The sequence below is a fragment of the Cucumis melo genome, chromosome 1 (assembly GCF_025177605.1).
Source record: "Cucumis melo cultivar AY chromosome 1, USDA_Cmelo_AY_1.0, whole genome shotgun sequence".
In the NCBI taxonomy this organism is placed as follows: domain Eukaryota; kingdom Viridiplantae; phylum Streptophyta; class Magnoliopsida; order Cucurbitales; family Cucurbitaceae; genus Cucumis; species Cucumis melo.
This window is the reverse complement of record NC_066857.1, coordinates 21208919-21269866: the sequence shown is the minus strand read 5'-3', so window position 1 is coordinate 21269866 and position 60948 is coordinate 21208919. Positions and strand designations below refer to the sequence as shown.

The following is a 60948-nucleotide window of genomic DNA, read 5'->3' as shown; positions in this document are numbered from 1 at the left end:
CGAAATATTTGCAAACATATTCGTTTGGTGAAATGTTATGAAAAGGAGTGGTACATTCATAAACTTTATCTCATCTTTTAAATGTGTTATCTAAAAGTCAGATAAAAGAATAAAATAATATCAAAAGTAAAAAAAAAAAGAAAAAAAAAAAAGAATAAGTTAATTGTATTTAAGATTAAATTTGAGGTGAATGTTGTGCTACTTTTTCTCTAAGGTATATATATATTCAAATGAGTATGTGGTTGGAGAATGACAAAGTTGAATAAAATGGGGATGGAATTGTTTAGTTTCAAAGGAGCATGCTTTGCTGGTGGTACGGATTCCCCCTCTTTTAACTTTTTCTTTTTCCTTTCTACTATTTAATTCAACGTGAGAAGGATGGCTTTTGCATCTACTCTTTTTAACAAACACATTTGTGATCTTTGGAATCACTTTCCACTCATTGCACCATCCACTAAATGGCTATGAATGAATTTACTCTCACATCCAATACAAATGTGATCAAAAGCTTCTTTGTCTTCCCCTTTATCTCATCAATATGTTTAGTACCATGTCTTCTTTTTAATGTTTCTTTTTACATATTCTTATCACCATCTAGATCGTTAAATAACACTTATCATAAGGTATTTGGAGTAAAGGTCGTATGAGTTGATATAACTTCATATATGAGTTACCCTCAACTCTATATTTAGGGATTAATTTTGTACGTCACCAATATTTTATATTCATGTCTACCAATAACTACTATATATGGCAACATCTGTCAATAACCAACTTTGACCACATCCGACCACCACCATCAATAACTAGCTTTGACAACCTCTCATGACAACTATCTCCACCAACTTCCACGAACTGCTATTTTAAATTATTAATTTATAGTATTTTAAAGTTGTTATCTACATAATTTGACATTAAGAAGCACATATTTAGCATATAACAAACTAAACAAACTTGTATATAAAAATACTTTTTATCAAAAGTGTTTAAATGAAAATTACTTTTTTGGAAAACATGTTTTCTTTCCAAGTTAATCTGGTTGTCATTATGAATTCGAGTTTGGGAAGCAAAAAGAAAAGTTGGCAAACATACTTATCAAATAGAGGATTTGGATAAGAAATTTTCATAAATATAACAAAGCGGCAAAATATTTACGGTCTGTATAACAAAATGAAAAAGCCCACGAAGGTAACCATGTTTTTAAATATTCCAAGTTTGTCATTCTTTTTTATATGTTTTTCTTCTACTTTTTTTTTTCTTTCCATCATTTTTCTTCTCTTCCTCTTCATCTTTTTTTCCAAATTGTTATTTAGTTTAAGATCGTGTATCAAATACAAAAGATTTATTTCTTTTTTAATTTTTTTCAAAATGTTATTTGGTTGTTCAAGATCGTATATTAAATATAAAAAATCTTGAAAAAACGTTTAGTCCAATCTAAACAATCGTGTATAAAAATAAATAAATAAATCGTGTACCAAAAGAATCTTGTAAAAAATTGTTTAGTCAAATTTAAACGATCGTGTAGCAAAATCTACACGATCATATAGCAAAGAATCTTGAAAAAAATTCATTTATATTTGGCTAACCAAATCTAAATGATCATGTACCAAATCTAAACAATCGTCTAATCAAATTAAATGATTGTGTACAAAAAATATTGAAAAAAATCGTTTAGAAATCATTTGAATTGGATATTCAAATCTAAGCGATTGTGTACCAAATAATAGTCAAATCTAAACGATCTTGTACCAAATATGCATTGTTGACGGTGTAGTTGATGGGACATTTTTTTTATTTTCCATTTTTGGAATGTAAATTTTTTTCGTTTTTGAAATTGTTCTATATAAATATTTTATCGTTTTATTATATTTTTTAAAATACCCCTATATTTATACCCTGTATATATTGTATAATTGGACTTGGCCATTATAATCGAGTAAGAGACTATGGTAATTGTTGCATATTTTATTTGTTAATTTAGCGTAACAATACATGTGTACTTAAAAAAAACATAACAAAGTGCAATCTCTGTCTTATTTTTCATTTAAAAAAATCTCTTACAACTTTGAATAAGCAAAAAGAATAAAAGACTAAAAATAAAAAGGGAAGTTAAAAGAAAGGGAAAAGAAAAACAAAGCAGTGAACTACATAAAAAAATACTAAAATCTAACGAAAAACCACAACCTACTAAGAAGAAATTTACTATATAGTTTTTGTTTACAACCACACCTAATTATCTCATTGGTCTCCATTACAGTCACAACAATACTTTGTGTACTACTCACCCTCTTTTTCCTAATCTCTGATTAGAGTATACATAAAAGAGAATTTAATGCACTAAAACCTTAAGATGGGTCTTGATGTGACCATTTAAAATCAAACTCATAATCTCTTTTTATACTATTTGGACACATTACTTCTTTAAACCTTTCCTACATTTGACAACAGTTCATCTAATAGTTTGCTAAAACCAAATAATTTCTTTATGATCTAACCACATCACCTAACATGTTTTAACCGATTGCAAAAGTGAAAACTATAATCGCAAACCAATATAGGTCATTTTTACATAATCTATATTCGCTCACTTTACTATAAAACTTTCTAAAAAATCACAAATCATGGTAATTTCAAGCCAAGCACACTAAACTTTAAAATTCTTAATAATTAAGTTGATTGAATAAGAATATACATTTTTTTTAATAGATATAAATTGTCAATTATTTCAAGTATTTACTAACCAAACTTGTAAATTTTTACTAGCAACACAACTGTGTCATGTAAGTCGATCAATACCAAAATTTAACATTCGCATGTGGAAATGGTAAAGGTATAATTAAAAATGTTTAAAACACAAGTAACTTAATTTCAAAACTTTTCATGGACCATAGCACTTTTTACTTTGAAAAGCACACATGACCATTATTAAGCACTAAAACATATAATTAGCCCAAACTTTTAGTAAACAAGTACAAGAACATCTCTTTTTTTCTTTCTTTCAAGATTAAAGTGGGCATTATTGTACCAAAGATACCAAAGGTGTCAATTATATCCTAATTCTAATAAACTAAAACGTACTAAAGTATCTTAATCATTATACAAGTGACCAATTCTCTCATTCATTACTTGACACTTTGTTTTATCATTTGTATTTATTAACTTCAACTCTATTAATTCGAAGTCCTAACACGAGCAAAGCTCAACTGACATAAATCTTGTATTATTAAACTTTTGACATAAGCAAAGTTCAATTTCACATGTCATAAAATAAATCGACAAGGGACATTTGGCTCAAATAACTCAATTTCAATAATGTTTAACATTAAAAATTACACATTTATCGAGTAACTTTATCTTCTTTTCTTTCTTTCATTGACATATTTACATAAGAACTCTAACTTATAACTTTGCATTTCAAAGATAGACCTTCTAACTTTAAACTTCATAACTCATGTCCCGAACACTTCGGTTAATGTTAGATTTAGATTAAAAAAAAAAAAAGGTGTATTTTCATATTTGTTTTCAAAGTTTGGTAAAGAGCCACAAAAGCCTCACAATAAAAGTTATGGAGTGGATTTAATATCCAACCAAGTTGGCCAACTTGGGGCTTACAGCCGCAATCAGGCTCATGGCATATTCAAAATGAGCCTTCAAGAAGTTAAAAGGGACCATTCCACTTTGGCTCTGTACCATATGCAGTGCTTCAAAATGGCATCTCAGCTTGCCAGTTGACAAGCAAATATGGCCAAACAGCTCATAATCTCAAAGGGCATCTACAATTTCAAACAAATTGGCTCTCTTTTATGGAAGGCTTGGGGATAAGAAAGAGCTTTTTAATGTATTTTTTCCCCTAGTTGGGCCTTAACTTGTATCTAGTTAAACCATTTTGTTGTTGGTTTCCCATAGGCGAGGGTGAGGAGAGGAAGCTCAAAGACTAATGTAGTTAGAACATTTGGAGTATTAAGTGAGTTTCAATGGATGACTCTAAAAGTCTATAGCATCAACGGGAAGTGAGGTTGCTCTTTGAAGAGAATGTGGAAACAATGCTCCTGTATAGAAACTCTTGGCAGTAACAATCAGCTCGGTACTACTCGACTCATCAACAATGACATTGTCGTCTTGAAAGGTTTGGTTTTCCAAAATGTTATCAGCAGCATCATAGGGGGAATGTGAAGTGATATTCTTGCCAAAGGAGAGAGATGTTTGGACAATCTTATTATTTGCTGCTTCATTGAAGTTTGGCAAAAGCAAAGATACCGGAGCTCCGTTATCAGTCTCGGTGAGGCTGGAAATAGGGTGCAGGCTAAGAGATTTGGTCTTGACTCCTAACTGTTGATCTCTTAGCTCCCTTAATTGTATTTGATATTTAGCCTTGAGCCATCTTAGTTCTTGTCGAATTTCGTTCTCGTGATCATCGACAAAGGACGGCGAAGGATTTGATGAGCTAGAGTTTCTTGCTTGGAATTCCATTTGATGATCATTATCATCCATATTTACATTACTTTCTTCCTTCTCGAGTTTCGGTTGTTCCGATGCTCTAGATTCATTGCAAGCTTCTAAAGATTCTTGAGAAACTACATCTGGTCCATCTCGTTGTGCCCAAATATCGGCATAATGGATATCACTTGAATTTTCTGTTGTTCTATGCAAGTTTTCATCTCCATTGAATTGTTCCGACCCCTCAACTTGATACGTAATCTCTTCAAATCGTCCATGGATAGAAGCACAACCATGTTCTTCAGAACACCGAAGAATGTGCAGGTTCTTCGCCGCAAGATTATGCGGTGAAACGTAATCTAAAAGAGAACTGTTTAAAGCACAATTGTGACAAACATTAGAATCACTGCAATTTGGAGTTTCCTCTAAACTTTTTCCCTTTGTCCACTCTGGTACCAATGTAGCAATCTCACCATCAATCATATCAGCAATCTTCTTCACATCTTGATCAGTAATGTCAAGCTCAGAAACCATCTCATTAGCAACACTCAAAGCACTATCATTCTCTAAATCAAAGGGAAAGTAGATGTTTCGAATTCGACCTACAAGACAGTAGAAAATGTTACTATAGTTTGAATCTAATTAGATTTACGGTAATCCATAAACTTAAGAATTTGAGACTCATTTTTCTTACCTTCTTTATCTACAATCCGAAGTCGTAGAAAGATATCATCGTCACCTCTTCTTCTCCCTTTAATAGTGATATCAACATCTTCCAAATGCTCATCCTCTTGACAGGAGAAAAGATCGATTTCACTCACTTCGTTATCAAGCGGACAGTAATCCAAGCCATTCCCAGCCTCGTGACTAAAATAATTCACATACCCATTATCCAAAGGACCATGAGAAATTCCATAAAGAGGCCCTCCTCTGATAAGGGAATTGTTCACTTCATCATATTCTGAATAGTACTCTATTGGCCTCAATAAAGAATCACAACCATCAATTTGAAGAAAAGGGTCATTCAAAAGCTCCCTAGCTGACAGCCTATTTGACACAGTAGCCAAGCACTTCTCGACGAAACACCGAACCTCAAGATCCTTTACCTTATACAAAGCATCTGGTTTCTTCCCCTATAAGGAAAATGTATAAGAAACTTGCACCGCAAAGAACAAAACTTGAAGAAACGAATATGAACATTGAAGAAGTCTTACAGAGATAACTTTCTTGTAAATCTGAGCAGGGTGGGTGCATTCACTGTATGGATATTCAAAAGTAACCATCTCTAATATGCACATTCCAAAAGAATATATATCAACCAATTCATTATACTCCTCTTCATAAATCTCTGGAGCCATAAACTCTGGTGTTCCTGAAATGATGAAAGAAGAATAAAATAAAGAAACCCAGAAAGTTAGAATTTTAATGTTTCAATCTCATCTTTACCTGAGTTGATTCATTGACTTACCAACACATCGAGCTACATAAGATTTACGAAGAATAGCAGCAAGACCAAGATCACCAATTTTGACTTCCCCTTGATTCCCATTTACAAAAATATTATCACATTTAAGGTCTCTATGGATTACAGGAGGATCATGGCTGTGAAGATAGAGAAGCCCTTTTAAAATCTGTCTACACCAATGCTTCACAGCTCTGATATTCACTTTCTTATGCTTCAACCTATATCTGTAGAGACAAATTTAGTCAAAGAAAGGATTTTTAACAAAACCCATTTGAGAAAGCAAAAGGAAAAGAAAAGAAAAAGCCACGAAAAACAAAACTCACTGTCTAAGAGTCCCAGAAGTGAACATCTCTGTAACAAAGTTAATGTTTCTATTAGCAGTGTCAACCCAAGAAGAATAAAATTTCATTATGTTTTTGTGTTTTAATGTCTTCAACAAATGGATTTCTCTGTACAGCCTTTCAAGATCTTCAGGAGTTTGAAGAAAATCACAAAGCTTCACTTGATTCCATGCCACTTCAATGCCATCGTATTCATCGAAAGCTCTGTAACTGTTTGACAAAAATCCCATAAGAGAAAAAAAAAAAAAAAACAGAAATGTGAGAAAAAAAACAGTTTATGTTCTTTCTTGTTCTTACACTGTCTTCGACGCCCCTTTGCCAAGAACTTCATTGTACTGAGAAATCAATCAAACAGAAAAAGAGGGGGATTTTAGTAAAGAAAATATAAAAGTCATGATTATGTTACACAAAACACGAGATTATTGAAACATACTCTTCCATATCTTCCGGTGGGATCAACTTCAACATATTCAGAGTTGTTGTCTGGTTCAGAATTTGTTACTGTGACACCATTCATTCCTTAAAACAAAGTTAATGATGTTTTCTTAGGTTGTGCTGAGGAAGATTTGAGGAATTTCAGAAGGGAACAACTGAAAAGAAAAGAAAAGAAAAGAAAAGAAAAAAAACAAAAACAGAAAATTTGAAATGGGTTTTGTTTGGATGAGAAGAAGAGAGAGAGAAAGAAAGAAAGCCTAGGAAAGTTCACCCCAAGAAGACAAGGCTTAATTGCCAACTACTCAGAGCCAACGAAGCAGAGGATTTCACAAACAAGCCAACCCCACTAAATAATCTGACCCCAAAAAAACAAAAATGCAAAACCCACAGCTAATTACATCTTCAAACTTGCAAATATGAAAATTGTTCAACTTATCTAATAGTAAAAATTGAACCTTCAAACTAGGAATCGTTATAATTTCTAAGATTTAAAGTTTTGCATAAGTTTGAAGGGTTCAGCTACTGTTATATTTTTGGAATGGATTTTACAATTGGTTGAAAAAGAAAAAAGGTCTCTCCTTTTCACTTTGCTCTTTCTCTGTTTCATCACGAGCTGTAAAACCTCTAAAAAAAACCAACACTTTCTAGGGACCATAGAAGTTATGAAAATAAAATTAATAATTATTTTGTTTGTGAAGATTTTTTCTTCTTCTTTCCAATCACGAAAATCTTTTGAAAACTTACTTTCATTGGAAGTGCTAGAAGAAAGAAACAACAAACCAATCTCATCGCTTGTTGGTTTGTCTTAACTTTTTTCTTTTAAAGTGTAGAAAGTTTAAGAATAAAGGAGATATTTTTATTTTGTACAAAAGAAAAAAAAAATCCAAAAGTAGGATATTTTGTAATTTGTTTTGTGTCTTTGGTTTTTTAGGTTTAATTTTGTGAAACTCAAACTAACTTTAATTCATTTATGATTATAACATGTCCTGTTTTTTTTTTTTTGGATTGGGCACTCATTTAATGCTATAATTTATTTGTGTGTGTGTGTTCTTTTTTTGGGATTTACTCATCTAGTGCCAAAAAAAAATATCTAATAGGAGTTTGTTTGTTTATATCAAAATTTCCTATTTATGGATGTAAGATTTGGGATGAATTACAAGTTTAGTGGGTATGGATCTATTAAATTTCAGACCTTTCATCATATAAAATTTCAATTTTGATTTCAATAGATTCTATTTTTTTTTATAATTTCTTCCAAAAAAAAAATAAAATAAAAAAGATTGGCCAAATATTAATTTAGATATTGAAACGGAGAAGAAAGGGGTCATAGCATAGCCATGCAGTAGATTTTACGAAAAAAAGTAAGACTCTTATTGAATGTTACTATGATGTGGTTCACATCGATAATAAATACAACTTTTCATCTAAAAGTAGGAAGTTCAGTTATCTTTCTTCTAATTGTTGTACTTAAAGTTCCCTTTCTAATATTAAAAATAAGAATTTTCGTAAAAAGCAAATAACAAATCTACTAAAAATTGGGTAGCTTATTACTAAAGACGTTTGATGAATTTATGATGCTTACTAACATTTAATTTGATAAGCATGGTAAGTAAAGAGTAAAATGTGGCACAAGTCACCATAAAATAAAATTGTTTTCAAATATTACAAAACAATCACTTCATAAAATATATAATATCAAGGTAAATTGTCAAAAATGACAAATTTAACAAAATATAACAAAACTTTAGATTTTATCAATAATAAAAATTAATAGATACCGATATTTTTCTAGTAGTAATATTGATTGACAGAAGTTTCAATGTCTACCATTAATAAAATTTAAAACTTTGCTTTTATAAATATTTTAGTTTATTTTACTATTTTCAAATCTACCTTATATCAATTTGAAAGGATTCTCTTCTCCTATATTATATATTTTTTAAAAAAGAAAAAGAAAAGAGAAAAAGAAAGAAGAGTAGGTGAAAATGGAAATTGTAGATGTAAATTAAATATATTTACCAGTATACAATGACTTTTAGTGCGAGTCTATGACCATAGGTTAATAAAGAATATCAAAATTAAAGAAATAGGATCTACATAGAGTAATTGAGGTGACACATAAAAGAAAAATAATAGATAGTACTAATAAAAACGCTAATACTGTAGTAATAAAGTATATAAATTCGTTCATCTTAAAATATTTCAATTTCCCCCCATATTTATTAAACTTTTAAATGGGTTTTTTTAAAAAAAAAATAATAATAAATTGGTAAAATTATTTACACCATATAAAACAATTCTGAAAACAGAAAAAACTCACACGCTTGTAATGAAATATAAAAAATACTATAATTGGCTACACACGAGCACAAATAATCTTCTTCTAAATGATCGCGTACTACAATCTAAATGAATGTTCTACGATTTATTTAAGTCATGATACATGATCATGTAATTCGTTTTAACGATGGAAAAAAGCTTCAATTTTAAACGATCGTGTTGACCATGCTAAACGATCGTGTTGACTGTGAAAACGTTCATTTATATTATATTCACACAATCGTATAGTTCTTTCTAAATGATGAGAAAATGACTTCAAACCTAAATGATCGTGTTGACCATGGTAAACAATCGTCTAGATCATATCCATACGATCGTATAGTTCTTTTTAAATGATGGAAGAATGACTTCAAATGCTAAATGATCGTATTGACCATAGTAAGCGATTATTTAGATCATGTCAACACGATCGTTTAGATATTTTTAAATGATGAAAAAAAGGTTTCAAATTTAAACGATCGTGTTAATCATCGTAAACAATCGTTTAGATCATGTAAAAATGATATTTAAACGATTTTGATATTTTCGAATATGAGGAATATGAAGTAACTTTAATGTAACGCCCCGAAAATTTAAGGTAAAATTTTCCTCGTTTTACGTAAAGTGCAAGTTGATATAATAATAATATAATATTAATTATATTATTATTATTAATATTTATTTGTTATAGTATCAATATTATAATTATTATTATTAATTAATATTATAGAAATATTATTATTTCTAAAAATATATAGAAATATTATTATAATTATCATTATTAATTAATATTATAGAAATATAATAAATTGTTATTTATTTAATATTAATATTATTAATATATTATTATTATTACTTTATTATTATTATTATTATTTATATTTAATATATATATTATTATATAATTTAAATTATTAAGATTATATAATTATTAAGAATTAAATATATATATATATATAATAAACTTTTTTTTTTAAAACACAAACCCTAATTTTCGCGCCGCCTACCCCCCCCGTCGAAAATTTTTCTCTCTTCCGTTTCCTCCTTCCGCCGCGCCACCGCCCCAAATTTTTTCTCTTCTTCTTTCCGACGGTCTCTCTCCCTCCCTCTTCGTTTCCGTTTCAGCGCCGCCACCATCCTCCTCAATCTTCTCCTTCCTTTCCGACGGCAGCAGCACCGTTTCCACCTCCGATCTCCGCCTCCATCTCACCGCTACGGCCGCTTCCATCCCCGATCTCCCTCGGTATTAAGTAGCTACGGGTCCGCCGGCCGTCTCGGTCTCTACCACCAGCAACGCCTCTTCCTCCGTGCCGTCCGGTGCAACCCATAGAGTCCGGTGTAAGTCGAAGACCGTTGCCGCCATCGCCGGGTTATTTTTGGTCTGTCGTCGCGCGCAGCCGAGGTGATCGTGAAGCCGAGCCGCCATCCTTGTCCGAGCCGAGCCCCAAGCCGAGCGAGCCGCGAGCCGAGCCGCGAGTTGAGTGAGCCGAGCCGCGAGCCGAGCCCCAAGCCGAGCGAGCCGCGAGCCGAGCCGCGAGCCGAGCCGCGAGCCGAGTCAGCCGAGTCGAGCCGAGAACCGAGCCGAGCCGAGCTGAGCCGAGCCAAACCGAGCCAAGCCGAGCCGAGCCGAACCGAGCCGAGCCGAGAACCAAGCCGAGCCGAGCCGAGCCGAGCCGAGCCGAGCCGAGCCGAGCCAAACCGAGCCGAGCCGAGCCGAGCCGAACCGAGCCGAGCCGAGAACCAAGCCGAGCCGAGCCGAGCCGAGCCGAGCCGAGCCGAGCCGAGCCGAGCCACCTAAGCCTTCCTTCCTCCACTTCGGTTCACGGTGAGTCTTCGGTAAGGATTGTTTTGACGAATTCCCTAATGTTACCTCGTCCGATTTGAGTTTGAATGTTGGATTAAGATATGGCCCTACTTTTCTCCCTTGAAGGTAGTACAGAGTTGACGCTTAAGTTCTCGGGTTCCGCGGCAGACCTGGTTGGAGATAGTTTCCTTTCCTTGGGTAAGTCGACGGATAACCTTTTAAAACAACTGCTACTAACGTCATCAACTAAAACCGTTGTGTTTTCGTTTAGGTTGATCTGTTGAGCGTGGATTCAATCGAGGGGCATAACCGAGTATCAGGTAAGGGTTTTCCTACTACTGGACCCCGAGTCCAGGCTAAGACCGTAGTAATCCACAGGGGATTACACGTTAGTGACTGTACTGAATATCTGTATGCAAGTTGACTGTTAAGTACTGATACTACATTCTGTCTGATGAAAATATACTGTGACTGCTATTTGTGGATTGAGAATTTATGTTGATGGGCCCTAAAGTTACGGTTCAGTATGTAGTAAGACACTGGTCTGGATGTGGTTTATGGAATTTGGACGGGGATGGACCGTGAGTCCGGTTTTGGTTGGTTAGTCGATTGGACCTAGGGTTTTCCCTATTGGTGTGCGAATCGGTAATGCATATAGCAACTGAGGGTGTAGATGTTTAAACTTATACTATCTGACTGATAAAGCCTATGGCGGGACTGTGATATCAATGCCGTTGGGATGTGATTGATGTAGACAGTTTAATTTGGACTGAGGGGTAACGGTTAGCTTCATCTATGGGGTAGTGTGCCTTACGGATATGTGCATCCTTCGGGAGCACTAGACTGATATGTGCATCCTTCGGGAGCACTAGACTGATATGTGCGTCCTTCGGGAGCACTAGACTGATAGGTGCGTCCTTCGGGAGCACTAGACTGATACGTGCGTCCTTCGGGAGCACTAGACTGATATGTGCGTCCTTCGGGAGCACTAGACTGATATGTGCGTCCTTCGGGAGCACTAGACTGATAGGTGCGTCCTTCGGGAGCACTAGACTGATATGTGCGTCCTTCGGGAGCACTAGACTGATATGTGCGTCCTTCGGGAGCACTAGACTGATATGTGCGTCCTTCGGGAGCACTAGACTGATAGGTGCGTCCTTCGGGAGCACTAGACTGATATGTGCGTCCTTCGGGAGCACTAGACTGATATGTGCGTCCTTCGGGAGCACTAGACTGATATGTGCATCCTTCGGGAGCACTCGACTGATATGTAGGGTACCCCCGAATAGGAAGTTAACTGTTGTCCCCTAACGGGCCCAGTAGTGGGTCCCTTACTGGGTATGTTTATACTCACCCTTTCTCTTCTTTAACTTTTCAGGTAGGGGTACAGCGAGGGGCAGACCGACGAGAGGCAGGAAGGATGCGTGAAGGCCATATGGACGCGTCTGGTTTTCTTTTCGCTTCCGCTATGTATTTTGTCAGAATATTTTGACTGTGATTTTGGACTAGTGACTTGACATTTTATTTTGTGATTTTTTTTGAATTATTTAAAATAGGGCCCGAAACTGTCTTTTGTAAGGTTTATAATGTTTTAATGAATCGTATCTGGTCCGTTTTAAATTTTATGTTGAATGGTCGAGTTTTGATATTTGGTAGTGACCTCAGCTTAGTCCGGAAAAGTTGGGTCTTTACAGTTGGTATCAGAGCCTAAGTTTTAGGTTCTGTAGACTGACTTATAATGTGAGTCTGTGTTTTGTGTCCTTATGGCTGAAACGATCCTTGCCGCTCGTCAGGTACGCTCTCATGAAAGTATATGTATAACTCTACATGCATTACCTTACCTAAGTTAAACTGCAAATTCAATTACCATTTATGACTAAAGGAATCGTTTGGTGGTTGTTAGGAAAATGCCACCAAGGAGAGGTGCACGTAGGGGTGGCCGAGGAGGCCGAGGAAGGAGAGCAGGACGCATTCAGCCTGAGGTGCAGCTTGTAGCCCAAGCCCCTGACCCGGCTGCGCCAGTTACTCATGCGGACCTAGCCGCCATGGAGCAGAGGTTTAGAGATATGATTAAGCAGATGCGGGAGCAGCAGAAGCCTGCCTCGCCAACTCCGGCGCCAGCTCCAGCACGAGTTCCTGCTCCAGCTCCGGCTCCAGTACCAGTTGAGCCCCAGTTTGTGCCGGATCAGTTGTCGGCAGAGGCTAAGCATCTGAGGGATTTCAGGAAGTATAATCCCACGACGTTCGATGGGTCTTTGGAGGACCCCACCAGGGCTCAGATGTGGTTATCGTCCTTAGAAACCATATTCCGTTACATGAAATGCCCTGAGGATCAGAAGGTTCAGTGTGCTGTTTTTATGTTGACTGACAGAGGTACTGCATGGTGGGAGACCACAGAAAGGATGCTAGGTGGTGATGTGAGTCAGATCACGTGGCAGCAGTTCAAGGAGAGTTTCTATGCGAAATTCTTCTCTGCCAGTTTGAGAGATGCCAAGCGGCAGGAGTTCCTGAACTTAGAGCAGGGTGACATGACAGTGGAGCAGTATGATGCGGAGTTTGACATGTTATCCCGCTTCGCTCCCGAGATGATAGCGACCGAGGCGGCCAGAGCTGATAAGTTTGTTAGAGGCCTCAGACTGGACATTCAGGGTTTGGTCCGAGCTTTCAGACCCGCTACTCATGCCGATGCACTGCGCCTGGCAGTGGATCTCAGTTTACAGGAGAGGGCCAACTCGTCTAAGACCGCTGGTAGAGGTTCGACATCGGGACAGAAGAGGAAGGCTGAGCAGCAGCCTGTTCCAGTGCCACAGCGGAATTTCAGACCCGGTGGTGAGTTTCGCAGCTTCCAGCAGAAACCTTTTGAGACAGGGGAGGCTGTCAGAGGAAAGCCGTTGTGTACCACTTGTGGGAAGCACCATCTGGGCCGTTGCTTATTCGGGACCAGGACCTGCTTTAAGTGCAGGCAAGAGGGTCATACAGCTGATAGATGCCCGTTGAGAGTCACGGGGATCGCGCAGAATCAGGGAGCAGGTGCTCCACATCAGGGTAGAGTCTTTCCTACCAACAGGACTGAGGCCGAGAAGGCAGGCACAGTAGTGACAGGTACGCTCCCAGTGTTGGGGCATTACGCCTTAGTTTTGTTTGATTCGGGTTCGTCACATTCTTTTATCTCTTCCGCATTCGTGTCGCATGCCCGCTTAGAGGTAGAGCCCTTACACCATGTTCTATCAGTATTTACTCCTTCCGGGGAATGTATGTTGTCGAAAGAAAAGGTGAAGGCATGCCAGATTGAGATATCAGGCCATGTGATTGAAGTAACGCTGATAGTTCTGGATATGCTGGACTTTGATGTAATCCTGGGTATGGATTGGTTGGCCGCTAACCACGCCAGTATAGATTGTTCACGTAAGGAGGTAACGTTTAACCCTCCCTCGTTGGCCAGTCTTAAATTTAAGGGAGGAGGGTCAAAGTCGTTGCCTCAGATAATCTCAGCCATCAGGGCCAGTAAACTGCTCAGTCAGGGTACTTGGGGTATCTTAGCGAGTGTGGTGGATACTAGAGAGGCGGATGTATCCCTGTCATCAGAACCAGTAGTGAGGGACTATCCGGACGTTTTTCCTGAGGAACTTCCAGGGTTACCTCCGCACAGGGAGGTTGAGTTTGCCATAGAGTTGGAGCCGGGCACGGTCCCTATATCCAGAGCCCCTTACAGAATGGCCCCCGCAGAACTGAAAGAACTGAAGGTACAGTTACAGGAATTGCTTGATAAGGGATTCATTCGACCGAGCGTGTCGCCTTGGGGTGCGCCAGTCTTATTCGTTAAGAAGAAGGACGGATCGATGCGTCTGTGCATTGACTATAGGGAGTTGAACAAAGTAACAGTAAAGAACAGATATCCCTTACCCAGGATTGACGATCTATTTGACCAGTTACAGGGAGCCACAGTGTTCTCTAAGATTGATCTTCGGTCGGGATACCATCAGCTGAGAATTAAGGATGAGGATGTACCGAAGACAGCATTTCGTTCCAGATATGGACACTACGAGTTTATTGTGATGTCTTTTGGTTTGACGAATGCTCCGGCAGTGTTTATGGACTTGATGAACAGAGTGTTTAGAGAATTCCTAGATACTTTTGTGATCGTGTTTATCGACGATATCTTGATATACTCCAAGACGGAGGCTGAACACGAGGAGCATTTACGCATGGTTTTGCAGACACTTCGGGATAATAAGTTGTATGCAAAGTTCTCGAAATGCGAGTTTTGGCTGAAGCAGGTGTCCTTTCTGGGTCACGTGGTTTCTAAGGCTGGAGTCTCTGTGGATCCAGCTAAGATAGAGGCAGTCACCGGTTGGACCCGACCTTCCACAGTCAGTGAGGTCCGTAGCTTTCTGGGTTTAGCAGGCTATTATCGACGGTTTGTGGAGAACTTTTCTCGTATAGCCACTCCTCTTACTCAGTTGACCAGAAAGGGGGTTCCTTTTGTTTGGAGCAAGGCGTGTGAGGACAGTTTCCAGACCCTTAAACAGAAGCTAGTTACCGCGCCGGTTCTTACTGTACCTGATGGTTCTGGCAGTTTTGTGATTTATAGTGATGCTTCCAAGAAGGGTCTGGGTTGTGTTTTGATGCAGCAGGGTAAGGTGGTCGCTTATGCGTCTCGTCAGTTGAAGAGTCATGAGCAGAACTACCCTACACATGATCTAGAGTTGGCAGCAGTGGTTTTTGCTTTGAAAATATGGAGGCATTACTTATATGGCGAAAAGATACAGATCTTCACGGACCATAAGAGCGTGAAGTACTTCTTTACTCAGAAAGAATTGAATATGAGACAGCGGAGATGGCTTGAGTTAGTGAAGGATTACGATTGTGAGATACTGTATCATCCAAGCAAGGCGAATGTGGTAGCTGATGCTCTTAGTAGAAAAGTATCACATTCGGCTGCACTTATTACCCGACAGGCCCCATTGCATCGGGATCTTGAGCGGGCTGAGATTGCAGTGTCAGTGGGTGCAGTTACTATGCAGTTAGCCCAGTTGACGGTACAGCCGACCTTGAGGCAGAGGATCATTGATGCTCAGAGTAACGATCCTTATCTGGTTGAGAAACGTGGCCTAGCAGAGGCAGGGCAAACGGCCGAGTTCTCGTTATCCTCTGATGGTGGACTGTTGTTTGAGAGACGCCTCTGTGTTCCGTCAGGTAGTGCGGTTAAGACAGAATTATTATCTGAGGCGCACAGTTCCCCATTTTCCATGCACCCAGGTAGTACGAAGATGTATCAGGACTTAAAGCGGGTTTATTGGTGGCGTAACATGAAGAGAGAAGTAGCAGAATTTGTTAGTAAATGCTTGGTGTGTCAGCAGGTTAAGGCACCAAGGGAGAAACCAGCGGGTTTATTACAACCCTTGAGCATACCGGAATGGAAGTGGGAGAACGTGTCCATGGATTTCATTACCGGGCTACCGAGAACTCTGAGGGGATTTACAGTGATCTGGGTTGTGGTGGACAGACTTACTAAATCAGCGCACTTTGTTCCGGGTAAATCCACCTATACTGCTAGTAAGTGGGCACAGTTGTACATGTCGGAGATAGTGAGATTGCACGGAGTGCCAGTGTCGATTGTTTCTGACAGAGATGCCCGTTTCACTTCCAAATTTTGGAAGGGTTTGCAGACTGCTATGGGCACGAGATTGGACTTTAGTACGGCTTTCCATCCACAGACTGACGGTCAGACTGAGCGTCTGAACCAAGTTTTAGAGGATATGTTGCGAGCGTGTGCATTGGAATTTCCAGGTAGCTGGGACTCCCACTTACATTTGATGGAATTTGCTTATAATAACAGTTATCAGGCTACTATTGGCATGGCACCGTTTGAGGCCCTGTACGGCAAATGTTGTAGGTCCCCGGTTTGCTGGGGTGAGGTTGGTGAGCAGAGATTGATGGGCCCTGAGTTAGTTCAGTCTACTAACGAAGCGATTCAGAAGATTAGATCACGCATGCATACCGCTCAGAGTAGACAGAAGAGTTATGCAGATGTGAGGCGGAAGGATCTTGAGTTTGAGGTAGGGGATAAGGTGTTCTTAAAGGTAGCACCTATGAGAGGTGTCGTGCGTTTTGAAAGGAGGGGAAAGCTGAGTCCCCGTTTTGTTGGGCCGTTTGAGATTCTGGAGCGGATTGGCCCTGTAGCTTATCGCTTGGCGTTGCCACCATCACTCTCGACAGTCCATGATGTGTTTCATGTTTCTATGTTGAGGAAATACGTGTCAGATCCATCCCATGTAGTTGATTACGAGCCACTGGAGATTGATGAAAACTTGAGCTATGTTGAACAACCTGTTGAGGTGCTTGCTAGAGAGGTGAAGACGTTGAGAAATAAAGAAATTCCCCTAGTTAAAGTCTTATGGCGGAATCATCGGGTAGAAGAGGCTACATGGGAGCGTGAAGATGACATGAGGTCCCGTTATCCCGAACTGTTCGAGGAATAAAACTTTCGAGGACGAAAGTTCCCTAAGGAGGGAAGAATGTAACGCCCCGAAAATTTAAGGTAAAATTTTCCTCGTTTTACGTAAAGTGCAAGTTGATATAATAATAATATAATATTAATTATATTATTATTATTAATATTTATTTGTTATAGTATCAATATTATAATTATTATTATTAATTAATATTATAGAAATATTATTATAATTATCATTATTAATTAATATTATAGAAATATAATAAATTGTTATTTATTTAATATTAATATTATTAATATATTATTATTATTACTTTATTATTATTATTATTATTTATATTTAATATATATATTATTATATAATTTAAATTATTAAGATTATATAATTATTAAGAATTAAATATATATATATATATATATATATAATAAACTTTTTTTTTTTAAAACACAAACCCTAATTTTCGCGCCGCCTACCCCCCCCCCGTCGAAAATTTTTCTCTCTTCCGTTTCCTCCTTCCGCCGCGCCACCGCCCCAAATTTTTTCTCTTCTTCTTTCCGACGGTCTCTCTCCCTCCCTCTTCGTTTCCGTTTCAGCGCCGCCACCATCCTCCTCAATCTTCTCCTTCCTTTCCGACGGCAGCAGCACCGTTTCCACCTCCGATCTCCGCCTCCATCTCACCGCTACGGCCGCTTCCATCCCCGATCTCCCTCGGTATTAAGTAGCTACGGGTCCGCCGGCCGTCTCGGTCTCTACCACCAGCAACGCCTCTTCCTCCGTGCCGTCCGGTGCAACCCATAGAGTCCGGTGTAAGCCGAAGACCGTCGCCGCCATCGCCGGGTTATTTTTGGTCTGTCGTCGCGCGCAGCCGAGGTGATCGTGAAGCCGAGCCGCCATCCTTGTCCGAGCCGAGCCCCAAGCCGAGCGAGCCGCGAGCCAAGCCGCGAGTTGAGTGAGCCGAGCCGCGAGCCGAGCCGCGAGCCGAGCCCCAAGCCGAGCGAGCCGCGAGCCGAGCCGCGAGCCGAGTGAGCCGAGCCGCGAGCCGAGCCGCGAGCCGAGCCGCGAGCCGAGTAAGCCGAGTCGAGCCGAGAACCGAGCCGAGCCGAGCCGAGCCGAGCCAAACCGAGCCGAGCCGAGCCGAGCCGAACCGAGCCGAGCCGAGAACCAAGCCGAGTCAAGCCGGGCTGAGCCGAGCCGAGCCGAGCCGAGCCGAGCCGAGCCGAGCCGAGTCCAAGCCGAGTCGAGCCGAGCCACCTAAGCCTTCCTTCCTCCACTTCGGTTCACGGTGAGTCTTCGGTAAGGATTGTTTTGACGAATTCCCTAATGTTACCTCGTCCGATTTGAGTTTGAATGTTGGATTAAGATATGGCCCTACTTTTCTCCCTTGAAGGTAGTACAGAGTTGACGCTTAAGTTCTCGGGTTCCGCGGCAGACCTGGTTGGAGATAGTTTCCTTTCCTTGGGTAAGTCGACGGATAACCTTTTAAAACAACTGCTACTAACGTCATCAACTAAAACCGTTGTGTTTTCGTTTAGGTTGATCTGTTGAGCGTGGATTCAATCGAGGGGCATAACCGAGTATCAGGTAAGGGTTTTCCTACTACTGGACCCCGAGTCCAGGCTAAGACCGTAGTAATCCACAGGGGATTACACGTTAGTGACTGTACTGAATATCTGTATGCAAGTTGACTGTTAAGTACTGATACTACATTCTGTCTGATGAAAATATACTGTGACTGCTATTTGTGGATTGAGAATTTATGTTGATGGGCCCTAAAGTTACGGTTCAGTATGTAGTAAGACACTGGTCTGGATGTGGTTTATGGAATTTGGACGGGGATGGACCGTGAGTCCGGTTTTGGTTGGTTAGTCGATTGGACCTAGGGTTTTCCCTATTGGTGTGCGAATCGGTAATGCATATAGCAACTGAGGGTGTAGATGTTTAAACTTATACTATCTGACTGATAAAGCCTATGGCGGGACTGTGATATCAATGCCGTTGGGATGTGATTGATGTAGACAGTTTAATTTGGACTGAGGGGTAACGGTTAGCTTCATCTATGGGGTAGTGTGCCTCATCCTTCGGGAGCACTAGACTGATATGTGCGTCCTTCGGGAGCACTAGACTGATATGTGCGTCCTTCGGGAGCACTAGACTGATAGGTGCGTCCTTCGGGAGCACTAGACTGATACGTGCGTCCTTCGGGAGCACTAGACTGATACGTGCGTCCTTCGGGAGCACTAGACTGATACGTGCGTCCTTCGGGAGCACTAGACTGATACGTGCGTCCTTCGGGAGCACTAGACTGATACGTGCGTCCTTCGGGAGCACTAGACTGATATGTGCGTCCTTCGGGAGCACTAGACTGATAGGTGCGTCCTTCGGGAGCACTAGACTGATATGTGCGTCCTTCGGGAGCACTAGACTGATATGTGCATCCTTCGGGAGCACTCGACTGATATGTAGGGTACCCCCGAATAGGAAGTTAACTGTTGTCCCCTAACGGGCCCAGTAGTGGGTCCCTTACTGGGTATGTTTATACTCACCCTTTCTCTTCTTTAACTTTTCAGGTAGGGGTACAGCGAGGGGCAGACCGACGAGAGGCAGGAAGGATGCGTGAAGGCCATATGGACGCGTCTGGTTTTCTTTTCGCTTCCGCTATGTATTTTGTCAGAATATTTTGACTGTGATTTTGGACTAGTGACTTGACATTTTATTTTGTGATTTTTTTTGAATTATTTAAAATAGGGCCCGAAACTGTCTTTTGTAAGGTTTATAATGTTTTAATGAATCGTATCTGGTCCGTTTTAAATTTTATGTTGAATGGTCGAGTTTTGATATTTGGTAGTGACCTCAGCTTAGTCCGGAAAAGTTGGGTCTTTACATTTAAAGAATATTGTCGAAAACGGTAAGGATGAAATAGAAGATTTAAACAGAAGAATGAATCGTCTAAAAATAAAAGAAAGGAAATTTGAAAGAGAAGATGAAGAAAGTGAATAAATTGCAAAGAATAAAAAAAGAGGAAAAAGTGACAAATCGTTTACAACATTTAAGGACAAATTTAGAATTTATGAAAATATTTTACAGTCAGATTTTAGTTTTTGATAAATAATTTTGGGTTAATTTATGAAAATAAACCTATAGGAAAAGGAATTACATTTTGAATAATGGTGGAGGCTTTCAAGCTATATTAGTGATGATTTAACTTTTATTTCCTGAATACTTAACTTAAATTCTTTTTTTAGTAGTTAAAAATCTGATGCGGGGAGGTTGGTGAATTTAGTTACCCACCTGCTTGAATGAGTTAAGGGGATGTAGTTTATTGAAATTTGGTATTTTGCAACCTCTCAACTTTGAGGTTTGTTCTATCAATTCATATATATACTTTTAAAGCTAAGTTTGAGAGTGGTATCCATTTAAACTATCAATTTTAATAAATGAATTAATCTAAACTTCCATTATACTTTATAGAATGTAAATAAACATTCTATAAGACTTGTAATTTTTATCAATTAATTAAACCAAACTTTACACAAACGAACTAATTTAGACTCTCAATTACAATTTCTTTGAAAATTGTCTATTCAAATCATAATCGTTCATTTTTTTAAAATCATCATTTAAAAGAGTCTACACACATCATAATTGGTTTATTGACGATCTTTAAATTTAATCCTAACTAAACTTTTACATAGGTTCACTGTTATTATAAGTTTACTTAAAAGAAAGTAATTGTCTGATACAATATGTAACGCCCCGAATTTTCGAGGTAAACTTTTATCGTTTTATATAATTTTTCGGGAATTTTAAATTTTGGATTAATTTCTGAAATTCTGAAATTAATATTTGTAAATTTATATAATAATAATATAATAGTAATTATATTATTATTATTATTATTATTATTTATTATAATCTTTATATATAATTTAATATTAATATTATCTTTTATTATTATTATCATTAGTATTATTATTATTATTAATTAACTATTAAAAGTTAATATATATATATAATAATAATATTTTATATATTATTATTATTAATTATAATTATTAAAAGTTAATATATATATATATATAATAATATTTTATTTATTATTATTATTATTTATAATTATTAAAAGTTAATATATATATATATATATAATAATATTTTACATTTTTTAAAAAAACCCTAAAGGATCTCTCTCTCTCTTTCGAATTTTTCTTCTTCTTCGTCGTCTTCCGCTTGCGAACGCCGCCTTCATCTCTCTTCCTCCGACGCGTCTCCGTCTCCATCTCCGTCCTTGTGGTGGTCGTCCGTCTCCGTCCACGTCGTCGAAACTTCCAGCTTCAACGTTAGACCGCCGCGGCCCCCCCTCTATTCTGATTTCCTCTCGGGCTCACGACGCCAGCCACCGGCGTGCGCCCCTCCTTCCGCCGACGCCCAGTCGCTCTCCGTCGCGTTGAAGCGGAGCCGGTCGTCGAACGCCTCCAAGCTGCGATTCATCACGGTCGTCGAACGTCGGAGATCCGTCGCTCGTGGTTGCCCCGTTTCGCGCTGCAAACCCGATCCATACCCGAGCCGAAAACTGAGCCACGAGCCGCGAGCCGAGCCGAGTAGCGATCCAAGTCGAGCCGCGAGCCGCGAGCCGAGCCGAGCAGCGACCAAGCCGAGTTGAGTCGAGCCGCGAGCCGCGAGCCGAGCCGAGGACCAAGCCGAGTTGAGCCGAGCCGCGAGCCGCGAGCCGAGCCGAAAACCAAGCCGAGTTAAGCCGAGCCGAGCCGAGAGTGAGCCAAGCCGAGCCGAGCCACCTAAGCCATATTTTCCTTCCTCCACTTCGGGTCACGGTGAGTCTTCGGTAAGGGTTATCTTGATGAATTTCCTAATGTTGCTACATCCGATTCGAGTTTGAATATTGGAATAAGATTTGGTCCTACCTTTCATCCCTTGAAGGTATTAAGGAGTTGACGTTCAAGTTCTCGGGTTCCGCGGCAGGCTTGTTTGAAGATAGCTTTCCTTTCCTTGGGTAAGTCAACGGATGTTCCTTAGGACCATTTAATATGACTTTTACTAGTATCATCGATTAAAACCTTCGTGTTTTCGTTTAGGTGGATCCGTTGAGCGTGGACTCGATCGAGGGGCATAACCAAGTTTCAGGTAAGGGTTTTCCTACTACTGGACCTCGGATCGAGGCTGGAAACGTAGTAATCCACAGGGGATTACACGTTAGTAACTGTACCGAATGAAAGTATGTATGTTTTGACTTTAAGTATTGTTGCTATACTCTTGACTGATGTAAAGGTAACGCGACCGCTAGTTGTAGCTTGTGTGCTATCGGGTGTAAGGAGTTGCTTGCGGATAGACCCCGATGCTGGATGTTCGGTATAGGGTGGTTATGTTAATGGGCTACGTTGTAGATTGGGATTTTATGTCGATGGACCCTGAAGTTTACGATTAGGTACGTGGTAGTCATTGGTCTGGACACTTACCACGGAGTTTGGTCGGGGAAGGACGGTGAGTCCGATTTTGATTGATTAGTTGACTGGGCCTAGGGGTTATTAATGGTGTGCGAATTGGAAATGCGTATAGCAACTGCGGGTGTAGTTGTTTAAACCTATACTATCTGACCGGCAAAGCCTATGGCGAAATTGTAATATGAGTGTTGATGGGGTATGACTGTGGTAGACGGTTTAGTATGGACTGAGGGGTAACGGTTAGCTTCATCTATGGGGTAGTGTACCTTACGGATATGTGCATCCTGCGGGAGCACTAGACTGATATGTGTATCCTTCGGGAGCACTAGACTGATATGTGCATCCTTCGGGAGCACTAGACTGATATGTGCGTTCTACGGAACTACTAGACTGTTATGTAGGGTACCCCTGAATAGGAAGTTAACTGTTGTTCCCTAACGGGCCCAGTAGTGGGTCCCTTACTGGGTATGTTTATACTCACCTTTTTCTCTTCTTAAACTTTTCAGGTAAGGGCACAGAGAGGGGCAGACCGACGAGAGGCAGGAAGGATGCGTGAAGGCCATATGGACGCGTCTGGTTTTCTTTATTGCTTCCGCTGATGTATTTTGTTAGAAAATTTGGGTTGTGATTTTTGAACTGATGACCTGAGTTTTTATTTGAAACTTTTGTGACTGTGATTTAAAATAGGGCCCGAAACTGTTTTTTTGTAATATTTCTAACGTTTTAAGAAATCGTAACCGGTCCGTTATAAATTTTGTGTTGTGTGGTCGAGTCTTAGTACTGAGTAGTGACCTCAGCTTAGTCCGGAAAGTTGGGTCGTTACACAATATTTTCAAACTAAATTTAAAGAATGATGTAAATTGATATATTTAAATGTTTAGAGTTATTACCACTATCAATGCAAACCGTATAAAGTTTAAATTGATACAAATCCAAAATTATTTAAGGGATAGAAGATAGATTGTTTCTTATTTTAAACTTTAATCTATAAATAACTTGTTTGGTGGGTTTATTATATTTTAATTTTTGTTTTTTTTACATTTATTATTCCTTTATTTGCTTCATTGAATCCCAACCAGTGGTTAGAAAGGTTTGGTTTACATAAAAAAAGGAAAAAAAAGAAAGAACTTTACAAAAATTTTACCACCTTTTCTTTGGTGATGTATTGGGACCAAATTAGACTTTTTTTTTTCATGCCAACTTTCATAGGATTAGAATGTGGAAAAGGAAAAAAAAGGTAATATCAACTTGGATTCTTCTACATATTTCTAATATCACTTTTTAACAATGAATCTTTCTTATTTTTAATTTTCCTTTATTTATAAATATATATATATTTTTTTTAACATTGTTATGCTAATTCTAAAATTATCAATATTAGAAATAAACTATAAAAGGGGTGATTCAAATCTTTTTATTTCAATTATTAAAAAATGATCCATTAATTTTAGGGTTTGTTTGGACTGCTTTAAGAAAAAATGTTATTAAGAAACTCGTTTTTATTTTAAATCTTTCGATCAAAATTGTTTTAAAACACTTCAAAAGGTTTTTGGAATATTTGTCAAATCTTTTATTTTTTTTTCAAAATGACTTATTTTATAAATTAAACCATTGAAAATGTAATCCAAACACATCCTTAATTTTGTCTTTTGTGGATTGTAAGTTGTAAAGCTTGTTAAGAAGATAAGTAATGAATATTCTTATTTTTGTTTTTCTCGATCGAAGAGAGATCGTTATGCTTCTTTCTCTTTCAAGAATTATTTTGTTTGATTATTTTGATTCCATAAGAAACTAATTCAAAATTAAAATGTTGTTAGATTCACTTGGAAGAGAAATTAAAATAGAGCAAAAAAATCTCAAAAGAAAAAGCATGAGAGTATGGGAAAGCATGTTAATATGTCAAGGTGATGGTTACCAAAATGACAAATTAAACCAATAGGGTGGGGGTTGTATGGGTGTTGGGATGCATCTATTCAACAGTAAAAAAGAAATTCATGTGCAATGTGGCACTTCAAATAGTTAGGTTAGGTGCATCCAATTTCCCCTAACTTCACATCTAAAATCATTATTGCTATTCATTTTAGAATTATCTCAATATATAACATATCACTACAAGAAATTTGACCTTTAATGTCGGTTTAAAACCGACATTAAAGGGCTTTAATGTCACTTGACAACCGACATCTTTGCGAGCGTTATTAAAGGCCTTTAATGTCGGTTGGACTTTAATGTCGGTTTAAAAACGACATTAAAGGCCTCTTTAATGTCGGTTTAAAAACGACATTAAAGGCCTTTAATGTCGGTTTTCAACCGACATCTTTGATAGTGTTATTGAAGCCCTTTAATGTCGGTTTGGCTTTAATGTCGGTTTTAAACCGACATCTTTGATAGTGTTATTGAAGCCCTTTAATGTCGATTGGGCTATGATGTCGTTTTAAAACCGACATTAAAGAGGCCAATAATGTCAGTTTAAAACCGACATCAAAGGCTTGTTTTTTGTCCATTTTTAGAAATTTATATTTATTGTATTATTGTCCATTTTTTATAAACCAACATTGAATCCAACAAGTGAAATTAACTACAAACTTGAAACTACAAGTCACATTCCGTAGGAAACCATATTATTCAAGTCTGATTCCACCAACAATGAAAATGCTATTAGCACTTGCACATAAATCTCATTCATATCTTAAAGCAACAATAAATCCCATTCATATCTTAAAGCACATAAATCTCATATTATTCAAGTCTGATTCCACCAACAATGAAAACACGCTTGTAAAATTAACTGCAACCAAACATAATTATATAAATTCAAAAATCACGACATTTTAAAGGTCTCGAAAATGCTTCTTCAAACAATTATTAATATTGGAAACAGGCACCAAATGCAGCAAGGGCTTGACATTCCTCTTCCTGAACTATAGCTCAAACCTTATCTAGAAACTTATCATCCTCCTCTAGTAGAAAATGACTTGGAAAAATATACAGTTATCTACATTCAATCAAGCACGACAAAAACAATTGTTATCTACATATAATATCGGAACGCTCAAAGAACACTATTGTACAAATATCTAAATGATATCAAATATCTAAATCAACCAAAAACACTCTAAATCTCTTTAGTGGTTATAGGCCAGAGGCTGACCTATTCCTCCAGCAGCTCCAAGAACAGCAACTTTGTAAGAGGCTTGAGGTTGAAGATTTTTGCATAAATTCAGGTTCGCTCTTTGTACTGAAGGAGCAAGATGACGCCATAGGGCAGCGCTGCTCTGTTTCCCTAGGAAAGACGACTCTGAGTCACAACGAAGGGATGAATCTGCCTTGAGGCCACAGAAGCTCTGAAGCTTCTCTTGTGAATTGATTCTTAGGCTAGTAGACTTTGACTGGGAAAACAAGTTGAGCTTAGTATTAAGTGATGCAGTTGCTCCAATTGACAAACTAGTTGCTGATGTTGCTGCCATTTCTGACTCTATTAAAGAAAGAGGCCACGAAGCGTCAGAATAGATATACTCTAATGAAGTAACACATATAATCAAGTAAGACAACTGCTCCAAGTTCAACAAGTGTATTCCATAAAGATGAACAAGATATTCAGATGATTCCTTCAGGAAACACAAAAGTCTTGCAAAAAGTTCCAATCCTTGAAATTACAAACATTACCCATATCCTATAATAAAAGTCACAGCAACCTGATACATGTTAAAATCTACCAAAATGGATAGAAGGCTACGATAAACTAGTGACGATGGAAACTAGCTATCCAGATTATTCATAAAATAGGTATTAGAAAACATATTTCAACTTGTAATTCATCAGTTTTCTTATAGCTATAAAACACGACAAATAAAGAAAAAGAACGACACTTGATTGTCCATGTAAAGTTGTGGCCCAACTTTTTTTTTTTTTTTTTTTTTGTTCTAACTAAAAAAAAGAAAAAAACAGAACATCAACAAATATCTATCTCCAGAAGCTAAAAAGCACAAGAAAAATGGTAGTAAAAGCAACATCAACTTTTTTTTGCTCTCTTTTTCCTTCATTCCTTCCCATTGAGAAAATGAAAGGATAATTGAATGCCAAATCGAAACCCCAGCTTCAAAATCAAACAATATATAAACCAAGTAACGGAACAGTCAGATCCAGAGCATTTGAAAAGAACTGAAACAAATCGATAAAACCACACAGTTTGAAGAAAATGGTATGAAGAAATGAGAAAAAGAAATCTAACCTTGAAAACCAGAAAAATTGTAGCTTGAAATGGAAGCGGAAAGTGAACAATCAAAGACTTATGGGCTCAAAAGGGTATTGCGAGTGAGTCGTAGAAATCTCCGCCTGAAAGCCTTGGACGTAGTACTCTCTTTTTTGAACAGCGAAGCTTTATATTGTTTCCTTTTCTTCCAAATTACTAATTTTATTTTCCACAGTGTCAGGGCCAGCTCCATCACCAGCTTCATCTGTTCCCATTTGACCTTCCGCGTCAAGAACGTAATCATACATATTTTGCAATGCTTGCATCTGCCCAGAAAAATAATTCAATCGTATGCCCATAACACTCAAGAACAATGCTGGTGGTTAAAAGGATAGAATATGAACACTGGGGAAAAGTGAAGAAAAAGTAAAGAATAAGAGATTCCCAGAATATTTGAGCAAAAGGGTACATAGAAAAGGAGGAAGTTCAAAGCAAGAGCAAGTCATTCACACAAACACACACAAAAGATGAAAAATTTATAGAAATTCCCAAAATTGATCCACAACCCAGATCTTGAAAGGGAAACCTAAAGCCAACCCATTATCCAAAACAATCAAACGACACGAAAGACATGAAAAATAAAAGAAAAGTTCAAAAAATTAATAGGAAGTGAAAACAATCAGCAGACAGAAACGGAAACCAATTCAATCTGTGGGTTTGAAATATAAAATCAAGTTACTTATCAAAATATAGGACACCAGAAACAGAATGAACGCTAACCAGCAAGTTTTGAGGCTTTATGTCTCTGTGGCATACTCCAATACTATTATGAATGTATGAAAGAGCTCTGCAGATCTGTATAGAAATGAAAGTAAGAAAATGAAGAATATTAAAACCAGGCACAGAAAGATATTCTCAAGAGGCCCGTTCATCTTAAATATAGCAGTTCATACGCAAATGACTCAATACAAAACTTGACTATCCATACACACAAAAATAAAGAGGGCTGTTCGGCAAAAACCTGATAAAAATAGAGTTTGACGTAAATCAGTGGCATCCTTTGGTTCATCTTGTTGTAATGTTTGATCACTCTATGAACAGTCTCAGGGACATATTCAAGAACAAGATTAAGATAAAGCTCATCCTTCTCTGTCGTTGAGAAGAAACAGTGCTTCAGGGACACAACGTTTGGGTGGTCTAGAAGACGCATGGTCTGCAACTCCCTATTCTTGTACCTCTTGTCCTGAAGAACCTTTTTAATTGCAACTGTTTCACCAGTTTCCAAGCATTTTGCCTGCAAAATTACATTGATAATATATCTTGTTTCTTAAAAATAAAAAAGATGAAATGTACTCTACTCTTAGCATGCTCACTACTAATCAAAAAGCTTTAAAGCTCTGAACAACATACCTGAAATACAACTCCAAAAGAACCGTGTCCTACAGCTCGCTCGGCCATGTAACTAATAGTCTAAAACAAGTTTTAAAAGAGGAGTCAGAAAGGACGTTAAATAACAGTAGTCTTGAGAATAAGTTTTTTGACAATCACCTGCTTTGGTTGGCCATTCTTTCCACCAATGGTTGTTACAATTATATGGCCTGTTTCAGTACCGTTTCCATCAACAACGGTGGCCTCAATTTCCTGTTCCATCCAATTATAGGTTAGAAGAACTGTATTGTCCAAACTTATATGAAAAAGAAAGTCAAAGTAGATTTAACTAGCGCCATGGAAGGAAGAAACTAAACAAAATATTTGGGTACCTTATCATCCCTAATTTTCATATCATTATCGGAGTAGTCGGAGCCTCTGGAAGGCGGATTTCACGGCGGCGATGGTGAAGGTGGGGAATATGAAGGTTTTGACTGGAAGCCAAGGGGAGATTAGAAAGTGATGAGATTGAGAAAGGAAGAAAGGGAAGAAATGTTGAGAGAAAACCTTCTTTCGTAGGGTTTGGTAGAGAAGAAAGGAGAAAAGAGTAAAGTTTAGGGTTTGGTAGAGAAGAAAGGAGAAAAGAGTAAAGTAGGAGAGAGAAAAATTCAACTTTTTACAAAATTAAAAAAATAAAAAATAAAATAAAAAAAACCTTTAATGTCGGTTCTAAAAAACATGATGTTTAATGTCGGTTTTAAACCGACATTAAAGATAAAGCTTTAATGTCGGTTTAAAACCGACATTAAACATCCGCTTTTTGAAAACCGACATTAAAGCTTATTTTTCATTTTTTCCACCCGACATTAAAGACCAGATTTCTTCTAGTGTATGCATGCAAGATTAATTAGTTAGACGTCATCAATTACAATCTTTGAGTTCTCAAAAGTTTAAAATGTAACTAAACAAAATATTTATTTATGGAAGATAAAACATTGAACCAATTACTATGAGGCCGACGAACTTAAAAGTATTTGAATGTTTTATAACATTTGAATTGAATCAATAAAATAACATTAATATGAATAGAATTGAAAGGTATAAGTTGCAAAATTGTCAACTTTTAACAGGTTTTCTAGTAGGATGATATAACTGATTAATAACGTTATGTTTTGTATTATTAAGAAAATATTTTAGAAATCTAAATCTTTAAAATATACATGAAGTCCATAGTTATATCATAAAAAAGAAAAAAAGATAAAATTTTTAATAGATTAATTGTGACAAAACCACATCAATCTATAAATTAATAACACAAATCCAAGGTAGGCTTGGGAAATTTTTTGTTCAACCAAGTATTTGAATACTCAAAAGTCTTTTTCTTTTTCCCATATTATTTTTTCCAGCTTTGCCATGTGGATTGTCCAAGTCAACTTCAAATCATTATACATATATATTATAGACCTTTCAACTTCGGACTAATATGTTGATGGGAGTTTATTTTAAATCCAATAAACTTTAAATAGCTCTCATTTTTTAACATAATCAAAGTTGAAATCTTTAATCATGTCAACATCTATTTTAAATTAGGTCAAAGTTTGAATTATTTATATGTGATTTTGGCTTTTGGTTTGATTCAAACCTAAATAGTTGGTAAACTTACAAAATTGTATGACTTTAAAAGTTTCACCAATATCCTTTCTTTTGAAAAGTAAGAGACAATAAGAAAAAGTTTCATTTAAGATCAAAAGTAGAAAAAATAAAATATTTAAAAACTACGCGAATATTTAAAAAATAATTATAAAAGATAGTAATTTTAAGAATAATAATTAACTCTATATCAACATTTTTAAAAAACTATAAATACAACAAAATCTATCAATAATAACCTTTTATTATTCATATTCTTATGGTATGTTAGTGATAGACAATTTATGGTCTGTTAGTGTTAGATCAAATTGTCTATCAGTGATAGATTTCGATGAATTTTCTTACATTTGCAAATTTTTTAAAATGATGTTATATACGTAAATATTTTAAATTTAATTGCTATAACTGCAACTATCTCAATTGATAAGAAAAAAATAAAAAGATAAAAAACTATTTACAAAAGCAGAGGAGTAGAAAAGAACACCTAAAAAAATCTTTTTTTGGATCATATTTGGGGCTCTCACTTTTGGAGGCTAAAATTGCTAACACTTTTCTAAAATTTAAATTTAAAGCTAAGTTTGTTACGTTTTATTTGAGTTTTTTCTTTCTTTCTTTTTTTCTTATGAATTTAATCATGTTAGAGTTAAAATCGATAACAATTCAACAAATTTTTCATTCATTCAAAGATTAACGTTTTCCTTTGTTTCATATAAATATTATTAAGTAGATGCTCATTATCTTTGATGTCTTTTTGTCATGTGTCACTCCTTCTACATCTCATTATATTGTACCAAACTTGGTAAGATACTGTGTCATATGTCTTGAAGATGTCAAACCTTCATGGCCATACAATCCATCTCATGGTTATCAAATTGTCTATAAATAGTAATATTTGATAAATTTTGTAAGACATTAGAGATAGTGAAAAATTGGAGTGTTTTAATAATGCCATTTGTTATTATTATTATTGTTATGTTGTTTGTTATTATATTATATTTTCTCTATATCCATATTTTAGGTGTGCGCCCTTGTGCTTGGAATTTCTGTGAACTTAAATAGTAGCAGTTTTTTTGCTATATAAATTATTATTATTATTATTTTTATATAAAATTGACATAGACGTAAGAACATATATTTCAATTTTATATAAACAGCAAAGAATCGAACAAATGTACTACATTTTGTAAATAGTTTTAATTTCTTTATTATAATTGAAATTGAAAACATTCTATAAGTAGTTTGAATTTCTTTATTATATTTGAAAATGTTTGTAAGTGGCTTTTAATTTTTTCACTAACTACATTTTTTTTTTATATATTTAAGTAATTTTAAAAAATAATAAAAAAGGAGAAAAAATTCAGTAAAAGATAAAAATAGATTAGTCTTGGTTCTTAAAGGAATGTGAATACTTTTTTCATTTGTGCATTTTTTGACAAATTTTGTTAAAATTTTCTTTAAAAAGTGATAATCTAATTATAAAAGGTATATATTTGCAGAGGCAATAATAGTTTTTACTTTCCTCTATTGCCCTTACAACTTTAATAAATTTTTGTTTTGCCCTTCCTCACGAGAAGACAAGACTGTTCAAATCAAGACTCTTTCAACACTGGAGGTTACATTGAATCAACACATCTATTACTATATGGTTGTGATTTTAATCATAGACAATGCTACAAGAATTACTAAATTCCAAATGAAATGTTTTAAATCATAGTTGTGACTAAAAAATTGTTATCTTTATAACTAAATTTCATTGGTTCTTTATTTATCTTTGGGACCTTTTTTTTTTATTATTATTAAGAAGTACAGAAAAAATTACTCATCAGATAAAAAAACTATCTCCCAATGTTTTGTTTGTCAAAATTATAATTTGTTGTTTTAGATTACGGCAAATTAAAGGAATGTTATATTTTGAATCCTAATGGCTAATGTATTTATTCTCTCCTTCCTATTTATGAAATGCTTTTTTTTTCTTCATCATTGTTATTATTTTATACGTGAAAATCGATTGTATACACTTTCATATGAAATGATGTGGCAAATGTGGAAGGAAGGAGGAGATAGGCACCTAAGTTTTGGAAGAAGGGAGAAGATAGGCAAATGATATATATTTACACAAGCACCACTGCGGTCGGGAGAGGAGAGGAGAAATAAAATAATAACATATATATTATTTTTTGCTAAAAATTTAATTTTGAATGTCAAAAAATGTTTTTATTGTTTAGAAATAAATTGATATAAATGTTTGAAATTAATTTGATGTTTATTACCGTTTGGAATTAATGTCATAACTTACTCCCACAATTTTAATATCATTACACTTCTCTGTTAATTTGTTTTTGTGACCCTTGGTAATCCATTTTTTTAATCACCATATATATCCAGTTCCTTCTCTCATTCTAACACACAACAAAAACACATTCTTCCTTTTCTATCAAAAGTTCTCTTTCTATAAAAGGTTCCCGAGCTCTCTATACTGTGTCTGTCATTTTGAGTGATTTTGATTTAAGTTGGATTTTGTGCAAAATCGATTGAAGAAGAGGATGTTTTTTTCTGGAGACGACGAAGCAATATTCTGTTTGCACGATCTAGAGCAGAGCCGCGAAACGTCTTAAAGAGAGCGTGTTTCGTGATTCAGTCGTCTACTAACCTTGTTGTTTCTGTTTTGTAGCTTTCGTTCCAGTACCGATTTGTCTTGCTGTTGTTGTTCTATTTTTCTACGTACCAATTTGCTGAATCTAAACGAGTCGTGTGTTGAAGACTGAAGTGCAAAAACATAATCTTATAATTTAGACCATCTATGTTCTCTTTTAATCATTTTATGATCTCTCCTCACCAATTTTTTTCAATTCAATGTCAAATATTTATTATTCGAGTTCAACCACATCAAACATATTTCACTCAGATTTTAAATATTCTATAATCACAATTAAAAAATCTTAAACCACATACAACACATTTCAAATTGTTCTAAATTAAGTTATTTTTAGTTTCAATTAAACCAATGACCTTTCACGTGTGTTATAACTAGTGTAGTGTTATATATTAAAAAACTATATAGTATATGAATCGCATTTATTATGAATGGAATACATTATTTAGTATAATAATATCACTCATTACATTTTTATTTTTTATTGTTGTTTTTGGAAACATTCAGAGCGTACAACTGTGTAATGATCTGTATAATCACGAAGGGGTTGTTTGGGCTTAGTATTAACATTGTGGGGTTGGGTTTAGATAACCCTAACCAACGTTTGGGCCTCATTTAAACTAGGGTTTCCATAATATCCATTTTACCCCTTTAACCCCCATTCTTCTTTCTTCAAACTTGTCGAATTTTCTTCTTTCTTTCTCCTCTTCAATCCGTGTTCCCCCTTCCTTGAACCGTTCTACAAACCATCTTCAACCTATCCTCAACCCTTCCCTTTTTCTTCCTCAACTCCTTTATACACGCTACACAATTTTTTTTTAGCCAATCCGTATGTTTGTGAGAGCTTCGCCATTCGTTTTCTCGTCGAATTTTTTTCCCTTGGATCTAAAACCTTATGTTCTCTTCACAATACATCTCTAAATCGGTTCTACATTCTCTCTCACTCTTCGAAACTGTAATTCATTTTGTTAAATACTTCACTCCAACGGCGTTGCCTCTGAGACTTTTTGGTTTCCTTGAACGGCTGGGACGATTCCTTGCCTCTGAAACCTTGCCTTGCATGTTCGATGAGTCTTCTCGGTGAACATGCAAGTCCTTCATTGTTGCCCCCTGAAATTCCCCTTTCCGCTCGACTTCTCTTTTGTCGAGGTATTTTCCTTGTCGATCGGTGTTTTCCTTCACTAAGTTAGGACATGTGCTACACATTTCTTGTTGTGGCAATAGGTGATTTTCGAACATGGTAGGGAGGTAATTCTCAGTTTGAATTTTCTTTATTTTTGAAGTCGATGATGAGGTCTACGATTTTGATTTCAATTTATTTTTTTAGCATATTTAGATTTGTTTGCTTTTTTTTTATATGTTATTTTAAATTTTCATACTCTGTGCAAGTTGGGATCTGTTATTTTAATTTCTTTTTGCTTCCTGTTTGTTTAGGTTTGTATTTTGCTATGTTTTACCGATATTGGTTTGCTATGTTTCTATGTTTGTATGTACAATAGTTTCTATTGAGGTTGCTCTTTCGTCTCGGTGAGAATTGTACCTCTTTGGAGACTGTTCATTCTGAACTTGTGTTGCCTCTGTTTTTGTAATTTCCATTCACTTGCATTTACTTGTTTATTTCAATATCTGTATAATGACGGATCTTTTGGGGAATCTATTCGACCTCTGTCACTATTCTTTGTTAATTGTTTTGTCTCTTCAATCCTTATGACAATTGATGTTTTGTTGATCTGTTATTTTAATTGATGTTTCTATACTAGAAATTCGGTTCAAATTATTGAACAGATTTATTTCCTCTGAGGCTATTTTTTTTCTAAAACCGTTTACATTTTTATGCTTACTATTAATGAACTTCGTTTTTAATTTTGATCTTGGGTACATTCGTCGATGTACACGGTATGTATTGTTTATGGTTTCTTTTTAAATTTTTCAATTACTCGACTAATTTAGAATAGTTTGTGCTCACGTTGCTGTGTTGTTTCCTAATTTTCGTTTTCTTTTGCAGGGCATCGACCTTCATAATACCCTTGTAAGAGGTACTATGGATTAGCCGTTTGTAGTATATTTTTTATTTTCTTGTCGTTTCATTTTGTTTACTGTTAAGACAATGTAATTTCAATTGAATTGTTCCCAACAAACTATCGATTTTGTAATTTGACTTCTTTTGGTCTTGTATTTAGCTGTTGCACTATAAAACGAACATTTCTAGTATACTTTTATTGTATGCACGCTAAAATTGTATCGCTCTAATTTTTTTCTCGCACCTTTATGTCTGCATTTGTTTCTTACAATCTACTTAGATTGCATTTCATGACTACTTGCCATGCAAAGATACTTGCCACATTAGTTGAAGAAAATTAGAAGCCACATAATTTTTTACAAAAGTGACTATGTTCATTTACAATAAAAACCATGCCCGCGAATTTAATGACAAAAAAATTGGAACTAAAAAAATTATCACATTACATTTCCATTGCTATGTTCATTTACAAAAAAAAAAAAAAAAAAATGCTTTCGCTAATACGTTTACCAATCATACTAAGAAAATTCTCCAAACTACTATCGATGGTTATTTTATCACATCTTAAGTTAACCATTTTTTTTCACATTACAAAACAAAGGTCTAAAACTATTTATATGTTTTCAAAGTTAACAACCACTGAGTTCATGATAATCTTTTTTAGTGCAATTTCGACGTGAGTGATGTGAGTTCAATAATTGACATGGTTAATTCGACCCACATAACATACACTATTTTTATATTTCTAATTGTTCTTAGTATTACTTATTTCAAATTAGGATTTTTGCTAGAGTTGTAAATATTTTTTTTATCATCTACATCCATCGTAAGTCTTACCATTTTTCAAATAGAATTTTTACAAGAGTTGTAGATATGTTTCCAATTCGCACTGTATGTTTACATTTTTTAAAATGTATATCACCATTCATGTGTAACACATGCGTTGTAGGTGTAATAACATTCTAATTACATACGTTCACAGTGGTTACCTTCCAATGGACTCACAAAACATTGTTGCAATACTAATTGTATTCACAGTTTTCCAACGTCAATTACTGCTAATGTTGGAGGCACTCATGAACGACAATAAGCGGTTAACACATACATCGTATGACATTAGGCATAGAATTAGGTAGCTAGCATACTTTCGTATGATCCACGTGTTGGACCTAATATGTCGCCAAAGTACTCGAATGGACAGGTGGACATTTGTCATTCTATGTCACTTACTAAGGATTGTTGCTGGTATTTTGTCGACAAAAATTGTCAAAGTGGAGGAAATGGTTGCAATGTTCTTGCACGTCCTAGTGCATCACATGAAGAATCGAGTCATCCAAAGGGACTTTGTTCGGTTCTTCACTCAAAGTTGCTTTTTGAGACTGTACAATTCATGGTAGCCAAAACAATTAACAAGACATAAATTTAGATTTACCAAGTTCTACATTGATCATACTACCCAATGAGAGCTTGGTTTTCGATTTAGGAATAAAAAAATCACAAAAGTTTCTATTTTGTAAAAAATGACTTATAATAAAATTAGTACAATTTGTTAATAAATTATTTTGAAATTGGTCAACCGTGTTTACTAGTTTAATAACATTAGACATAGAAAAAAAATTTGCAATAAGAGGAGTTCGACGCTTTTGTAAAAGAAAAAATGCAATAATAATTTCTTTCGTATATGTACAATGTAAATTAAAAAAAAACTATTTAAAAAAAATATTCATAATCCAACCCATATAATCCTTCCCCAAATACCTCTTATCATAAAATTAAATTTCTAAACGCTTCTCCCAAATAAGGATTATGATATAAAACTAGGTTTATCATAATACTAATTCTTCTGTAACTCAACCTTTTCTCCAAACGTATCCTAATGTTTATGTAGATTAATGAGGAAAAAAATAAAATATAATATAGTTTGTAATATTTTGGCAATAACGTAAGCTTATTTTAAATTATAGTACATATATCATACGCACGTGGCTGAGAAAATGTTTGTAAGCAATACGATAAATTAATTAATTAAAATCTTCACCTACCAATCAAAACAAAACTTTAAAAGCCTCCTCAGCTAAAAGGACCTTCAAATTTGACAAACGGAAAAAGAAAAATGTGAAATATAATAAAGGCATCTACCAATACTACAAAATGAATAAAAATATCTATAAAATATAGTAAAATTTTAGATTTAGTATTGGTAGACACTGATATAAGTAACATCAATATCACTTATAGACACTGATGTTGATATAAACTATATAATCTAGAAAGACAGAAAGACTTTTCTCTACATTTATCATTGGTATAATTTAAAATTTTGCTATATTTTATAGATAGTTTAACGATTTTTCCTTTTACAATAATTCTTCGATATAATACGTAGTATTAATTAAATAAATATTTTCTACCCTCTCCAATCTAAACTTTGAATTCAGTATTACTGTAGTTTTGATATATTTTAAATTTATTTATGTTGTAGTTATGAGATCTCTCTTAAAATTGTTTTTTGATTTAAAAAAATGAATTTTCAAATAATATTCTATAGAAAGTTAAAAAGGTAGTTTGGTAGTATGTTTTGTTTTTGCTTCCATTGCTTAATAAAACGACTAGACTTTGATTTAATGCAAAAGTTAGAATTAGAGAAATTTTAAAGAGCATTTGAGATATAAGTTTGGAAAGGGATGGTGTTTGGGTTTGGATGGCCAAATGTAGGGTTAAATGAATGTTTTGTGTAAAATGTGAAGTTGAATAGGAGTTTCCTTAATCGACATCTCTCAAACACTATTCAACACCTCTAAGTCTCCCATCTTCAATTTTTCTTTCTTTCCTTTTCATTCGTCTCTAATTTCTTCTTATCATTCTTTCTTCTTATACATTATCCTTTCATTTGTTTTTTAAAAGATTTAATAGTCAGGGAATTTTTTATGAACCTAACAAAACACCAAACTGCCCTGTAACAAGACCTATAAAATTAATCATTTTTTAAATATTTCAGGTTTGTCATTCCGTCTTTCTTCTTCTTCTCGCTGTGATTTCTTTCATCGTCTTCCTCCTCGTTGCGATTTCTTTCGTCGTCTTTCTTCTTTTCCTCTTTTTTTTTTTTCCGTTGCAATTTCTTTCTATCGTCTTTCTTCTTTTCCTCTTCTTTTTATATTTCGTTTAATCTTTCCATCATCTTTCTTATTTTCCTCTTCTTTTTTTTCCTATGCGATTTCTCTCCATCGTCTTTCTCCTTTTCTACGTCGTCTAAATTTGGGTAACCAAATCTAAACTATCGTGTACAAAAAATAGTAGAATCTAAAAGATCATGTATAAAGAATCTTGAAAAAAATCTTTTAGATTGGAGTAGCCAACACTACTACAAATTTGGGCTTTAACGACGAAAATTTTGCGTCATAAAAACTTTCAATGACACAATTTTCGCATCATTGAAGCCACTGTCAAGAAAGGCTATTTAACGACACTTTGGAAAACGTGTCATTAAATATGCTTAGATGACATCAAAATTGTGTCATTAATACCTTTACCTCGATGCAATAAATATGTCATCGTTATCTATAACTCGACACCAATATATTGACATCAATACCCTTACATTGACGCAAATCATGTGTCACCATTACCTATTACTCGACACGAATATATTGTCATTAATAACCTTATATTGACGCTTTAAATATGTCACCGTTATCTATACCTTGACACAAGTATATTGTCATTAATACCCTTACATTGACACTTTAAATGTGTCACTTTAATCTGTCACTCGACACAAATATATTGTCATTAATACTCTTATAACGATTCTTTAAGTGTGTCGCCTTTCAATATAACTCGACAGTAATATATTGTCGTTATAAATGTTTCGTTACACAAAATTGTTGTAAAAAAATGTGCTTTAATGACACTGTTTCTGTTTAATAAAGGCTTATATGTTGACACATGTTTGGTTTCGTTATCCTTCATTTTCGCAACACATATTTTTTCCGTCATATATTTCTTCTTTAAAAAAAATTAAATACTAAATTTCAGCATTACCTACATATGTTTGGAAAAATATTTATATTGATAATAAAAAATATAACTTACATTATCGGTAAATATTTTACAATAATCCAAAAGATAAATTTACTGTAATATTACATATATGTTTGATCTAATCTAATCAAACTGACGCATAAATGAGAACTTGATCGATACCACGGTCCATGGATTCTTCAACTACCTGTAAATTTGAAGAAAATGAACCTTAGCCAACATTCATTACGAAAAATGCATAAGCATAAGCATAAACATTAAGTACATGCCAAACAAAAATCATCTTCTTAATAAGCAGACCAATAAACTTTTCAAAATAAGCGCCCAAAGTTCATACAATCAAGGTTTTTAATAAAGACCCATAAGGAATGCAAAAGATTATAAAAAAAAGAACACCGACTACATAAGCATAGGCATAAACATAGTATATAAATATTGCAAATGTAAGTTTCGATTCAATCTTTACAGACCAATCAATGTTCTAGTTTGCATCAAGTTGAAACTTAGCATAAACTTACCCTTAGCCCCCTCTCCTCCAAAGTAATTACAAAACAACATGATGCCTATAACATATGTCTAAGCGGATTGAACAAAATAGCTTTTCAATGACTACCATAACTGTAGAATAGTCAACTCAACAAAGTATTGAGTTCATAAAACTTATGTCTAAGCGGATCGCACAAAATATATTTTCAATTTCTACCACTGCAGGATAGTCAAAGCAACATTCCTAAGTACATGTTAACATTATTACTAAAATAAAATAGTTAAGTTACGTTACAAAATATAAAGCACGCTTACCTCTTTCTTTTACTAAATCCCCACCCCCATATCTTGATTACTCTCCACAGAGGCATCTTCTTTCTTGCAAGCTCGGAAGCCCTAATAATGAATAGCAAACTACGCGTAAGTTATACAATTATTGTTTCATATGCAATATATTAACTCATTATTTGATCCCTAATGGAGTTCAAGATAAATTAAGTTAAGATCATTCTCAAAGTTATTCCAAGAATAAAAGTTGCAACCATTGTTATGAGAAAACAACAAACAATGTAACAAATAACAAACACTTTCAAATTTTACATACTCCAAAAATTCAAATAATATATAAAATCTTGTTGCAAAATAAGTAAGTTCCAAAACTTTCTTACCATGAGGATTGTGAAGTGTTGCTATCAAAAATCTCTTATAGTTCCTCTTCTATCAAATTAAAGAATCAACATGCTAAATTAGAAGAAAAATTGAAGAAACTCTCAAAGAAATTGAATACCCATGATCCTCTTACCTCTTAGAAGATTACCCCTTTATTGGAATAAAAGATTGATGAAATATCTTACTGAAATTTTTTCTCCATTGAAATAAAAGATTGTCGGAATATTTTTTAGAGAAAAAATGACAGAATGAGATGGGAGAGTTATGAAAAAAATGATATTTAGAGAGTATTTGGGTGAAAATTGGAGTTGGATTTATGAATGGATAAAAAATATAACTAAAAATTAAGATTTACAGAAAAATGGGTTATATATAGAAGAGAAATGAAAATAACCACTTCATGGGTTTTGAACTCATAAATTTAAGGCCAGGCACGCGCTCAATTTGACGGAAAGGGGAGGATTTTCGAAAAGTTGTTATATATTTACAAAATTGCCATTAAAAATATGTGAGAAAAATGATTTGCAGGCTATGAGATTCGAACACAGAATATCAAAGGTGCGCGTGTGAGAAGAAGACGACATGTGGCATGCGTAGATTGGCTGAAGAGTGGAGAAGGTGCACGCGGTGAAGTCTTTCGAAAATGGGGAATAAAGGAATATGCTCGATTGGGATTCGACCTCATGACCTTGAGGTGTTTTACGTGCGTGGAAGTATTGAATCTTTTTGGTAATTTACCAATTGGTATCTGATCTTCGATTTACCCATTTTTCTTTGTTCGGACTTCATTTTAAGTGTTTCTCATTGAATTGGCTTCGTAATAGAGTCTAGATTCTAATTCTGTATAAAATTATAAAAATAATGAATATATGCATGATATAGGTAGAGAGGGCCTAGGCTTTCCCGTTTTTGGTAGAGAGAGAAAATGTTGAGAGAAAATATGCTATTGTCATATAATTTTAATTGCCGTGAGAGAGGGAATTAATAAATGTTGAAATTTGAGGTTTTTTTTTTATTTCGAAATTTTTTAAATGACACAACAAATTTGTTGATAATTAACGACGCTTTAAATGTGTCAAGAAAAATTAAATTGTGTCAATAAATAATTTTCAACGACACAATTGTACCTCACCCCATCTTTTTTATTTCAGCGACATAATATCTTGATTGGTAGTGTCATTAAAACCCATTTTTCTAGTAGTCGGGGGAGAAGAGAAATCGAGCAGTCGAGATTCTTCGGCGACAGTCTCTTAGATTTTTAGGTTCGACAACAGTCCCTTAGACGATGTTTGCTTGTTCGACGGGGTTTACTTGTTCGACGGTGTGAGCTTCTTTGACGGGGTTTGCTTGTTCGACGATGTGTGATTAGTGGGTTTGACGGCAGTCTCTTAGATTTGGAGATGAGTTACGTTGTCTGAGTTTTTTGGTAGGGAGAGAGAGAAAATGTTGAGCAAATTGTAAAACTCTTTTTTAATGTTGCGCGAAGAGGGAATTGGAAAATTTTGAATTTTTGGTTTTTTTATTTCAAAATTTATTTAATGACACAAAGAATTTGTCGTTAATTAACGACATTTTAAATGTGTCAAGAAAAATCAAATTGTGACAATATAATTGTGTCAAGAAATAGTGTGTCACTTCTATTTTCAATGACACATTTTACTGCCACCCTACCTCTTTTTTATTTTTAACGACAAAATGTTTTGATTTGTAGTGTCGTGAAAACTCAAATTTGTACTAGTGCAAATGTAAACGATAGTGTAAAAAAAGTAAACGATTGTGTAAAACAACAAACCATCGTGTAGATAAATCTAAATGATCGCGTACCAAAATAATTAAAAAATCGTTTATCCAAATCTAAATGATCGTGTACTAAAGAATCTTGAAAAAATAAATGATTGTGTAGAAAAATCTAAACGATTGTGTAAAAAAAATAATCTAAACGATAGTGTAAAAAAATAATCTAAACAATCGTGTAAAATAAATTAAACGACCGCGTATAAAAAAAATTTAAAAGCTAAACGATCGTGTACCAAAAGAAAAACGATTTGCCTACCCAAATCTAAACAATCAAATCTAAATGATTGTGTAACCAATTTTAAGCGTAATAAAATCAAACGATCGTATAACCAAATTAAACGATAGAATTTAAAAAGTAATTGTCAAATTAAATGACCAAATTTAAACGATCTTGTACCAAATAATAGCCAAATCTAAACGATCGTGTACAAATAATAGTCAAATCTAAACGATCGTGTACCAAATATATTACGCACGCGTCTTGTACCAAATATATTACGCGCGCGTTGTTGACGGGACATTTTTAGTATTTTATACGGTGGACCTATGAGCTTTTTTCGTTTCGAAATTATTTTATACAGTATAAATATTTTGTCGCTTTGTTCTATTTGTAAAAAGACCCATAATAGTTATTTAAAGTGTATAATTAGTCATTAAAAAATGTATTGTATAAAAATAAAACTTTAAACCACAAAATTGACTATTTTTTTTTCTTTCTAAAGAAACTATTTAGACATATGCTCCTAGAAAAAATTAAAATGGTAAAAACATATTTTAGTTATGTGGTTAATTAGTTTATAGTTTAACTACATGACTTTGGTAAACTTTTCTTTTTCTTTTTTATTAAACATTTTTCACATTTTCAAAATTTTTTCCAAATTTATTTTGATCGGTGGGTACACATGAACTAAGTTATTTAGACACATTATTAAGCTTTCAAATTTGAAATTTGGGATACTAAATTAGTATAGTATTGTCATAGATACATAATAGGATACTGGTAAAGTGTTCATCAAATCTAAGACGGATATGGATATACTTAGCTAACCAGTGGTAGATCCAAAAATTTTATATTAGGGGGCATCAAATACTATATAATAAACACACTAAAAAATGTTAAAAAAATATCTCGACGTTTCACCGATTCACTACATTTGTAGCAATAAAGAAAGACCAACAATTTCCACATGATTTTTTGTAATGCAAATATGTGAATTTTAAAATTGCATCGAAAAAGAAAAGAATAAAAGAAAAAAGAAAGAATAATACATTTTTCATAAAATATCATTGAGAAAACAAAAGTTTGGATCACCGAATTGTTGCATTTTTTTTTAAATATTTGTTAGATAACAAATCACGACTAGAAAATAAGTTAGAGTTTTATCTTAGTTAAGTTTTTTTTCCCTATTTTTTAAAAAATATCTTCTTTTTAGGAAATAATTGAAATTTTTAGGAAAATTTGTTATTTGGGATAATTTAGGAAGAAATTTGAGGAAAGAAAATATTGATATTATAATAAAAACTATTTTGTGAAAATAGTTGCAAAAGGCAAGACTCAAACTCTCAACTTGAGAGTTGACATATTTAATATATCTTAATCCGATAGTTCCAAATTAATATTAAAATACAAAAATCGATAATGTGAGGGAGACACGTGTCCCCTGTCCTTAATAAATCTACCTCTATAGCTAATTGTTTGACCATATATTTATACCAACAAGTTTTATTTTGTTACAAAATAAGAACAATATAAACAACAGATGAACAATGAAGTAAAATAAGAGAAAAAAGTATAAAAGAGAAAGAGCAAAGAATAATAATTGAACTCAATTGTGGTGTCTACATTACAAAGCCACCATACACTGCTGCTATAGAGCATGTCATGTTATAGCCGGTTAAAATATGGAATTCATTAAGTATGTATGTTATAATATGTGATTCAATGGGAGGGTATTGAATTTTAGATAGCATATGTAGGTTATGATATCTACCTTATATATGCTTTACAATATATTATTAAGTCTAGAATACTCTTCCTTAGATATTCATATTGTATAAAATAAATGTCTCTTCAAAACTTTATTAGAAAAAAAATTCAATGAGAAAAAATCATAGTGAAGGAAAAAAGTACAATATTATTTTATATAATTTAGTAACTGTCTCATTAAAATCCTTATTAGGAAAACTCGATGGAAAAACCATACTGATCAAGAGAAAAAGAGTACAATATTTCTACTTCTCCTCATGGATACATCGCTTGAGTTCTTTGAATCATCACATTTAATGTTGTGCACCAAATTTTCAAATATTGATGTGCGTAGTGCTTTTGTAAATAAGTCTGTTAAGTTGTTTTTTGAAGAAATTTGTTGAACACTAATGCCGTCATTTGATGCTTTATTGTTCATATTAGAAAGCTATTGGCTAGCCTCACGAATAATCATCAGGATTTGAGCATGAAGTCAAGTAAAAGTTATTTTATTCTGCTTCATAGACTGTCATAATTATATAAAAGTTCTTCACGTACTAGATAACTTGTTTAAGATCTAGTTCCAATGGATTTGATAAATAATCTACAATCTTTACAACTAATTAGATTTGTGAGAAAAAAATAAATTCATGTAAACTAATTCTCAAATAAAAACATAGCATATGTTTAATTTTACTCCAAAAACTTATTTGGAGGAATATTATTTTTATGTACCAAACTTTTTTTTAAAAAAATACAACAGGTAGTGTATAAACTAGTAAATGTATAAGTGCTCTTGTTTCCCATAATTATGATTCTTCAAGACCTAAAATTATTTAGTATCTGATATCAGATATAATTTTTTCCACGCCAATTGAATGAACTTCCATAGAAATTTTCAATGATGGAACTAGTCTATATAAGATCTTTAATGCATAAATTGATGCAATCCCATATACTTTACGATTTAGTTGCAAGCTAAGATAAAACTTATCATCTCAATTTTTTTATAAGAAACTCTATTTGCCTTTTAAATCTCTTCAAGATTAATTTCTTAATCAAATCATCACCATATATATAAATATTAGATTATGATTTTTTTACTAACAAATATTTAATAGGATGATTATATATATCACATTCGTCAGTAATGTTTTATAAGAGCACTATGATGTATAATTCTCTAATATCTAACTTGTATGTATGATTTTGGTACGTTTTTAATCCTTCATGGATATAACTTGTCTCGTTTTATATGTTGTGACCTTATAATTTCATTTTTTTTCTTATAAATACTCCCACATATTTGACATCTTTGAATATCTTAACTGCTACTATTTCTCACGGTTTGAAAAATGATTTTATTTTTATTAGATTGTTTCTTTCCACATAAGTCAATATTTTCTATGTTGCTCTATTTTTTCAATTTATCTGAGAATATATTATTCTTCTTCATAAATAATATCATGAACAACATTGAATGCAAAAGTATTGTTAGCTTATTTAAATATGGTTCCATCTTTTTTTGTCACATATAATTTATCAAGATTTTTCTTTATTATACTCATTTACTTTAGGATTCTTACAGGTATTTATATTTAAGACTTCTTTTGGAATATCAATATTCTTAATCGAGTCATTAATTGACTACTTCTTCTTCGAGGATCTTTATCTTAGGAACCATTTATTTGTGTATGTCACACCCCCTCCCGGACTACCTGCTAGCTTAGACCCAAAGACGGCGTGAAGTCGACCGACAATGCTTTTCTCTACCTGTATTTGTCGATTCTGTTGAAATCTTTAACGTGATAAACTTGCTAATCTAGTATATAAACTATTGTACATGCAACATAACACAACGGATCCTAGACTAATCATAAACATAGATGAAGTGTAGCCCAAAAATAACTGATTCCCTGTGTATAATCTCAGATATCCCTTAAAACAGAACCACTCCAACAATCGCGTACACCACGACCCTTTTAACTTGTCCCTAGAATTTAACTTATTTTTAGTTGTTCTTTTATTCATGATTTCTTCATAAGACTTGTAGTAAATTGAATAAGCTTTCCAACCATACCAAAGAGAGATCCTAACTCCATCGGTATACCCTAAAATACTAAAAAAAATCAGAGATCTTCTAATTTCTCGTGAAAACCACCTGCCCTGTTTTCTTTGTCAAAATTCGCCCAATGAACATCAAAATTTGCTCAAGCTTTCTTCATAAAATTTGTTTGAAAATGAATTAGCTTTCAGTAAATTTAAACCTCACCTCTTAATTCTGTTTGTGTAGCTCAGAATCAATAAAAAACAAGAGATGTGCTTAGTGAACTATAGAGAAGTTGATCTTGCAAACTCCTTGTCTTCTTCAACAAACACTTCTTGAACTTCTTCTTCTTCCTTTCTTAGCTTTCTTCCCTCTAAAGTCCCTTTAAAATTTGATGCAGAAATGGTGAAAAAAATGATGAAGAAATGGATGAGGGAAACTTGGCGGAGGAGGGAAAGAGAAGAAGAAAATAAAAATGGAAATTTTCTTCTTTTTTCCTTCCTTTTTATCCTTTCTTTTCTTTTCTTTTTTTTTCCTTTTTATTTTTATAGAAAAAAACCATTAATTATATACTTAATTTTCAATTTCTTTTAGTCATTTTTGGTTCATGATTTCTTCATAAGAGTTGTAGTAAATTGAATAAGCTTTCGAACCATATCAAATAGAGATCCTAACTCCACCGGTACACTCTAAAATACTAAAAAAAACTAGAGATCATCTGATTTCGCGTGAAAACCACCTGCCCTATTTTCTTTGTCAAAATTCACCCAATGAACATTAGAATTTGCTCAAGCTTTCTTCATAATATTTGTTTGAAAATGAATTAGCTTTCAGTAAATTTAAACCTTACCTCTTAATTCTGTTTGTGTAGCTCGGAATCAATAAAAAACCAGAGATGTGCTTAGTGAACTACAGAGAAGTTGATCGTGCAAACTCCTTGTCTTCTTCAACAAACACTTCTTCACTTCTTCTTCTTCCTTTCTCAGCTTTCTTCCCTTTGAAGTCCCTCTGAAATTTGATGCAGAAATGGTGAAGAAATGGAAGGGGGAAACTTGGCGATGGAGGGAAAGAGAAGAAGAAAAGAAAAATGGAATTTTTCTTCTTTTTTTCCTTCCTTTTTTTCCTTTCTTTTCTTTTATTTTTTTTCTTTTTTCTTTTTGTAGAAAAAAACCATTAATTATATGCTTAATTTTCAATTTCTTTTATTCCTTTCATTTAAAAAAATCCACAGAAAAATATCGGGTTTACAATGTAGGAGTGACAAGTTGTTGCACTATGATATCAAATCTTAAATGTTGTCTTTGCAACCATTATGCATAACTTGGTCACTTTTTTACAACTATAAATGTTGTGTAAGTGCATCAGACATTTGATTTGTAACATTTTACAAATGAATTATCTTTTGTACTTTTTGTTGGAGTTTTTGTCTAAAAGATTTTATGGAATATATTTGACTAAATATCTTTGATTAATGAATTAAAAGATGAGATATTTAAGAGATAAAAGATTTTCCACTATTCTAGAAATCTTGTTGAGAAAAGAAGATTTATACATATATTATATATATGTATAAATAGGACGTTACGTAGTTGTTACTCGGGTGACGAAGAAACGGAAAAACATAAGTTGAAGAAGATCTTTCACGTCAGGGTCATCCGTAGAAGCTACTGGATTAACAAAGTTTCATGTGTTATTCTCTTCTGTTGTCCCTCTAGCTATTACAACTGTTATTAGCTTTAGTATTAACTGAAGACTTATTTGATTATCTTACTGTTTTTTCAATTGGTGTCAGAGCGGGTTATTAGATCATGGAGATAATCAGAGAGGGACCATCAGCTTCTCGTTCTCCTGTATTGGATGGTAAAAACTACTCTTATTGGAAGCCTCGCATGATATTTTTCATTAAAACCTTGGATGGAAAAGCATGGAGAGCACTTGTTGGGGGTTATGAACCTCCAATGGTCACTGTGAATGGAGTATTAGTGCCAAAACCAGAAGTTGACTGGACAGATGCTGAAGAACAAGCTTCAGTTGGAAATGCAAGAGCCATAAATGCTATCTTCAATTGTGTGGATTTAAACATATTCAAACTTATTAATTTCTGCACTACTGCTAAAGAAGCTTGGAAAATATTGGAAGTTGCATATGAAGGAACTTCTAAAGTGAAGATATCCAAACTACAATTGATAACTTCAAAATTTGAAGCCTCGAAAATGATTGAAGATGAGTCAGTCTCTAAATACAATGAGAGGGTTCTGGAGATGGCTAATGATTCGCTACTACTTGGTGAAAAGATATTTGAGTCTAAAATTGTTCGCAAAGTATTACGCTCTTTACCCAGGAAGTTTGACATGAAGGTCACTGCCATAGAAGAAGCCAAAGATATAACGACGGTAAAACTTGACGAGCTATTTGGGTCGCTACTTACTTTTGAAATGGCTATGTCGGATAGAGAAAGTAAGAAAGATAAGGGGATTGCCTTTAAATCAGCTTATGAACAGGAGACCACTGTAAATTGTTAGAAGATAAGGTCGATCAGATTAATTGCTGTACCGTGACGAACCACTGCCCTGAAAGCAATTTCGGCTGACCGTGGTGCTAATCGTTATGCCGGTTGCTCCCCAAGGTTAACACAGCTTCCCAGTACGAACATGCACTCATAAGTACAGGGAATAGAAACAAAGGGCTTATGTAAATGCTCAGAACGTAGGGTGAAAACGAGAGGATAGGAAGAGAGGAGGAGGTTGAAGCGAATATGTTTTTCTGTGTGAATGATGGAATGAGTTCTCTCCAATTTATAGAGGGCCAAAGGAGGCAGTGCATGGAAGAGAACGTTTATCGGGAAGAAGAGGACGCGAGCGAAGATCGTAAAAGTTTGACAGAGAGTGAACGTCGGACGAACACGTTTCACGATGAACGTTGAATTGTGCGAACGTACACCACGTACGTCGGAAGCCTTGACTGTGTAAATAGGTTACACGTGTCCAAGCTGTCATGCCAATGCAAAAAATAAAAAAATAGAAATAAAATTATATTCCTAAATTTCGCGCAAGCGCGGTTGCCCAAACTCGAGCCCGCCCGGACGAACGGCGGCGTGCGTGTGGGACAGGGTTATACTATCACCACTTACTAAGTTTGTAGTCCCCTTTAAAGATAGAGGTTTATATGTCCTCATCCCACTTCAAGATTTATCAATGTGGGACAAAGATTAATAGATTTGCTATTTGGGCCAAGCCCAATAAGTCATTTCCAATATAAATCAGTTTGATAATCAAGCTAATCAAGATGAGTCAATAGCTCTCTTAACGAAGCAATTCTCTAAGATGGCCAGGAAGTTCAAAAGTCTGAATACTGCTGGAAGAACTGAAAAAACTAGAAGACATGATGGTGAGAACTCTACAAGAAAGGTTAATGACCTCTCTTACAAAAGAAATAGCGACCATGATAAGAAAAATGAGGATGTGGGGAGGTCGTTTAGATGTAAAGAATGTGAGGGGTTTGGTCATTATCAGGCCGAATGTCCCACTTATCTCAGAAGATAAAAGAAAAATTATTGTGCTACCTTGTCTGATGAGGACTCAGATGATCATGGCATTAATGCTTTCACAGCGTGTATTACAGAAATCAACTCTGAAGTTGATAGTGAGTGTTTCGATAATGATGAGGATGAAGAGCTAACACTTGAAAAACTCAAAATGTTGAGGAAGGAAGACTCAGAAGCCAAAGCTATTCAAAAAGAAAGAATTCAAAATTTGATGGAAGAAAATGAACGATTGATGGGAGTCATATCATCTCTGAAAGTAAAATTGAAAGAGGTTCAGAATAAGTATGATCAGACAATTAAGTCTGTGAAAATGTTGAATTCTGGAACTAATAGCTTAGACTCAATCTTGAACTCAGGGCAGAATGGTTCAGGTAAATATGGTCTCGGGTTTGATGCTTCAACTAGAAGTGTCAAGATTACGCCAGAAGTAAAATTTGTTCCAACTTCAGTAAGAGAAACAACAAAACCAAGTTGTAAAAAGTTTAGTACCGATACAGGTGCTACATTTTCCAGATGGGTATGTTATTATTGTGGTAGAAGAGGTCATATTCGGTCATTTTGCTACAAATTACTAAGAGACATGAGACATCAACAGAAATCAAAACTTAGAAACTAGCAGAATAATTGTATGTTCGCCAAAAGGAACAATAATGTAAGGGGAACTCACATGATTTGGAGAGTGAAGACGTCTAAGAAGTGCAATGTTGCATTTACAACAGTTCAAACCCATGTTGATGCTTGGTACTTTGACAGTGGATGTTCAAAACATATGACTCACAATCAATCATTCTTTACTGAAATAGAAGAATGTGCCTCAGGTCATGTTACTTTTAGAGATGGAGCAAAAGGAAGAATTATTGCAAAAGAAAACATTGACAAAAGTAATCTACCCTGTCTTAATGAAGCTAGATATGTGGATGGAGTGAAGGCAAACTTGATTAGTATAAGTAAACTATGTGACCAAGGATACAATGTAAACTTTAACAACACTGGTTGTGTAGTTACAGACAAAAATAATCAAGTGTTCATGAGTGGCAGACGAGAAGCAGATAACTATTATCATTGGAGTTCCAATGGTTCAAACATATGTCACTTAACTAAAACTGATCAAACCTGGTTGTGGCATAGAAAATTGGGGCACATTGCTTGAGAAGTTTAGATAAAGTTATCAGAAACGAGGCGGTTGTAGGCATTCCTTCGTTAGACATCAATGGAAAATTCTTTTTGTGGTGACTGTCAAGATGGAAAACAAACCAAAACTTCTCACAGAAGGCTAAAGAAATGTTATACAATCAGAGTTCTTGAACTCCTACATCTTGATCTTAAGGGTCCCATGCAAACTGAAAGTTTGGTGGGAAAGAAGTATGTATTAGTTGTTGTGGATGACTACTCCCGATTCACCTGGGTTTGATTCTTAAAATGCAAATCAGATACTGTTAAATTATGTATCAGTCTATGTTTGAACTTGCAACGTGAAAAGGGGCAAAAGATAATCAGGATCCGCAGTAATCATGGGAAAGAATTTGATAATGAAGATCTTAATAATTTCTGTCAGACTGAAGGAATTCATCATGAATTTGCTGCTCCCATAACTCTTCAGCAAAATGTTGTAGTTGAACGGAAGAACAGAACGTTACAACAGGATCACTACACGATCTGGTACGACAGTCACATTGTATGAATTATGGAAGGGAAGGAAACCAAATGTTAAGTATTTTCATATTTTTGGAAGTACTTGTTACATTTTAACCGATAGAGAGCATCATCGGAAGTGGGATGTGAAATCTGATCAAGGGATCTTTCTTGGATATTCTTAGAATAGTCGAGCGTACAGAGTCTTTAATATTAAATTCAGAACTGTCATGGAAACAATCGATGTTGTGATTAATGATTTTGAATCTAATGTCAACCAGTTTAAGATTGAGGATGATGAGACCCATGTTACACCTGATGTTACTTCTACTCCTTTTGATGAAATGCCTAAAGGTGTTTCTCAGCCAGACAGTACGAAGACTAATTCAAAGAAAATAACTAATGAATCCATGAATGATGAACCTGTGCTTGTTGGAGTTTTTGTCTAAAAGATTTTATAGAATATCTTTGACTAAATATCTTTGATAAATGAATTAAAAGATGAGATATTTAAGAGATAAAAGATTTCCCACTATTCTAGGAATCTTGTTGAGAAAAGAAGATTTATACATATATTATATATGTGTATAAATAGGACGTTACGTAGTTGTTACGCGGATGACGAAGAAACGGAAAAACATAAGTTGAAGAAGATCTTTCACGTCAGGGTCGTCCGCAGAAGCTACTGGGTTCCAAAGGTATGATGATCTTATGTCTATAAGATCACCATGTTGATCGTAGTAACTATAATTGATGAGAGTAACAGACGAAACAGTGATTTGTGTGATCACAGAGATCTTTAGAGGGATCTAAAGACATTGTCAAAGATATTCACTCATGTGTCCAGGGGAGCCTGAAGCTAGACATTGTGAAGATAAGTAATTCAGGGGGAGCCTGGAGTCTGATGTCAAGACGCATGTCATTAAGTTATATTATTGAACAGAGTACCACAAGTTGTATCGATGAATATTGACTCAAGTGAATATTAATAAAGATTACTCATCAGGGCTGTACGTAGGTCCCCAGACGTAGGTAATATTAGACGAACTGGATTAACAAAGTTTCATGTGTTATTCTCTTATGCTGTCCCTCTAGCTATTACAACTGTTATTAGCTTTAGTATTAACTGAAGACTTATTTGATTATCTCACTGTTTTTTCACTTTTAGTTCAAAGTAATCTATATGATGATTAAAATAAGAGAAATACTTGTGCATTTCATTTAGTTTGTTTTTCCAAAATTTTCTTAATTTCTTTCCTTAATGTTACAACAATTGTCTCATTATTGAAAAATAGCAAATTATGTAGTAAATACATCACCGTTAAATGTTTGAATTATTTATTAATTGATATAAAATTAATTTCAACATAGATTTTAGTTGTTCCATTATCTTAATTGTAGTTGTGGAACACTTAATTTCAACATTTACTGCACACATTTGGCATATGAAATATATTTGACTTTTGGTCATAAGCTCATTAATCATTGGCTTAGAGCATACACAATAAACATGATTTCATACAAATTTAAAAGCTTTACTATTTGTACATAAGTTACAAAATGTTCATCAATTATCTATTAAAACACTTTTCCTCCCTCAAAAGACGACAAGCTTTCTATACATTTTGTCACGTTACCGTGCCATTTATTTTTCCATTATCATTGAATAGCATGTGGCCTGGTGCTAAGGTAACGTTATCAAACGTTGAAGATGCAAATGCACAAACATTCCCAAAACAAAATAACAAGTATATCAATGGTCATCGACTGGATGTGACAACAATAATCAATAAACCATAAATCTGTTTTAAAAGTAGGAAGTGTTCAATTTTAATTTTAGTGAAAGTTTAATAATTGATCCCTTGAGAACAAGTCACACATGACATTTATTAGATAGAAGAATCTTTTAGCTCTTAAATAGATATCAAAGTATATTTATAATAATGATTTTCACTACTGACCCAAAATGACTCATCTTGTCAAATAAAAATAATTTTGGATCAATAAATTTCAAGTTCATTGTTGTATATATTTCAATGATATAAATATTTGTGTAATAAAACATAGAAGTGGGAGTAGACAATTTTTCTATAGGAGTTAATATATATAATATATAAATATACCATAAACTATTATTATTATTATCCATCTCTCTAAATGCACAAATATCATATACCTTTCAAGTTTATTAAATCTCTTACAAGAGAATAAAGTTTATTAATTGTATGAGCAACATATAATATTTTTCTATCAAAATCTTTAATCAATGACTATCAAGTATTCAAGATGCATTGTCTACTATAATATACGCAGATGTACTATATGCAAAACATAATATTAATTATTCTTATTCTATTTAAGAGATTGAAAAAAAATCTAAATATCTCATCCATATACAAGTGAGTAAAAAATATAACATATATTCAGGAGATTGTAAGTAACTTGTGATATCGAATAAGTAATATCATATTTAGAGGTTAAAATGGAAAGTTATGATCTATTCGAAAGATACACATAAATTCTCAAAGTTTGCTTCCACACATCGTTCTTCTTTTCATTACTTAAGGATTTTTATTTTTCGACGAGACTTTTGATGTAATACAGGTACACGATAATTGTATCTTTTATATCACATTTGAAAAATAAAATCCTCATATAAATATATGTGATCCTAATATAATAATTAAAATTTTCTTTGTTAACACAAATTCAATCTTATTTACTAAATATTGCAACGTTCCCTTCAAGAAATTATATTAAATTATTTAGTAGAAATTCACCATCATTATTTTTTTAATAAAAACATATGCTCATATATTTTATTTAACCTCAAAAGTGATATTAGATAAAAATACATTTTAATCTTTCAAATCGTTAATGCAAGACTAAAGATATTTGATATATTCTTATTAGTTTATCTACATTGATTCATTTAAAATATGTGAAACTATAGGTGCAAGATAAAAATAATAAGCACTAATTTTAACATTTTATGCAACTTCAGATACAATAAATCAAAATTGGATTTAGGAATTAATTATCATACATAAACTTTTATAAGCTTTATCTTTGTAAAATTTTTGATCAAATATGTGACTGCATGTAAAATTTGTAAGGCTCACAAAATTTACATGATAAATTGGTAATAATTTAAGTATTCAACAATCAAATAAGGTTGTATATAATCATGACAAAGAAATAAAATTAAACATAATCTTGAATATTTATTCTCATATTTGAAAGATAATATTAACATTATATAATCTTAAAGGGTCTTTTAAAAAATATAACAAAACGACAAAATATTTACGTACTATAAAACAATTTTGAAAATCGAAAAAGCCTACAAGCTCACAATGGAAAATATCAAAATTGCACCATCAATAACACCATCAATAACGCGCGTAATATATTTTTCAGTCGTAAATATTTTGGCTGTTACATTTATGAAAATTTCTCTGATCTTACGTATATAAAAGATAAATATTATCATAGTATTTATGAAAAAAGCGATTTTAAGAAAACAAATAATAGTAGTTAAAATGTTCATATATATATATATAAGAAGTATATTCAAAGAAAAATATAAATTAATTAGGAAAGCATTTCAATTATATTAAAAAATAATGATCGGCAATGTAGTATAGATTTTAGTCTAAATGGTTGACATCTTGTATGCTACAATTTTAAAGACATATCATATACATATGTAATTGATACTTCTAAGAGATCGAAAAGAATTCAAATTATGGTAATTAGAATTTAGAATTGAAAGCTCTATTTATTTTATTTTCTCAACGAATTATAGTGACCTTGAATAGTATCCCTACAAATGAAAATTTGTCAATGGGCCTAAAACTAATTTAAACACATATATGTATATTTTTATATACATCAAATAAAATTTAAGCTTGAATCTATACAGATCTACATTTCATGCACCCAAAATGAAACACCAAAAGCTCTTTTAAAGAATCTCAAACGTAATAACCCAACTTGAAATCAAAATACTGATTTTTCATTAACTTTGTACTAAATACAATTTGCAAATTTACCTATTTGGGTCCTTCTATCAAAAGTATGAGAATAATGTATGCAACTTTCTTTGAACATAAAGAGAATATGAATGGGGACTGGGCTTTTCCAATTTGATCGAATCAAATTTAAAACTAATATAAAATAATATACGGTAACAATCAATTTCATATCCACATATTGAATACTCGCGTTTTTTGAATTTTATGTTTAATTTTAAGAAAGATGAATGATGGTGGTGAGAAGACCAATGATGAATGCACCAAACCCATATGTAATGATAAAATCATCAAAATTAAAATACTTAGGATATTTAAAAGAAATTCCAAACACCTAAACAATTATAGAGAAAACTAAGGTGATTTTTAACGCAAATTGAAACCAATTTCAATAAAATTTTGAAGGTAGTTGAGATTTGTGCTAATAAAGTGTTGTAAAATAAGAACAATATAAATAACACATGAATAAAATAAAGCAAAATAAGAGAGAAAAACAGATAAGAGTAAAATCAAATGATAGCAATTGAACTCAATTGTAATTTTGGTCATGTGATACAAAGGCACCATATACATATCACTATTTATAGGACACATTATAGTATGTGTTACAATATAGTGTATATATGTTACAACATATAATTTGATAAAGGGTTATTGAAATTTGTTATATAACAAATAATGATGGAGGTTATTGAGATTTGGGTAACATACGTAGGTTACGGTTATTTAGGCAAAATATACTTTACAATATATTATTATTTATTACAGTTATAATAGATTTATTTATTTATTATTTATTTTATTATTATTACCATAAGTTCCCATTTGACCTAAAAAAAGAAAAAGAAGATTACTAAATAATAATCATTTGGGCTTCAATAGCCCACAGGCTTTCAACAACCAGCCCAAAAGAAAGTGATAACTTTTTTCGGCCTTCATACATAATAGGACTTAAAAAATAGGGCACATTACATAAATGACTTCAACAATCTAGTTTTACAAAAAAGAAGAAAAAAAAAAAGGCCTACTGGATACGATATTTTCATTGGTATTAATGGCTATTGACATTTTAGCCCTCTCCATGTATATACATATTGTTTGGAGTTCTCTATGCACAATAAATGTGTTTAGACCCTTTTTGAATAATCTTTATCCCAAAAGAAACTACTTCCTTCCATCCACCATCCCATTCTTTCTTCTTCATTCCTACTTTCTCTCCTAAGCTCTCTCATTTTCTCATAATCTGCCCGCCATTTTCTTGGAGGGTTCGTTGCTCACTCATCGACCTCTGTAATTGCACCTCCCTTGCTTAGTCGTGGGTCGTTGGTGGATTTTTATCTCTCCTTTCTCTCCACTAGCTTTTCTCTTTCTTTCTCTCTCTTTAACTTAGACATCAACACCCAGCCACACTTGCTCAGCCACTCGTCCGTCTTTGATGGGTTTTTGTCTCGATTTTTCGATCAAACTTCTCCAATCTTCTACCTACATTTAGTTTGGACATCACCGAGATTCAGTCGTCGCCTCCCTCTCTGTTAAACAAATTGGCTAAAAAAGAAAGAGGCACTCACTTGGAAGAAAGAAACTTTTATTACAAAATTTGTAAATAATGTGTTAGAATTTATGTCCTAAAACTCGAGCTTGTAGTTCAAATTATATTCTATTCAATAAAGTGGTTATTGATGACTTATTAGTGAAATTTGAATACTATAATCTTGAATCCAATAAACTAAGGTCTTGTGGCTACATAGTGTAGACTTGAACTTTGTGTAGATGCATAAACGTGGATCAAGTTCGAGTATATAGCCTAAATGGTCTTAGTATATGGTTAGGCGTCTTATTTTGGGGACACTATGCATGCAACCCGCTTTGTAATTAGTACAAACAATGTGATCTTGAATCGTTCATATGCAGACATGGTGTAACGCCACAAAATTTAAGGTAATTTATTTTAATTACTTTAAGTTATTTTTGAAATTTTGGATGTTATTTGGTGGATTTATTTGATTTATGAAGATTTGATTTTAGAGATATTAGGAAAATATATTGTTATTTTAGTGTTTGGAGTTGATAAATTAATTGGTTGTAATTGAGAAAATTTGATTAATTATATAGTTGATTGTATAATTAATTAAATTGTGAAGGTAAGATATTTATGTATGTGGATAATATATTTAAGTAGGGATATTTATTTTTAGAGTTAAAGATGATTGGTTTGGAGAGAGAGAGAGAAATTTAAGTTTAAAAGAAAGATTTGGTGGGATTTAAATGAAGAGGGAGAGTGTGAAGATTTTGGGAAAGAGAAAAAGAGAAAATAAAAATAAAAGGAATTCTTTTATTAAATAGGTATTGGGATCTGTGAAGACACTATTCATCTTCTTCCTCAACAAAAAACCCTTAACTTCTAAACCTCCAAACCCTAGCAAGTCAATCTGCCACAACCATCCATCTCCGCTCGACGACCGTTGTGCAAACCTACCCATCTCTGTGCAAACCAGTCGAAACCCGAGTCCTCTCATTCTCTGTCGTCAGTCGTTTCCCGTCATTGTGCTAAGCCGAGCCGTCCGTGTGAACCAAGTGTCGTCGGTCGTCCAAACCAACAACGAAGCTGATCGTCTTCACGCCGCGTGTCTCAGTCGACCATTACGTCGAGCAATCCGTCAGCCGTCGTTGGAGCTCCACCCAACCACGTCAGAGATTGTCGTACACCCGAGCACCCTGAGTTAGTTTCCGTCAGTCGAGCGCCGTTGACCGTCGGAAGCCGTTGCGAGCCATCCCCGTCAGCAAACCGCGCACGTGAAGCCGAGCCGCGCACGCGCCTGTGCGAAGCTGCCAAGCCGCTCATGTGAGTCGAGCCAGCGTCCGAGCATCGTGTAACCCTAGCTGAGCCGCCCCTTCGCGTGTAAGCCGCCTGCCGAGCCAATTTTCTCTGCTTTAGCCGAGCCGATCATTGTCTTCTAAGCCATTTTGAGCCACCTAGCCTATTCTTTGGATTTTCTCCTTTTTGGTAAGCCTCGATTGGGTCTTGGATTACTACCCATCAAACATTACTTTCGGACTCTGATTAATTAATTGTTGGATTAATTTGACAAGCGTTAACTGGAAACCGAGCTAGAAATTTGTCCAACCAAGTCTAAATCAATTTCGGCCTCGATTTTTGGGTAAGTAAATCAACTGGATTTTGGACCCTTAATCTTCTACGAGTTAATTATTTAAACTTAGTTATTTACCCTTATCGTTTAGGATCTTTCTTGGGAACACTACAAGAGACGGGGGTACTCTCGACGCATAAATACATCGGTAAAAATGCAAAGTACGTCGGAAAAGGATATCCCGACGTACAAAACAGCATCGAGAAGAACGTCGGGACATACGTCGGCATAGACGGCGTCGGCATAGACGCGTTGTTGACGGCATCGGAAAAGTCCTTATTCCCGACGTTCTTTATGCCGACGTGCTTTTCGGCGTCGGGAATGCTCCATTTTCTTGTAGTGGAAGCTCGACCTAGCTGTCAGGATCTTAATTATCATTTTAACTAATCGCTAGGTAAGAGACTCTACTACTAAACTTTTGACTGAAACTAAGAGATCGCATGGGTATATGATTATGCCTAGACAATAGCTAAATTGCATAACTTGATGTTATTGATAATGACTGACATTGTAATGATAAGTGACGCTGATGACTGATGTTATGATATGGTATGTTGATGAGGACAACTGTGTTATGTTTATGGTTAGGGTATTTCGGATGAGTATGCTATGATTGTTATGTTATGCCATGTTTATGATAATGTTATGACACGTTACATGCTATGGATAGGATTACTGTTAGCTTATTCTATTAGAGTCATACCCACATGAGTGTCCCTCGGAATCACCACCTTTTTATGACTTCGTAGTCCGACGGGATCACCAGTCCAGTATGACATTGACATTAACATAGACATGGTTATGAGTGATTCGACGGGGTCATTCACAGCCCAATTGTCTTAGTGTTTCCTTTGGATACACTAGAGACCAATTTGTCCTAGGTGTTTCCTTTGGGTTCACCGAAGACCAGATATGTTCCCGCGGGATCACAGATTGCACGTGTTTGGAGACGTACCAATTCAGGAGTACCACTTTACAGGACTCTAAAAGGAAGTTAACAGGCACCTAGCGGGACTAGTAGTGGGTCCCTTACTGAGTATATTTTTATACTTACTCTTTCATGTTTAATTTTTCAGGCAGAGGTAGAGGTAAGGACAAGGACAAGCTGGCGACTGACAAGAAGTGACTGTGGCGAGCCATAGGGATCATCTTGCTTCTGCTTTATGTCATAGTTCAGATTCCAGTATTTGTATTTGTATTTTATTCTTTTATTGTTATTTTATTTTTTTAAAACTAGATTAGGTCGAGTTAGAATTTTATTTTTAGACTTATTTTTAAATACATTTGTTTATGCTTTTAATGAGAAATTCGAGGTTTTGTTTTATTTTTCTATTTTAATTTTACAAAGTTTATTTATCTCTTAAATTAGTAATGACTTCGGCTTAGTATAAGGAGTTGGGTCGTTACTCATGGAAGTGAAAGCATTCTATATTAAGAGTTTACATAAGATTGAAACCATGAAGTAATCACTTTTGTTATAACACTGTATAAAACTGTCTATTTCGATTATTGATGACCTAGGTAATTTAATATTAATCTTGAGTATTATCCTTAGATTTTCGTAGGTGAAGGCAAATCAACAATGCTAGTCCAATAAGCCTCCCATTTTAGGGGTAAGATCGGATGGATAGCTAGGGACATAAGGTGCAAGATGAAGTTTCCTCATACCCGCTTTAGTAAATAGATGAAGTGACAAAAGCTCTACGCAGCGGAAGAATTTAATAGAAACCTTAACGCAGTTTAATTGGGAACTTTAAAATACTAGTACATTTGGTAAGGAATAGATAACCTAAAGGCTAATATGCTTCTACAGAAAAAAAACAAAAACAAAAACAAAAATTGCAGAGAGATTGGAAGTTACTTACACTATCGACTCTATATTTGCTAATTACCAATTTTAGAGCACCACCACTTTGAAACCTCCCTATTCCTCGAGCTTGAGATTTTGGTTTTTGTGAGAACCAAATTTGGAAAAGGGAACTTCAAGAGAAGATTTTTCTTGAGAGAAAACACAGAGTTACCTAGAAGCACCTCTATGTATTTTATATGTCGTATCCTTACCTCTGTAATCTTCTGACTGACGAACAAGGAGTTAGAGAGAATTTTGGGATACGTGGGAGAACCACCTACATTCCCTCTTAATTTGGTTTAATTTAATTTAATTTAATTTAATATTAAAATAATTAATTAAATCATATTTAATTAATATTTCATTTAAATTATATTTAAATGAATATCTCTCCCACAACCTATAGTTTTGTTTTAATTAATTTAATTAAATCAAATTTAATTAAATTAAATTAAACTAAACTATTAATTAATTCTCCAATTAATTAAGTGCTAAATTTAAAATCTTATATTTAATTCAATCCAAATTTGAATCATATTCAAATATAAATTTCTCTCATAACTTATAGTTTTAATGTGTATCATATACAGATTAAATTTAATCAATAATTTTTATATGAATCTGATTCACATTAAATTGATATTTGAACTCATTCAAATATTTTATTTTCTCATAAAATAATTTTGAATGATATTCTAATTTAAACTTATATAATAAAGTTTAATTAGAAAATAAACTTTATATTATAATGTATTACTATACATATATTATATTATAATGTATTACCAATATATATTAGTCTCATTACCCTTTACGAGCTAGGAAGGGGACTTAATAGACTTATAGATCAGAAGCTACAATGATCTGAAATTAATTGGCTAAACTCATTAACCATATTAATCAATATTCGTTAACTATGTATATACTCCAGTAAAGACTCACAGTGAACTCTTATTACTATAGACATATTTCTGTATCCATAGATATAGACCAATAACAATAAGTTAGTCCTTCACAAGTGTTCGTAACACCAGTTGAGTCAAATTATTATTTTACTCTTGGGCTCTAGTTTTTAAATACTAGTGCTCCTCTAATGAACAACTTATTTATGGTCCAACCAATAAACAGAAGCCCAT

At 34.3% G+C, this 60948-nt stretch overlaps 3 protein-coding genes and 1 long non-coding RNA gene across 5 annotated transcripts; 1 reads left to right on the top strand and 3 right to left on the bottom strand.

Annotated features, from left to right (window-relative positions):
• Positions 1 to 3486: 3486 nt before the first annotated feature.
• Positions 3487 to 7400, bottom strand: LOC103489664 (probable serine/threonine-protein kinase WNK9). 2 transcript variants are annotated; one of them, XM_008448921.3, is made up of 7 exons: positions 6677 to 7400; positions 6541 to 6578; positions 6226 to 6453; positions 5906 to 6126; positions 5652 to 5809; positions 5132 to 5570; positions 3487 to 5039 (listed from the first exon to the last, which is right to left on the bottom strand). In XM_008448921.3, the coding sequence occupies exons 1-7, from the start codon at positions 6758 to 6760 to the stop codon at positions 3985 to 3987; spliced, it is 2223 nt and encodes a 740-aa protein (XP_008447143.1). In that variant the 5' UTR covers positions 6761 to 7400; the 3' UTR covers positions 3487 to 3984. The 2 variants fall into 2 exon arrangements, with proteins under 2 accessions (XP_008447143.1, XP_050935755.1); XM_051079798.1 differs by lacking the exons at positions 6226 to 6453; positions 6541 to 6578; positions 6677 to 7400 and having other exon boundaries at positions 5884 to 6032.
• Positions 7401 to 25840: 18440 nt separating this feature from the next.
• LOC127148481 (malate dehydrogenase, chloroplastic-like) lies at positions 25841 to 26182 on the bottom strand. Its single transcript, XM_051082289.1, has one exon. The coding sequence runs from the start codon at positions 26180 to 26182 to the stop codon at positions 25841 to 25843; it is 342 nt and encodes a 113-aa protein (XP_050938246.1).
• Positions 26183 to 27095: 913 nt separating this feature from the next.
• LOC103504309 (glycogen synthase kinase-3 homolog MsK-3-like) lies at positions 27096 to 28928 on the bottom strand. Its single transcript, XM_051082283.1, has 6 exons — positions 28668 to 28928; positions 28456 to 28548; positions 28318 to 28377; positions 27929 to 28201; positions 27664 to 27762; positions 27096 to 27233 (listed from the first exon to the last, which is right to left on the bottom strand). Exons 1-6 carry the CDS (start codon positions 28686 to 28688, stop codon positions 27096 to 27098), a joined length of 684 nt encoding a protein of 227 aa, XP_050938240.1. The 5' UTR covers positions 28689 to 28928.
• Positions 28929 to 33160: 4232 nt separating this feature from the next.
• On the top strand, positions 33161 to 34789 carry LOC103489663 (uncharacterized). Its single transcript, XR_537640.2, has 2 exons — positions 33161 to 33826; positions 34584 to 34789. It is a non-coding gene; the product is annotated as an uncharacterized LOC103489663 (long non-coding RNA).
• The last annotated feature ends 26159 nt before the right edge of the window (positions 34790 to 60948 follow it).

What these genes read in the sequence shown, in the direction of transcription:
- LOC103489664 (XM_008448921.3), bottom strand. Translation starts at nt 6,760, where the DNA reads ATGAATGGTGTCACAGTAACAAATTCTGAACCAGACAACAACTCTGAA. An exon ending in CCACCGGAAGATATGGAAGA is followed by an intron (nt 6,579 to 6,676) that starts GTATGTTTCAAT and finishes TTGATTTCTCAG; the next exon opens with TACAATGAAGTTCTTGGCAA. An exon ending in TTTACAAGAAAGTTATCTCT is followed by an intron (nt 5,571 to 5,651) that starts GTAAGACTTCTT and finishes TTTTCCTTATAG; the next exon opens with GGGAAGAAACCAGATGCTTT.
- LOC127148481 (XM_051082289.1), bottom strand. Translation starts at nt 26,182, where the DNA reads ATGGCAGCAACATCAGCAACTAGTTTGTCAATTGGAGCAACTGCATCA.
- LOC103504309 (XM_051082283.1), bottom strand. Translation starts at nt 28,688, where the DNA reads ATGAAAATTAGGGATGATAAG. An exon ending in TGAAAATTAGGGATGATAAG is followed by an intron (nt 28,549 to 28,667) that starts GTACCCAAATAT and finishes TGGATGGAACAG; the next exon opens with GAAATTGAGGCCACCGTTGT. An exon ending in AGAATGGCCAACCAAAGCAG is followed by an intron (nt 28,378 to 28,455) that starts GTGATTGTCAAA and finishes AACTTGTTTTAG; the next exon opens with ACTATTAGTTACATGGCCGA.